Below are 60,948 nucleotides of genomic sequence, written 5' to 3'. Positions count from 1 at the left end.
TTGAGGTGGTGATCATGGGCAGTTCCCATCATTGGATGACATGCAGGAATTAATTGCTGTCCTTGGGGCTTGGTAGTACCATAGCTAGAATCTATCTGATGGACTGGTTCCACACCTTGGAACAGACTTATGAAGAAGATGGATGGGCAGAAGGTGCCTGATAAATAATTGCTCAGGCCAATAGCTACCTTGGCTATTAAGAGAGTTGAGGTTTGATTCCTCAAAGCTGTGTTCGTCTCTGCTTGATTCAAAAGTGGAGTTCTTTATTATTATTTATTGCTGGTAGCAATGGCTGTGAAAAAAACCCAGCAGTGATTGCACTAGGGGAGAAGACTAGAAGGAAAAAATACTTGTAGGAAGAGAGAAAATTATGGAAAATTAATGAACTTGAATGAACCGGAATGAGTGGTGCTGGTTTTTATTACATGGTCTTCCCCGTTGTGTCAGGACTGAGTAAATTATGCCAAGTAGAAGCTTGCATAATCTTGCAATAAATTGCCTGGACTCATCGATACTCACCGCTTTGTGTGGAAGGGAGGCCATTTCACAGGCTGTGGCTACTGCACTCAGAGTACCTTGTAATTTAGGGCACTCTTCCTGAAAACAGAGCTCATCTTTCAGGGATCTCCTGAGTCACTTGTAAAAACTCAGAAACTGGTCAACTATAAAGCTTTTGATGGTGGCAGTAGAAGGCTCACTGATTGCATTTCACCTCTTTCTGTGTGAAACTGCAAAGCACTCAGGAAAGATGCTTTCGTTATCCTGTGGCTTGCTTTCCCTTCACAGTTCATTTCAGGTTTTTCTTTCAAGAAAAGTGTCCTTTCAAATCCCTCTGTGCTCCTTCCCCCAGGCCATAGCCCTTAAAGCAACCGAGATGCAATAGCAGAGCAACAGTGCTGGTTTGTTCATTTACATCTCATTTATGAAAAACACGTGGTTTCTGTTGAACCATACCTTTTGTGCTGACACAGCTGCTCTGACCGTACTCTCCCTGCAAGCCAACACCATCGTTACTCACTGAGCACTTACAGCCCCGTAAGGGAACCTGAAGATATGCTGTGAAACCCAAATCATCACAGCTGTATCGATCAGAGCTGTTTCTAATGACAGACGTGTCTGTTTTGTCTGAAACAAAAAATGTTTTCCTGTGTATATAGTAAGAAATTATCTTTTCTGTGCACAAGTTACTCAACAGATGGGGTTTTGGCTGTTGCTTTCTGAGGCACCTATCATGTTTTTACAGGTAGAAAGTCAACAGAACAGGAAACTAACATGTAGAGGAGGCAAAGAAATCTTAAAGTTTTCAGTTAGGCTTTTTTTTTTATTTCAATCAATAGTTTAACAAGTGCTTAAACTTCCCCAGCAGTTTAATCTGGAACACAGTTGAGAAGAAAAATATCTTCTATAGCTTTACAAAAATAAAAAGATTTTTTTTCTTTTAAAATCCTACACTTAAGGCAAGCACACTCCAACTCAAGCAAGATAGACATTATATCTTAAAATAGAGACTTCTGTTAATAGAAATGACATTTTACCCCAGGGCAGCAGGCACAATATGTAAATGGTATAGAAACAGAGTAAGAACACTTGTTTTGGCTTTTCTGATCCCTTTTGTCCTGTTTCTTAAATAGAACCTGTTAAACCAATTGGCCTAAGAGTTTCTTCAGGTTACCATTTCTTCTGTCAGGTAGCTTCTTGAGTAGGATATTACTGAGGGAAAAGTTTTCACCTGTCTTGGTAACACTGGCAATTACTGAAGATACGAACATTAATGGTTTCATTTTTTTAAAGCTTGTGCATTTCAGCAAGGGACAAATCACTCAGTTTGTACGTCTTCCACTGCTAAACCACTTCCAGCTTAACTTCTTTAGCAGCCATGGCTGCCAGCATATGAGGTCAGGTTGGAGAAATAAAATGAGTGTAATATATTGTGTCACAAATGTATGTGGTACTGTGGAGCAGTTAATTTAGTGTGTGATGAAACCAAAAGATTGGATAAGCTTTAGCTCCTCATTCTGTGCCTGTAAACAAGGAGAAGCCTCACAGAGAGTATGGATTGGTACATAAACTATGCACTCTGTAGACTTACAGCTTTGTCCAACTTGACTCGTATTGGCTAACAGAAAAATAAAAAATATATAAACACATGGAGGGAAGCTGGTGCTGCATAGGCTAAGAACCCAGATGATAAAATTATGTTTCTGGACAACACTACAAATGAACTACAGGAGTCCCCAGTTAGATTTCTTGTACTGCATTATGAAGACCTTTTTAAATACTTCCTTTTTAAGTGTCTTTAAATGGCAGGGGAAAAAGATCATTTATTATACAATTTGTACATTGAGCCACATTTGCATGTAGTCTAACCATAAACCTTGGAAAACCCAGGCAAGTCTGTGATTCAAAACAGCTGAGACATGAATGTGCTTTTGGAGGTAAGAACTAGACAGAGCTTTCTCTTGAAACTTATGTAATATTTCTGACATTAGGCAATTTACAGAAGAGCCACATAGCGCTAACCTGTAGATGATTTCCCTGATGAATATAGAAGATCATGCTGTGGAGCAGTTCCTTTGCTCTCTGCTTCAGTCCTGCATCACAAGCACATGCTGATTTCAGCTGGGATTGAGTTGTGTGTGGCACTTGCATGGGGAATGGACGTGGTCTGACAACTCCTAGCCATTGATATTTTTTCAGAGATAGCACTGCCTGACCTGGGAATGGTCAGCCTTGGTAGAAGAAGCTTTCCTTTGTGATCTAAGGAACATCACGCCATACCCATCCTCTTTAATAAAAACTAACATGAATTCACTCATGCTGCTAGGTCTCAAACAGAAGTCAGAAATTACACTAATGGTCAAGGGACTTGTTTGACTGTAATAGCTCAGTAACCCATTTGGATGCTGACTACAAAACTCAAGTCTCTAGCTAGAGAAAACCAAACTCCATCCTGGTTCCTAGTTTCCCTTTCAGAGACATTGTTTCTCCTTCTTGACCCCTGAGTTAAAACTGTCCTCCTGATGCCCCCTTTACCAGCAACTGATCCAGAGCTGGCTCTTCAAGTAGGTTTGACTATGTGGAGCAGAAAACCATCAAGAAAAGCTGTTCATAGGGCTCAATTCACCATGGTGAGTTGGCTTTCAGCTCCTTCCAGCAGGCTGAAGGAGGATCTGAAGGTGGAGCTGAAGGTGGATGGATGAACACTTTCTCTGGAGACCACTGAACCAACCTGAGCTCCATTCCTGACTCTTAAAGAGTTTTCTGTGACTTTTCATTTGCCTGAGGAAAAAATATGGAAGACGTGATCTGACCTGGCAGCAAGTCTATGATACTGTTCCTTCTCCCCATCCTCCTGCTGTCTCAAAAGCAGGTGAACTGATTTTGTTCCAGATCGGAGGAAACTCACATCCATGTTTTCAAGGAATTCTTTTGCTATAGCAGACAGTGTGAAGACTCACTATATAAAGTTCAAGGACCTTAATTCAAAACATACTTTTCCTGTGATACTGAAAATAACTCATTAAAGGCTCTTTTTTTGACTCAGTACTGAATGGGGCAGCTAGAAGCTGCTGATACTGTAAAGAAACGCTATGACCTTACTCCTTATGTTTCTTACACAGGTTCCTGCTCCTCCTGCAAACCAAAATGTGTACATTAGTAAAAGCCACAGCCGAAATGCTGCAAGGTTCACTCCCCATTAAAGCAGGGAAGCACGGTTCATCTATGAACTTGTAACTCCTTGCTGGCCTTAAATGTCTCCCCTACAGCCTCCAGAGTCTGCTCCGATTCACGTCAGTGCACAAAAGGATATATTTGCCACTGAGGGAAACTTCTGAGTTTCTTTAGCAGGCTCTTGCTGAAGAATGCTCTCTGAGGCCTGTGCCTATCCTATTTCCCAGCAATGTCTCCCCAGACCTCCCCAAACAATACTGATTTAAGCTCTATGAAATTGTGGTATGTATTGGGACAGTTCAGCAAGGAGAAAAGGGAGGACCTGACTGCATTTGGGCATCTCTTGCCCCTCCCTATGGTAAGACTGGGCCAGTGTCCCTCCCTCTGCAGCTCAGTTTCCAGCTGCTTTCTTGCTCTCCTAAGGGCCACGGAGTGCTTGCTGCTGCAACTCTTTTCCTTGTTCCTACATGAGGTCACATCACTGAAAATACACCGCTAAGTAGGTTTGCAGAACATATTAATCCCACCTGCTTCTTTGCTTTGTCCACCTGGCTGACACAAATACTGCACACAGAGTATGCAGAGTAAGGCCTCAGGAATATGAAAACAGAAGTTGTCCCTGCAGCCTTGTACTGGCAGCTTACCTGCACTGTGTGCAACCAATAGAAAAAATGCTGCTGCTGGCTGGCTTTGATGGGCTTGGTTGTAACTGCTTGCTAGTTACAAAGGGAGGCCTCAAAGCAATTACATAGCTAACGAAATTGAATGAGAAAATATTAAACCACTGATTACTTTTACAACTTAATGATTGTAAAAATAGCTTAAATTACTTGGAATATTCTTTTTTCTTTCTTTTAATTAGAGGTGTTAACCATTTAGCACTTTTGGAACAGAGGGCTGTTGATCTGCTGATTCTTTTTGTATTATGAGCTGTGAGATAATGGCAAGATAAATCTTTGTGGGTTTCCTCCTTATATACATATCTACATCAGAGCTGTGAAGTCAGAGGGGGAAGCTGCTATCACAGTACTGGCACAACACCGAACCCTTCCCCAGAGCTACATTCTGATGAGAACCCAGGCGTTGGGGAGAAGAGCACCACAATGGCAGGATGGCAGAGACAACTGAAGCAGGATCATAAATGTTCATCCCAGCAGTTAAAAGAAAAATAAAATAAAAGGAGACCCCCTCCCTCCCCCCAGAAGTCTGCAGTCCTAAAGTGCAATTACTTTTGTGCAGTCATGTCAGGCCAGGGATCAGACTGGATGAAGTTCAAAGCACAAACATCAAACGAGTGCCGTTCGGGATTCGAGGAGGAAGGGGGAAGTAAGGAAAAGAACAACAGTTCTCAGGCATTCAAGTGCATCAAGAAAATAAATGTCCCTTTCTTTTGGAAGAAAAACAACCCCCAGTCTGGTGGAATCCTGGCTTTGTAGTCACGAAAAATAAGTTGTTTTCACTTCTAGCTGAGAATGTCCCAATATGACACAGTACAAATAAACAACAAAGCAAGAGCTGGGGCACTGGGATATTTTTCCGGTGCCCTGCTGCTATACAGCCTTATTTTATTCTCCTCTGGTGACTCTTCAGACCTGGGTACTGATGAGGCGCACTGAATTAGAGGTGTCTGGTAGGAAGTGGCTCTCTTCTCCGGTCGGTCGGGGCTGGACCCGTCGCTCGGCCTCTGCCCGTTGTACAGCAAGTACCTGCCTCGGGCATCCTGCTCCATTTTGAAGATTTCGTACTCGGTGTGAGGTAGGCGGATGCCAAGGGCAATGCAGCCGTTCGTGTGGGTGACATCTTGCTGTACCCCAACTTGCCAGGATCCCTGTGCTCCGCACTCGTTCCCGTTGAAGACATTGAGCAGCGAGGCTGTGGATATATCCATCGGAGTGACCTTCATGTGATTCACTGTGGGAGAGGAAGAGGGGAGCTATTAGCAGAGGGACAAAAACAAAAGCAAAGCCAACATGCAGATTGGGGCCTGTTAAATCAAAATTGTCTCCCCTTGTTCATTCTTAAATGAATTTTTCCTATTATAGGTGTGGCCAGCAAATCTATTTGCATCACTTCATGTCTATGACTTTGTGCAAAAATTGCTTTTTGCATAGAACAACCCCTCTCCTCCAACTCAGTTGAAAAAAACCTGACAGTCACATATCTCAGCCAGAGATTAAGCAGAGCTTTTCATAGGTTCCAGACAATCCTTTACAGATAAAACCTGGTTGGTTATATTAGGTGATAGGGAGAAGAGGAAACAATAAAACTTTACTGATGTTTTATTACCATCTGTATTAATCCATAAGTGGGGCTGTTTATCATGTATTTTTCATCATTTTTTAACATCTGTTACCCTGTAAAGCTAATTAAATAATTAGTTTCAATTAGGGAACTTGGAAAATATCACAGCTGCACTATCATCATATATTATATTTTCTTTTTTGCATGAATTATAAAATATTGCTGACCTACAGAGAGATGCTTTTTCTCATATCCAAACATTGGCTGCAGCTTGCAGTATCAAATGTAGGAGTGCTGCAGCTTCTTCAGTTCTAACCTGTCTGTATTTCAAAGGAGCTTAAGGCACATAAAACTTTTATTTTCCAGCCAAGTTAAAAAAGTTGGGAAAAGCCAAACTGAATGAGCCTACAGAAGCTGAATAGAGATTTTTCCTGGTGTGTGTTTGACACAAGAATATATGAAGAAAGGGGATCTGAATGGATCAATGCTGACCAAAACAGAAGCAAGTAACTAGCCCTCATGGCTCCCAACACACCAAAATCCCAAATTCTCTTTCAAGTCATTTTACAGCAATATTTGTTGGGAGTTTTATTCTCAGGTTTTATAAAAAGACGTTTGACTCAATGGCTCTATATGGTGTAAAAGGTAATTTGTAAAAATTGAATGTACAGGTTTTATCAAAACCAAATTAGTGACCTTGATCTGTAAGGTAAGTTGGCATAGCATAAATTCAAGCAAAAACTGGATTTCACCCCATAAGCTCAGCTAGGACATGCTATATATGCAGCTCTAAAGAACAAAAGTTTGACAGGCAAGGGTATCTCCTGCCTCCTATGAAAATCCCAGATTAGTAAATTATTTCTTATAGTTAGATGCTTTCCTAAATTAGACTCATGCAAGAAGCTTTATGCTTCTCACATGGTAACTGAAATAAGTAGGAGAAGAGCCCACAGAGTGCTTGAGGCTTCCAGAGGCTTTGCTGGGGTTGGTGCCATGGTGGCATGTTGTATTTTGGAGATGTTTGTTTGTGTGAGTGGTTCAGGCCTCTGAGCTCTTTCTATCCAGGGAGCCGTGGGACTGTTTGCACTGGAAGGCTTCTCAGCTGCAGGGACCTGGGTGGCATCACCACTGAGTGCTGCTTTCCAAAGTGCTCGAGGGGTTTTAGTTAGATATGTCTAGTCTTTGTTCTGGTGAGATTAATCAGAGCTGTCTTTAGGGACACTCTCACTTGCTTGAGGGCCCCTTGGAAGCATATATAAAGATGTGTGCTGCTACATCTATCTTTGACAGAAAATTATTTATACTTCTTCAGATCTGAAATGCCTTCTGAAGGTCCTTTTTTCTCTCTGCTGAATGAGTCCTAGGACATAGATCTAACCTTAGACACTTTTTTTAGATGCTTGGAAGTCTGGCCACTGGACTCCAAGACTTAGTGATGGGAAATCTTATTTTCTTGTGCTGTACTTAAAGACCTCTGCCTCAAACGAGTATTGCTTCAGTGGTGTGAAATGCCTAGCAGCTGTATAGTTTGTCTGGGCATTCACACAACGCTTGAAAACTTCCCAAGAAATTATGAACTCCTAAAAATCACATAATGAAACCATCAGAAAACAAACTCTGCTCTGGTCCATGACTACCTGACCACCTCTGCCCCCCAGCGTAGCAAGTCACTCTACCTTTAAACACAAACTCTGTGCCACCCATCACTTTGGAGGAGTGGACTCCCCGGCTGTAGCGTCCCTTGGCGTAGATGGTGAAGGTGGGGTGCTTGCAGATGGGGTCAGAGTAGTGGTAGTAGTGACCCTCCCAGGTGTTGTTGTTGTCATGGAAGATGAAGTGCCGAGTAAGGAAGAGAACCTCTGGTCGCACCTCGCAGCGCTGGCTCACCCACTCCCCGTGCAGCCCTATGGTCAGATCCGCCTTGGGGGGCAAGATGGGAGGGTGGTGCTCGTCCGACCGGTAGATGATTCTGCACGCGATGCACGTGCGGTCGTGGTTCTGAAACAAAGCAGAGAGAAACCCTTGTTAGGCATTATCTGTGATACAGGGCAATGAATCAGGCCAGCCACTTCATGCTGAAGTGACACCAGCCCCGCATTTTAATGGATTGTCATTTCTTATCTTGTTAGTGGTACCTTTGGTTTTGTACGTGTAAGACTGCACAGCAGGAGAGCACTTAAGAGATTAAGTCCCTTGTCTGCGTTTATCTGAAATTAACATATTAGTTCAGCTTTTTATAGAACCTAGAAAAGGCTGACTTTACCTTTCAAATCTTACGAGAAGCTGGCAGATAGTAATTTACTGTGGTAGGGACTTTGCAACACTTGTGTTAGAAATCAAGACATTTGCTGAGCTCTTATTTTGCATCTGTCTTCCTTTTAGTTGTTAACTTTGGGTACTGTAGATAAACATGGGTGTCCTACGGACATTTTTCTTTTTGGATGGCAGCCTGGGAGAACAGTAACCAGTGATTTTAAACTTTTTTCAGCTTTTCTGAACCCTAATGCAAGTTTGTGAAGTGTGTGACATGGCCAGTTACCGCTGAACGTGGTGAAAGCTTTATGGCCCTCTCCAGCCAGAACAGGGTCTGTGGTGCCTGCTGAGCTCCATGACGGCTCACTGCTGTGGGGCAAGCAGCAGCCTCAAGTAGTTAAGTACCCCAGCCCTAACCATGAGCACAAGGGGTGCCTTACTAGGGGCGTGCAGGCTCCAAGTCCACGGCAGGAAGGGAGGGAATTTCACACTGAGGCTTCTGCCTCCTGCCATCAGAAACGACAGAGACCTGTAGGTTGTTCCTAAGGCTAACTCTTTCTGTTTCTGTAAGGTTTTTGTCTTGTTGGCAAAAGTTTGGCCTCTAAGTTTTCAAACTGTGTTTTGCACTTTTTCAATGGCAAGAGAGAGATAGCACCATTAGCTTTTGTCTCTGCTCTGCTAAGCCTTGAATTAAATTTTATAGACCAATAGACGATTAGGATATTAATTTTTTAGCTCATTTTATTGATGGCAAATAATTAGCTTAAGAAGAACAACCCCTCAAGATAAAAGCAGTGTTGTCACCAAGGGAGGTCGTGGACTCCTCATCCCTGGAGGTGCTCAAGGCTGGTTTGGATGGGGCTTTGATCACCTTGGTCTAGTGGAAGGTGTCCCTATCCATGGCAGGAGGGTTGGAACTAGATGATCTTTAAGTCCTCTTCCAACTCAAACCATTGTATGATTCTGTGATTCTGTTTTCCTGGTGTCTGTGTTGGGTTGGTGATGTGCCATTTGTTTACATCTCAGGACTTGACAAGTAGAGGCTTTCTACGCAGCTGGTGGGTGACGTGTGGAGGGGCAGCGTCCTCTGAGCTGTAAGCGGGCTTACACTCAGAGTGAAAGACCACCCAGATAGCTTGTGCCTTCATCTCTCAAGGGCACTACATGATCCTTCCTGGAGAGAGGGGGATGCACTGGGGGGGTTACTCGCATCTGCCTTGTTCAAGCTGTGAGGTGTTTTCCTGAGGTGCAGTTCAGAGTGCATTGAGTTAAGAGCTAAAGCTCACCATGCAGCAATTGGGAAGAGAGATTTATAGAAATACTTTATCTTTGAGCCCCTTTCCAGCCCTCTTTTTTGAGGTCTCTCTGAAATCCCTACATAATATAAGTGCTAATATTCATTGCTCTTTAGAGTCCATGTGAGCTGCTGTGGAGTCACCATTTCTCCACTCATTGCCTTCAGCTCATAGCTCACTTTAGGGGTGACATTTACACAATCTTCATTAGTGCCCTGAGTTTCTCCAGTAATATGATATGACCATAGTTAGCTTCAGAGAATCAACATACAACTTCCACAATATATCCCCTTTTACACATATTATATTTGCCCCCACCCCAGACCAGACAGTCTGGTTTTTCACCAGAAAGTTTTTTCACCAAAAGTGAAATCAATGAAAAGTCCAGTGTTCTACATCCCTGGGATGTAGAATAGTGGTCTATGTGCAAAATAACTATAAATGGTGTAGCTGGTTGATCTGAACCAGTGCTGACCAACAGCCCTGCTCTGAAGAGGAAGGATGTTGGACTTGGTAACCTCCAGAGGATTTTTCCACCCCAAAACACACGGTCTTCTGGGAACTATGTGTCAGCATGCAGTTCAAGTGGATGCACTTCCCAATGTGGAGCTTTTTAAATAATGTTAAGATACATTTTTTCAGCTAAATTCCGCAAGCAGGAGCAAGGGCTACTAGTACCTTAGTGAAAAACAAAGAACATTTAATTGAGTAATTTAACACAACTGGTGAAGTTAGAACAGACTTATATTCAAAAAGTATTTTTGAATTGTAATAGAAATAATGCTTTTTCTTCTTGGATCAACATCCAAAAGATACCACCACTGCTTTGCATGGACACCCACAGAGATCCAGGCCAAGGGATTGCTCTGTGGAATATGCCAGTGTCTATAAACCGCTTGTTTCTCCAGCGTGGCTGTCCTGCCATGAGGTACACTGGTGTCACTCCTCTCTAACACATTAAGGGCTAATAAACTGCGCTGTAACTTTACAGCTGTGATTGTCCCACTCAAATAAAGTGAAGCCAGAAAGCGAGACAAAGACAGTGTTATAAAATTAAACATAACTTATATAAGCTGAATCGGTCAACAGTAGGACACAATTTCTGCTACAGCCCCTCCTCTATTGAAGTAAATTTGAAAGCTTTTATTATCTCCCAGAGGAGACCCTGGCAGAGCACTATGGTGGTTTGGTTTATATTCACATCTTCTCAGGAGCCTGTCCTCCAAAAACAATCTTTGAGCCAAGGCAATTTAACCTCAAAACGAGTGATGTCTGTTGCCCTTGTTCAAAATCTGAAGAAAACCAAACAGAAACTCAGTCTGTTGTCTTTCTTGTTCAACCTTTGGCTATGGGATTCCTCTGCTGTTTCTCAGGTCTAGTGGATGGACAAGATGAAGATCTGTAATCAATCCTCTTTGCAACTACATAATTTTTTTACTTTTTTTTTGAACCAGAAAGGACTATCAAGAATAACAGTTCTTTTTGCTGTTCTTCTAGCAGCAATTCTAAAGTTTCATCTCTTCTCCACACCATTAAAAAAATATGGGTATTATGAGTCAAGGCTCTGATGCTGGGAAGGAATATTCTCATAGTTTAATGTCTTCTCCATCATACTGGAAGTGCAGAAGATGCTGACTGGTAACACCTGCAGCTGCTTAGTGCCTTGCCTGTGGCCAGTGGCAGAGTGGGCAGAAGAAGGCCCATGGAGATCCACAGTGGAAAACAATTCATAACCACAAGCAGCCCCTTTCTCCTTATCAGGGGTGGTTTTATGCCTTAGGGCATAAGAAGGGGTTATTTCCCAAAACATAAAACTACACTGTCTGGCATTACACTGTGAGCAGAGGTGACTCCTTTGGCAAACTCTAGGAAGGTTCACGTTAACTTTCTGTTACTTTTCTGTAACTCACCTGGCTCTTTGACCTCTATGGTCCAGAACCAGTGTACCTCTGTGCAGCCCTTCCAACTCTGAAGGCTTTGCACCAGCTCTGATGGTCTGGCCAGTTGGGCTGCTAAGAAATGTCCAGCCTGACGGCCTTCTATTTACTGTTCATGTGCCTGAATGAAGGGACAGAAGTGAACCATCACTTTTTGCATCAAACCAGGTGTGGGACAGGGAGAGGTTGGGGCAGTGTGGAAGGAAGCAGAACTACACCCTTCCCAGCAGTGAGACATCGCCTGGCTCAGGCACCTCATACGCCCGTACCCTGAATGCATCGGTTCGCTGAGACCAGCACTTGAATCTAAGCCCAAAAAAACCTTTTTTTTTTTTGCTGTGATACTATCTTTCACAAAGTTATAAACTTCTTAGGAGAAGAATATGCCATGTGTAAACTCCCTCAGCATTATTTTTGCCTGAGTAATGGACAAGGGAAAGATCTAGTTTTGTTATGAGGCAATTCGACTTAATTTTGGAGTAATTTATGTTTAAAAATTGACTGTATATTTCCCTCTTGCTTCTTCTTTTTGGACAGCTGCTCTTGGATCTTAATTACACTAGCTGTGGCTTTGCAAATCACTCCCTTTCCATGTGTCTCAGGGAAAGATTATTTTCTAAAAACAGACGTTCAAAGAAAATAGGGAACAGAGACAGAGGACACTTGAGTCCAAACACGATTAAGTACTCTCTAATAAAAAGCTCATTTGGGCATGACATAAACTAAAAAGCAATAAAATGAGCAGCGGACAGGATGAACATCTGTTCTATGTTTTGATTATCTTAGGTGTACAATGCAATATTTTTAATAGTGGGGTCTTGCTTGAAGGACTGGCCCCTGAAATGGCTGGAAGATCCCTTCCCATGATGGGTGCCTCCTTGCAGCTCTGCAATGCCAAATTCGTAGTGCCCCAGTTCTTCACCCTCCTGGGTGTTTCTTTAAAGCCAATTTCTGAACCAAGCCATGTGTGCTGAAACAAGCCTGAATCTCCAGCTGGAAACTCAGCGCTTGTAGTTGGGGAGAAATTAGCTTGTCATCTGAAAATTTCCACCAACAATTTTTCTTATCCCTCCCTCCTGCTGTCTGAGCTGAAATGGTAATAGGGCCAAAGAGCTCTGGAAGCCAAGTAGGGAGGTTTCTAATAAAAAAAGGCAAACAAGGATGAGTTTCCCTTGATCTTTTTTCCAATTGCTGTGGATACTCAGAAGCATAAACCCTCCCAGCATAGTTTAATTTTCTCTTAAGTTCTATAGATTTCTATGGCTGCCTAGGATTAATTTGCCTCTAATAAATTCATGGTGTTCTTTATGGCTGAGGCAAAAAGCTATCATACAAATGGGATGTTCTTGGAGCAATGGTGAAATGAGCTTTGAATAACACCTAGAAAGATCTATTTGGAAGGTGTTCCACTTTTCTCTGAATACCTTTGTATTTTGATGTTGTTGTTAAGAGAATAAGACATCTATGGACCAAACCATTTTCCAAACATTCAGAAAATGTGCCCTTTCCTTAGGGTTCAAGCAGAAACTGAAATCAATGCTTAATTTTGAGGCAAGGACCTGCAGTATGTACTGCAAGTTGTACTTAGGGACAAAGCAAACAAGCACTAATAGTAAAGGGGAGGATGAAAAACTAGTTATTTTTCAACCGCACGCCTTGTTCAAACATATTTGCTCTCTCCCCTGTATATCTAGTTACCCTCTATATCTTGAAAATGTGTCTGTAAATACTATTTGTCTGAAACACCTCCAATTGTAACTCAACCTTTCTCCAGCAGAATTATAATTGATAACTATTCTGATATTTGCTCATTTACGTAATGGAAAACTAACATTATCTCAACTATAACTTACTGTTTTTTAAGGGAAGATTCATTGCTCAGACTACTTAGAGTCTGAGAGATGCAGTGCATTCTTAGCAGAACAGACTGAAAAGTTAATGTGATATTTTAAATTAGATTCTTATCCTTAAAAGGACATGGCTAAAGATCTGATTAAGTATACACAGTCTGGAGGAAAAGGGATAGGAAGCAAAATTTTGTTTTCTGGTATTCAATTTTTCTCTGAAAATCAAATGTTTCTCTTCAAAAAAGGAGAAAAGCATTTTTAGGGATTTCTTCGTATTTATTCTCCATATGATGGAGAATTTTGACCATTTTCTGTCAGGCTCTCTCTGTTGTCTTTACTAGCTGAAAATAGTTGGTATTTTAACAGATTAGACACAGTAAGAAGACAAAAATAATAGAAGGTAGCGATGTATAGTAAGGTCCTAAACCATCTAAAAATATGGCAGCTGCTGTTATAGAAGGCCTGATGTTGGGGCAGATGTAGGACTACTGCTGCTCAGAGCTGACCAGGGCTAAAAAAAGCAGAGGATAATTCTGTGAAGTGGTGAACCCAGTTCCTTTTCTCAGTAGCAGTTTGTTTTAAACATGCAACGTCTTTAAACCTGCGTGAAATTGCACAGCAGATTCCCAAAGTAATTTGAGAAATTGTCTCTCCTCTTTTATCTTGAGTTGCTGCACGGTGGACACATCCTTCCCATTCCATAACCAGGTTAAGAGATTCAGGTATCAGCTCTGCCTCAGCAAGATGGAAAGCACATGTTCTTTGCAATTGTCTGGGCCGACACTGGGCTCCTCACTCACCTCTCCCCCCTACCATCAATGGCAGTGTCAAGCCAAAACCCTAAAGCAGGTCTCATTCATGGTTGGAAAAGGAGGACAGGTTGTACCTATACAGTAGGATGAGAAGCAAGGGACAGCAAAATCCCCAGCACTCATCCCAGCTCCCTTCTGCACCCTCCCATCACTGAGGAAGATGCTCCTGACCAAGCTGTGGAGCCCACGTGAGGAAACCCAGGCTCTGGTTGTTCACAGGGTCAGGTTGCTCTTGCACTGGGGGCTTCCCTTTTAGGGTGGATTCTGTGGCCATCTTTTCTGGCATTGGCTATGCCACATAGCATATGACCGGGTGTGGCATGTTGCACCCATCATACCCTCGCTGCAGGGCAGTGTGAGGTGAGGGAGCAGGCATTGGGTTTTCTCAAGCATGGCCTCAGGCTTGAACTGTGTGTGCAGTACAGATCTAACTGCTGGCCTGGGATCCTGTAGAATCCAACAGTCACAAAAGCTGAGGTAGGAAACCCCTGCCATGTGAATGCACGTATTACTGTGAGGGGAAGTACTGAAGAAGAAGGGAAAGAAAAACCACGCTTAGCACTGATCTCGCACACCCACCCAAATACCATGTCTCACAGGCAGGGCTAGATGGGACAGGAATGAAGCATGCCTGGTTAGGATGCTTTAAACCTCACCACCCAAGAAAACCGGGTACCAGGTTTTAGTGTCAGTAAGTGAATGCTCCCAGGATGAGTATAAATGGAAATGTTCTCTTGGGAGAACATCAGTTGAAGGAAATGCTTCCAGCTCAACAAAAAACATCGGATGGCTTTGCTTCACAGTGCCAAGGAGCCAAGTCCACAGGAAGGAGACCTTTATGAATTGCTCAGTATAATATCAAGCTCACGTCTCCACCACTCCAGATAACTGCAGACCAAGACAACGCTTTAACAAAAGGCCACAAACTCTCTTCACTGCAAAAGTGATAATCTGCAGGCTTTCCATGACCTCATATGAAGCTGAGTTGACTAATGTGCATTAGGCTGGCCCTGGGGAGTTGAGAAGCACGGCTGACACAGTTATAATTCAGCCTGCCAAATGGAATGAAAAACAACAAAGATTTAAAACTTTAATTAAAAATCTTGAAGCAAGTAAAATGCCAGAGAGAGTGGTAACTCCTTTACAGGGTTGTCAGATGGGGATTTCTTTTGGTGAGGAGCAGAGGTGCTGCAAGCAGGAAGGAGGGTAGAGATATGCTCAGATTTATCTGCAAATGTGTACCATATATTCTAAGATATTGAGGAATGGTTTTTATTAACTGCTCTTATGAAGGGAAAGATAGTGAAAGAATCTGAAGGCACTACCATTACACAACTGTCTGATCTACGATGTTAATTCTGTTGCACAACCCTGCATAAAACTGAAATAAACACAAACAACATGAAATGCAAAAATCTTCTGATTGTTCTTTTCTGGTGTAAACTACTTTAGCCTGGGAAAAAGACAAGAACAAAGAGAAAACCAGACTTCTCAGATGAATGTGCTTGCATGTCATCTATCCCATTAAAATGATACTAAGTTATGGTGACATGAATGTTTTATGAAGTATTAACAAAAAATATTTCCTGGAAAACCCGAAGGGACAGCTTAAATGTCCATCTTCAAGAACAAAGTATTCCCAAATAAAGCTGCCTTATATGTTTATTATGCCTTTAAAAAGCAACTTATACAGCCCCTGAACCATGAAGTAATATTACCAGTGAGTCCTCTCTCCATCTTGCAAAGAGATGAAGCAACTGTGCTTAGATTCCAACCATAAAGAAGGTGTCAGTAGTTTAGATACATATCTTGAGTCGATCTGAAGGCCTGTGGTTTATTTTGCTAAGCTAAATAGTTAATAGTGTGTCACTGCATTTGTGTTGGAGCAGGCTTTTACTGGAGTTGCAGAACAGAGAGTGGTAAGTGCAGATGCGGCAGCTTCAAAGGAGCAGGGCCACAGCCGACAGCACTGCCGAGCACGGCAAGGGCCAACCTCAGCTAGAAGCTGTTTGCTTCTCTCATCTCTGCAGGGCACAACGCACACTGTTACTGTTCATAAACCTGGAATTAACCCATTTGAACATTCTTCTGAATATTCTTTCTTTGCTTCCCCTCACAATTTCCCCAACCAAGAGCCTTTTTCATGTAATAATGAACAAAAGGAACCCTTCAAGTCTTGGCTTAATCTAAAAGTCTAGTGGCACTACTCAGGCAAACAAAGGAGTTTTGTCTGCCAAAATTTTACTTTTTGGTTGAGATAATGTTTTGCATATTTCTCTGAGGCACTTCACATGTTGAACTTCTATTTATTAACTTATGATTGCATTTCCCCATGAGCTCCTCAAGTACATAACATTCCCCTATAGATGAAGTCACTGCATTTCAAAGAGATGAAGACTCAAATTCTGAAAAGCACAGAAAACTTTGCACACTTTGTTCTTTCACCACCTGGCTAAAGGAAAGCCCTGACACCAGTCTCCATACATTGAATCTGTATTAGCTGCCAATGCGAGGTGCTGCTGGAAGTCAGCTCTCAGAGGTGAATAAACCTCTGTAAAAGACAACTAATCCACTGGAATCACATTTTCAAGGGAAAATGTCCTACTGAAAGAGTGTGGCCAGCAAATGTTTGAGCATGACAAAGAGCGAAGGTTGTCTTAGCACTTTCTAGGCTTCTTATGATGTTCCAGACCACTCTGGCCTTATTCCTAAGCAATGATCTAACTAGAATGACCGGTCGTCATAGTCCTGCTCTGATCTTTCCCGTTACTCTGCTAATGATAAAATAGCTCAAGGAGTTCTTTGTTTACAAAGCAATATTACTGAGGCAATTACATGTGAAATAAGTCTCCCAGAACTGCTCTTGGACACATTTTCTGTAGCTTGGAGCAGACATCTCTGAAAACATCTTCTGTGCTGCACAGCGAACAAATACTGCATTCAAGCCTTCCTTCATGCTCCCTGTATACATTTGTGATTTTACAACTAATCATGCAGCCTCCTTGGTGTCATCCTAATTGGGAACATTTTTTGTAGTATACATAATGATGGCCTAGCAGTTTTCCCAGCCTGCCCTTTCCACCCATATGTTCTCTCATGCTGGCTGAAGAAGCTTCATGGGCAATATCTTGAATCATGTGATACACCTGCAACGCCAAGGGACATCAAAGATGTTCATCTCCATTCATCAGTCAGTCCTAACTGATATCTTGAGCCAGGTTAGGAAACGGCTAAGATAAATCTATATAGTGATCTATTCATCATCTGCACTCAGGAACTTCCATGTATTTTACGGGAGGAATTTGTTTAAGGTATGCTCTTATCTAAGAGAATTTGTAACGCCTCAAGAAATGACATATTATATGTTTTTAAAAGCTCCCTGATTTTATATGAGCACTTGAGATACTATAATCTGTGAATTTATTCAGATTTGTAGCTCAGCATAAAGCTGTCTGGTTTTTGGACAGCCCTTTTGATTTACCATCCTGTGGTGAAATCACTGCAGGAACTTGGATAAGGTCCAACTGTATTTGTTTAAAGTCCTGATCATGGGGCTTTGGCATTCCTAACGTATCCAGCAATCATTTGCTTTTAATTACCGCTCATTTCAACCACACAAGTAATGAATGTGGCTACCACATCCAATTTACAGGCTGTGTAAACTCTTGAGCTGGGTGGAACTTTCTTCTATATAGAGGTTTAACTACAAGTTTAACTCAAAATGTGAATCCTCTTAACTTATTTTAGGCAGGCCTGTATAAGTCTAAAACATAAATAAATAAAAAGGAAATGAAAAAAGCCTTAAATGAAAGATTCCACACAATACACCTGATTCACTTCAGAGGCAATTTCCTGGCCTCCCCAACCTCTTGGTATGACTGTGGAAACCTTAAAAAAACAAGTTGATTTAACGTTTCTATTTATTCATGGTGTCCAGTTTCCAGAGGAGTCTGTGACTTGTAGTTTTAAACTCAATTTAGCATTTAAACTCATTTTCAGCTGGGTCCCAGTGGAGCAACAATTAGAAAAGGAAAAGAGTTCAAAAAAGAAGGGTTATAACCTTTCAACGGTATGTTTGCCTGGATCCTTTTTTTTAAAAAAAAAAGCACTTCTGTTACTATTCTTCTTCCACTTGGCAAACACTAGGTCAGACAGCTGGGTTGAGAACCTGCTGGTATAGAGAACTTCATGCTTAGGTACAAATCAGCACCCAGGGATCTTTAATGGCAGCTAAGGCAAAGGTTCATTTTTCAGGGGTATTGCTGTTTATATCATGCTGAAAGCCAAGTATCAGCAGGCCCAGCTTCTCCTGAGAGAAAAGAAATCTCATGTCAAATCTGCGCATGGGGGACCCACTAGAAAACATAAAGAGAAGCTGCATTGTTGCACACTCAAAACTTGTGTTAAACCTACACATCTTTTGCCATTGAAGGCTCCAGCTGAGACTGGTATCCCAGCAATCCAGATGCTGTATATATATATATGTATATATATGTATATATGTATATATGCTATGCATACATTGTGGGAACCAAGCAGACCATGGAGACAGTGTCTGCAGGAGAAAAAGAAGTAATGTAACCTGTCAGAAGTCATAATTGGCCAAACTTGGAGTTGAGCAGTAGCCTGCAAGTCAGGACCTGGGGGTCCCATTTATTAAACTACTCAGTTTCACCACGGAGAGCTGGAATCTTTATGTATTTTGGTGTACTCCGAGTTAAGCTGTGCTTTCTATAGTGTCAGCACTTTCTGTCACCATTAGTACTGTTACGAATGGGCTTCCAGTGTCATAAATTCAGCCTCAATGATTCAGGCTTGCCAAGAGCTGGTTACCAAAAATCACTTTTCCTTTCCCCCAGTTCTTGTAAATATATGACATGGAAGCCTCCTCTGTGATCCACACTGCAGGCTCTCCCGACTGGAGTGCTTGGGACCATCTGGACATGTGGGGCTGCAGGATAGCAGTGTGTAAGGTGACTCAGGCAGGCAGGCTGAACCTCCTCTTTTCTTCCACATAGAGGTGTCACCCACTCATGTCAGAATGGATTGGATCGTGCCTGAAATATTGGGATTTGTAAACATAAATGAGAGCATCAGTGCTCTCATTGTTTATTTAGCTAACCTGTCCAAAGAAACAGGCCTCTTATGCAAGATTTGATCCCTTAAATTTGAGAATTGTATTTTAAAGGGGCTATATTTCAGAGGGAAAAAAAGATGTTACAGTAGCAGAATAGACAGGCAGGAGAATCATCACCAGTTTGTCCTAAAATTACAGCGGACCTGGACAACAAGCTTAATTTCATAAAGCTGGCTGAGAGTATATTGGACTGTTCTGACTGTAATGAAATTACTACAAGGTGGAAGTGTAGGCATTTACTATGTTATCTGTCAGCCCATAATAAGACAAGTAGATTAGACCAGAAAAAAATACTCAGCTACAGTGAATTAAATCAAGATTTTGTCTCTGTTCATGTGGTCAGAAAAAGATGCACAATATTTTCTAGAACAGATACAATATAGCTGGTGTCTGAAAATTTCTATCAGCAGATACCTTCAAGGAAGAGATTTAGCAAAGAACCCTCACTCCCAAACAAGTAAAGTGAGTCGATGTGCTTGTTTAATTAATTAAAGAAAATCAAAATTTTGATGAGGATTGTGTTGTGGTTCATCTGCTGCTCCTGAAACTCTCTATTTTGGGAAGATAAATAGATTTAAAAAGAAAATTTAAATTTGCCTGTGGTCATTTGAAGAGAGCATAAGAATGATAGAAATGACAACAGTTTTGATACACAAACACAGTTGACTGTAGATTAAAATGATATCTAGGCCAGGCTATAAAACAATTAATAAAGGCAGATCACAAAAGGTCCTGAACTATTAAAATTTGATATTCACAGGAGGCAGACACAACCCATGGTTTTGAATGGAAAGCCAAGGCTTTTTCATCAAAACTCTTCCTTCCCCTGTTGTGTTTCCTGCTATTGCTGACAAGCTGTAGCTGATTTTTGAACCATTCGTGACTAGGTGATTAAAAATGGTGGTAACGCATTAGCTGGAAGTGATGCTGTGGCAGCGCCCAGCTGGTGGCAGTGGTACCTGGCAATGTGGTTCCAATTGCTGCCTGCCTTTGAAATGTCACCAGGAAAGATCTATAGACAGCCTTCCTGTTATAGGCCATCAGTGTCTACTCCTCCTGTTTGAGTTGTATTTAGCTCACTATGGGCCGATCACTTCCCAGTGAAGTGGAGGGCACTTTGAGGCCCCTCTGAAAACTGAATTATCAAATGGAATTAGAGCCCCATTCAAAATTCACCTGTTTTTCATTTTATTAATGTGTATGCCTGTATCTGGATCCCTGACCTGCACAGCCCACTAGTTTTTTACCCTTCATGCTGCCCCTTCCAATTTCCTCTTCTCCTCTTCAGGTTATGGATCACCCAACCTTCATATGCTGATGGAATTCAATTTCCTCTCTCCCTGGCACTCCCACAGCTATACAAGCATCCACTGATGCCTGTTCCTCTTCTCCTTTCTCAGCTCTGTATGAAACCTTCTTCTCAGCTGCTAGCCTACAGCCACGGTTCTGGCCAACCACTCCAATCTCTGCCTACAAGTTTTTGATTCCATCTTCAGAGTGGCCTTATTGGCCTCAGTTCACCAGACTACTTTTTTGCATATTTGATGCAGTCACATAAACCACAGCAAAGTTCCTATTCTCACAAAATAAGTTCTGTGATCTTTTGTTAAGTGTAAGGCTGCAACGGACCACTTATATGTGCTTATATATAAGCACATCTACATTTTAGGTTACACTACTCAGAAGTAATTTGGGCTTTGCCACCAGTATCTCAAAAAGAGGGCATATATACACACACACACACTTACCTTGGCATTTTGAAGGGGAGGTTGATAACTAGAGGGCCGATAGTACCTCCTCTGAGCAGCATCAGTGTGAATGTCTCCAAGGAATAGCTCCTCCACAAGGTGGTCTAAATTGTGGTGCAGGTACTGCTTCTCCACACGGATCAGCTGGAGTTCGTGCATGGCAAAATTCAGAGCTTTGGTGCATTCACAGCCATTCTCTTCTCTCAGCAAATCGTAACTCACATCCTGCTCCCAGGGGCTGTCTTCTGGGATAAATCCAGGACACGTGTGGTTCACCAACTCGCTTAATCTTTTGGCTACTGCTTCGCTGTGGCATATGATCTGTACGTTGCGTAGCTGATAGTCAGCTTCAGTGCCCCCTCGGATGATCCAGGACGCCTGCCGGAGGCGTATTTTGCCACGTATAACTAACGTGTAGATGGGGTTTGTGCAGCGATTGCCACCATAATAGAACTGGTAGGCCTTGAAAGTATTATTGTGGTAGAACCTGTAAGATCTTGTGATGAACTCTGGGCCTGCTCGAACTTCGCAGCTGTGGGAAGAAAGAAAGAAAGTGTGGAAACAAAATTTTAGCAAGGTGGCACATCATGTACACTACAGGCAACAAGACCCGGACCCAGAGACACCTGGGTGCTAATGCCCCCCTGGCATGAATGGGAGTAAATAGGAACTAGTCGTCTGTGGCCTGCTGATTAATCAACAATTCCCTCTGCTGTTATTAATGTGATCATATCTAAAGGCTTTATCTTCTAGGTTTAAATACTTCGAATCATGTTTTGCTTTTTCTTTTTGTTTAGGACCACCATGTGAATCAATTCTTCACTGAAAAAAGTAGCAGCCTTTTAAACATCTATTCCCCTCTTTTGCGTGGTAGATTTAGCAGAATGACTGATAACATCAGAAAGTGAAGTGTTGTATGTCCATGGAATAGAACAAAGAACTGGCTTCTAAGCTGCAGTAGAAGCTTCTCAGTGTGAGTTCCATGAGCTCTGGTCTGCTGAGGACATGTAGGATCATGTCCTCAGCTTTCCCACTCAAACATTCAACAGGGCTGGCAGCTAATGCAAACTTCTGATGTTAATGCAAAACTTCTACCTGGCTTGAATTTGGATCATGCTATATTCACGGCTTTTTTTTTGTTTGTTTGTTTGTTTTTGTTTGCTTTTTTTGTTTGGTTTTTTGTTTGTTTTTGTTTGGTTTTGTTTGTTTTGTTTTTAGTTTTTGTTTGTTTGGTTTTTGTTTGGTTGGTTTTTTGTTTTGTTTTTTGTTTGGTTTGGTTTTTTCTTCTTTTTTTTTTTCTGAAGGTGTAAATAGCAGTTAAATTCCACTTCCTGTAGAAAGCCCTTTTGTGCCTTCAGACTTGTTCCCTTTGTCATCTCTACAGTGCTTAACATAAATAGATTCATAGAATCACTGAGGTTGGAAAATACCTCTAAGACCATTGAGTCCAACCATTAATCCAGCACTGCCATGTTCACCATCAAACCACATTCCAAGGGCCACATTCACATGCCTTTTGAACTCTTCCAGAGACAGTGACTCCCCCACTTCCCTGAGTAGCCTATTCCAGTGCCTGAATACCCTTACAGTGAAGAACTTTTTCCTAATATCTAATCTAAACCTTCCCTGGTGCAACCATTTCCTCTCATCCTGAAATACACTCTGTTAAAAAACCCCCAGTCTTTCCTACTACAAGTCACTTCAAATGAGGATGTGAATATTGTCTGCTGAGACACAGGAAGCAAAATGGTTCTCTCAATTACAAGTCATCATGTGTAAAGAGTTATAGAACTAGCGAAATACAGCTTCTTAATTTTCTTTTGCTAATAAAACCTGTGCTAGACACATGCTCTGGAAACAAATACTCATTCAATGGATCTAATGCATGTAGACAAATACAGTACAATGTTATGTTTGAATAAGCATTCACTTTGACAAGTTAGTAGGCTTCTTCCTATTCAAAGAGCGATTTAAAGATATTTCACAGCATGCTGTTTAAAATCCAGATTATAAATTGATTCATCAAGACAGCTTTATAGCACGCTATTCTAATGTACATAATGCTACTCCTTCTCCTTTTATGCATAACCATATAGAGAGCATCTGGAATTTAGAGCATCACCATATTAAAGAAAGTATTGCCCCTGCTGCTTAAAGTGGGAATATTCACCCTTCCCTCTCTGTTCCTTCACCCTCTTCTCTTCCCCATCTCCAGCATCTTGTTTTATCTTTCCTTACCCAGTAGAGACCCAGTGGCCCTCAATATTGGGAGGCATCTGCACAGTGATCCGAGCTCCATTGTGAAGGTGTTTCAGCATGTGATGACACTGTGACTCCTTGAAAGCCCTCCACGCACTCTTCTCCAAGGACCGAGGGTGGGACCTGCTGTCTGGGTGAAGAAGAGCAGAACCTTCTCCCAGCCCTGTGATAGAAAGTGTAAATGATATCATTAGACCCTGCTGAGAAGGGCTTCAACATGATAAAAAAGACTGTGAACATCTTGAGTTGAACAACATTTGTTCGCGTTTTTAAGTTTCTGGACAAATACTGTTTACATTTATTTTTCTCGTCTGAAAAAAACTCACAGGAAGCTCTCCCTTTCTGTCAGACCACTAATATTCCACTACATAAATCTGCTTTACGAAATACACTAGGGAAAAGAGCTTGAGCAAAGTGTTGTGTTTCCACACCCAGGAGATGTGGCTCTGAAAATGAATTTTATAGACACCTCTGTAATCTCTGGTCAGAACAATCAAAAACCCGGACCTTCAAACTCTTAGAAAGTTGCATCCAGGTCCGGACATAAACTTTGCGGTTTCAGGACATAAACTTTGCGGTTTCAGCCCACCTCTAATTTGAACGCTTCTATAATAAACTTGCAAATAAAGACTACTCTTAAAAGTCAAGGGAAAACAGATATTAAAAGCAAAGCCTCTGCACACAGGAAGCCTCTGTGATGTCTTAGGTGGTCAATTAAAGGCAGATTCTGCTATTTTTATTTTAAAGGGGAAAAAGAATTTCAGAAGCTAACTTTATCTCCAGCACACGGTAATTTTGGTTTCTAGTAATGTATACATGCAAAACCCGCCAGCACGCTCTCTACGCAATATTAATTGAACAAAATGAATACATAGCTTGAAAAGGAATGTGTCTTTACTCTTTTAGGCACAGCCTGATCTTAGATATGTTTGAAAACATGGATCAAAAGAAAAACATACCTCTAGGGGTTAAAAGGTGACAAACCTTACATAAAGTGTTGGAAAATGTGTTACATTGCCAGAAGGAATATGACTACCAAAGAGGGCTAGAAAATGTATATGGGGTGGATGGGGCAGTTCGTTGAGTGCCTGGGAAGTTTGGGCAGCCATCTCAGGAAAGGGATGTCTTGCTGAAACATACTCTCAGGGGCAGAGTCTGGGATTGATGCCCATCTTATCTAGTGCCTTTTTAGATGACCAGGCTCAAAAATTGCACAGTTGGGTATCATCAGTGTGTGGTGCAACCCTACACCGTGCCGAGCCACCTAAGACAGGATCCTACACTTTATGTCCCAGACCCCATGTAACACTTGGGCAAATGCTTGGGCAGTGTGCAGCATCACTACAGAAATTACAAAAAAAAAAAAAATCAGTATTATTTGGTGTTAAGTAGGCACTGTCATAAACCTTTGCCATTTCCTACTCCAAAAAAAACCCCACAAAAAAACAGGTGTCAGTGATTCATTGTTGGCTAGGTCTTAGATCTTCCAGAACAAACTTGGGTAACACCTGGGAAAACGGCATTGCTAAAAATATAAATACATGTCAACCATTTAAAAATGGCAATTCCTAAGCTAAACAGAGTCAAGGACTTATCCAGTAGACAGGGTAAAGAACAATCAGAAAGAATACAATAAATACCTGAATCTAAACAGTGCTCACCCCCAAATGATTCCAAGATTTAATGAGATTAATGAATACAACCTCACAAAGTCTACTGGAAAATCTGGTAGCTTTGTTGCAGGTTACAAACAATTCTTCGATGTGAATGAGGATTTATGGCCTTGCTTTCTAAAGGGTAATAAATACTAGGGTTGCTTTGATATCTGAGCATGCCATCTGAGATGCCCTTCCAAGAAGCTTGATTTTCAGGGGGTCAGTATTTCTCCCTTTCTGGAAGTCAAGGCTTCTCAGGTATTTCCACATTGCTGAGCAGAGTCACTCATGTTAGCACCGAACCACTCCTATTCTGCAGCCAGAAATGGTAAAGCAGCATCAGAAATGGTATGGCCAAGGTAGGGTAATGCTCTGCTTGAGCTGACTACCCAGGCTCAGAGCATCTTTTGGATCAAAATTGACACTGCCTGCAAGGTACCTGGTAGAAGTTGTAGCCACCAGTGCTAACTTTCAACAGGATGTCTCCTGCAGATACATTTTCTCATATTGGAAAAGACTGAAAATTTACATTTCCTCTTGAAGTTGTTAAGTATTTGAAATCTGCCACCAAGAGGAGATTTTGAAATTGTTCAAGTGACTATTTCCAAGGTATATTTATTATACTACTTGCTTTTATGCAGTTTTATTTTGCCTAGCTCATGTCATATGATTCATGAATACGTGAATAGAAATGATTTACTCATGTAAGCATACTTGGGCATTTAATTTCTTCAAGTAAAAATCCTTCTGTAGGAGGATAGCATCTTATATGTGCTCATATCAAAGAAGAAAACACAGTGGCCACATTAGACATTCTCAATTAGTCCCTGACGGAAATAATGAAAAGAAGGAGTTTTTGAAAAGGAGTTAAACTTTATGTGGTATTATACACTGTCTTCTCTTTGATAAAGCTCAAAAAGCAATTGTGTCCCAGCTTTTCATGTTACATGTACATAGTTCTGTCTGCAACTTGCAAATGATAAACTGCAACCAGTGAACGGAAGGGAGATTTGCATCAATAGCCCTAGAGACCTGTACCTGAAAAGGGGGTATTTGTTTGGGACTCTGTCCATCCAACTATGACAAATGAAGGCAAGAACAAGTTTATGTAATCAAGACCGGCATAAGAACATAATGAAGGCTGCAGAGACAGAAGGAGAGATGTAGAAAACACACACGGAGAATCATAGAATGGTTTGAGTTGGAAGAGACAAAGTTTATTCAGTTCCAAACCCCCCGACCATGGGCAGGGACACATGCTACTAGAGCAGGGCCTTCTCTTCTCCAGGCTGAACAACCCCAGCTCTCTTAGCCTGTGTTCATAGGAGAGGTGCTCCAACCCTCTGATTATCTTCTTGGCTCTCCTCTGGACTCGTTCCAACAGGTCCATGTCCTTCTTCTGTTGGGGAACCCAGAGCCGGACACAGTACTTGAGGTGGGGTCTCACCAGAGCAGAGTAGAAGGGCAGAATCACCTCCCTCAACCTGCTGGCCATGCTGCTTTTGATGCAGCCCAGGATACATTTGGCATTCTGGGCTGCAAGCACGCATTCCCAAGACATATTGAGCTTCTCATCAACCAAGACCCTCAAGTCTTTCTCCTCTGGGCTGCTCTAAATAATGTTAAGCAACATCACATCAACAGGACCCAAATATCAGAATATGAAATACAGTGTAAAATTAAGAGACAGCTATGTGACCTTTACCTATGTTTGCCTTGCTAGGGCAAGGAAATAGTTAATTTACTTCCTTACAAAGTAATCATTTCCACACTTTTGTAATTACTGACATATGCCTGTAGATATAACTACCACACAAAGGAGACGCAACTTCCTCTTGTGCCATCTGCAGATCAAACACAAGACCGGCGATATGCTTCCCACACAGAGCAGTAAACCAAACACCATCTTCCTGTGTTTTTCCTCGCAACAGGTGCTCAGAAGCAGAGCAGTGTCCCCCTGCTCCATCCTTGGCAGTGCACACGAGGTTTTGTTCTGCAAAAATTAGGTCCTGCAGGGATGATGTCACTAATTTTAAAAGATCCATTTGGCCATGTTAAATGGGACATCGCTGGAAGACTCAGCGTTAAAACAGCCATTCACGAAACTGGGAAAAGGATTTCATGAGTCTTTAGAAGCCCACTTTGGAGCATAGATGCAGTTGCAACATAGTTGGAGCCATTACTTTCATTCAAGAAGATCCAAGTCCGCTATTCCCTACAGCACTGACAGATGGTAGGTTTCAGTATGTCCATGACTGAGCATCTCAGACTCAACTGAGAATATCTCAGACTCTGACTGACTGTTTAAATTTTTGTGTGTTATGAAGGAATCTTACCCACTTGTTAAAAAAAAAAGCAAACAAAATCCACACACCATAAAATTACTCAGAAGTGTGACAGACTTCAAACAAACAAACAAACAAATCTCTGCACGAGACCAACAGCAATAATTTCATGAAGCCTGTGGTTGGCTCTCATTTTAGTTAGACCACAACCAGAGACCATACGATTGTATCACCCACTCCATAGTGTCTGTTTTCACAAAGGATCAAGTCCAAAAGGAAAAGGAAAATTCCAGAATCCATCAGAAATGCCAGGTAGAAAAACAAAGCAAAATAAAACGATTTTATGATGAGCTGATATCCAGCTTCTCTTTCAAAATCAAGCTCTAGCAGTGTAGGTCACAGCTTTAGCATTAAACTAATTGAATACAGCATGAGAAGTGCTACAGCTCACTGGGGATCCATGCCCAGGCCCTCACAGATCACACTTTACAGGGGAAGAATGCAACATCCATCTGAGTGGGAAAGTGGAGGTCTGTACAGCTGCCTCTCCGGTTAAGACATGGATAGGAGCACGCACCACATCAGACAGAGGGCTTCAGGCTCTCAGGTTCGCTTATAAACCTCTATCTGATGTGGGAACAACCATCGAAGATATAAATAATTGTTAAGGGAAGATAGGTTACTTCCAAGTTCTTCAAAGATTTCTGCACATAGCCGCGAGTAAAATACAAATCTTAAAAGGGCAATCTGTTGGCAGCCCATTACCCAAACGTGTTTCAAAAATGGTTACAGCAAAGCTTTCCGCCAACATTTCTGCAAAAAACTGCAAGCTGCTAGAATAGATGTTTAGGTTTTCTTTAAAATAGTATGCAAAATAGTATGCAAATACAATTGCAACAAAGATAACATTGAGTTCAAGCAGAGTTGTGCTTGAACACAAATAGTTTTAATTTAATTCATGCCTAAATACCTTGGTCAAATTCTGTTCACAGCTATGCCAGACTGCTAAAGTATAAGGCAAATAATCTTAAATATTAACCTGTTTAGATTTTATCAGTTTAATGAACACCTCTACCAGAATCTAAGCCATGGCTTCAAACATGTCCAAGTGTAGCACTTCAAACCAGTTTCAAAACTACCAGGTGTTCAGCAGGTTCATCCTTCGCTAAATGGGAGAACATATGTTACCTGAAAGTAGGATTCAAACCTGGATTTAGGCTGGAATTGCTCTGCAGGAACCACTTCACCTTTCTTTCTTTCTTTCTTTCTTTCTTTCTTTTTTTCTTTTAATTTCTAGTAATGTAAATACAAACACAATTTTATTATGAATTAAAAAACCTTGAGTGATAGCACAAATTCAAAATGTGCGATAGCTTCATCTCTGATAGAAACATTTTAACATTCATGCTTTACTCCTGCAGCAATCTCTTTTCAAGTTAGAACTTGTCTGAAACTTGAAAAACCTTACAACAGATAAAGAATAATTGGCTGGATTAACTTTATAGCTCTCCTTATCTGGGCAGTTGCCCTGCACAATTAAATAAACAGACATTTGGATTATGCTCTTTCTTGATGTGGGGTAGTGTTAGATAATGCCCATGACAGCCCTTTAGCTACAGTAAACTTACATAATTGCCATGGAGAATATAATGTCCTGTTACCAAGCCCTGATCTGTGTTTACCAGTGTTTTCCCTGCACTTGAAACTTCAAAGAGTCCTTGAAGGACTGGGACCTAAATTAGCAACTACAAACAAAAGGGTTGGGAAAGGAAAGCCGGGTTTTATGGCCATGGAAGCAAACAGGACAATGACTTCCTTTCACATGTATCTGTTGCCTCTCTTGTGAATACAGAGTTTCCACATAACGCTTCCAAAGAGACACAAATTGAATGTTTCAGAGCATGTAAGATTCTGAGGAGAGATCTAAAGTATGTTTAGAAGGTACAGCTAAAAGGTAACTCCCCCCAAACCTGAAAGGCCCATCATAGAGTCCCCTGTTACCCTATAGCTCAGTCCTTACTCAATGCCCCATCTTGGAAGAGGTCAGAGAACCAAGCACCAGTTACACAGCCCATAACCTCTGCTTAGCTGAAGCTCTTTAGGATGGCTGCTGCTACCCACACAGGGTGAAACAGCACTGCCTAGAGTGTGGGCTTGTTTATGAAACCCTGAAGGGTTAAAGCTCACCTCCCTTCAGGGCAGTGGGAACTCTGCCACCAACATGAGTGGGTGCAGTGCTGGGATGTCAGTGCAGTTCAATATCAATGGTAGTTTGGCCTTGCCCTCTTTGAAAGAAACATCTGTCAGAAACATCTGCCCTGTCCTCCACCCACACCCTGGCACTGGGATTTATTCCAGAACTGCCCCTAACTTCAATGGGACTTGTGCCTGAGTAAAGACAACGCTAATAATCCTCACTACATATAGTCCTACCCTCTATCAGCCTTGCTTAAAGCATCATCTCAATAATAAAATATTACCCTTGATTTGACTAGCTAAAGGTATTTGCCTTCAGCGTGGTTGAGGCTAGTTTTGGGCCTCATCACATGGCAGCCTACTTCCTACAGACACCCTACAAAACACAAAAAAATTACCCTTGCTGTTGATGACATCTACATCTTGCCACTTTTAGCCCCCGGTCAAGCTACAAAGATGAGTGAAAGAGTTTCCACTGACAAAATTGGGAACAAAATTGAGTCCATCTTATAACTCTCTCTGCAAACACTAGAAGTCTTTCTCTTTATTGTCTTCCAGATTTTGAAATGTGTTATTTAACTGAGGGAGCAGATCACATATGCCTTTTGCACTGAGTACAGTATATGTTCATTTTATAGCTATGGGTATTTATATCTTCTGATGTATTTACTTATTACTTTCCTGAAAAGGTTTTGAAATAAAACACTTCTATGTAACTAACTTAAACAATATTGCCAGAGAACTTTTAAAAGCACAAAGTTTTGCTCTGAAAAGCCCATCAGTCTTGTCTTCATAATCTTTATTAGTACCATTTCCATGATGTTATCACCTAATTGTTTTAAAGTTTCTAATTCATTACTCTAAGAGTAGCATAATTGGAAATAGACTAAAGTTTCTTTTTAGCATCTGCATTTGTAATAAAAAAGTTTACATTTACAAAAGAAATTAGCCAAATTTGTTTTGAATTCACTTGAACATAGCTCTTATTAATCAGGTTTTCTGGAGCTGAATGATCTTAGTGTTTGACATCTGAAACTTCTGCGGCTTTTCGTCTAAGCAAAGAAAACAGTGATAATGGACAACTTCCAGCTGCAAACCTTTTTTTTTTTTTTAATGACACCATACAGGTTTTTGACAAATGAGGACAACTTTTTCCAATTTTGATTCAGTGATGTTAAAGAAGGCATTTCTTAATGTAATGAAAGCAGAAGCTTTAGCCTTACAGGACATTTTAACTTGCTTTGCAAAGCTTTAAGCCCTAAAAATCCTTAAACACCCACCCATACTCACTCAATTTTAACCCTTAAATTGCCACATGCAATAGAAATGCAAAAAAGAAAAACATCACATGCTGTAAAGAGGCTTAACACTGCAATTCCCTGGGATTGGTGGTTATTCTTACATATTACCAATTCGGGCTAGCCGCTGACCCAAGGATGCTTCTATTGACTCCATGGCATGGAAAGAAAAGCTCTTGACCAAGTTAAAACTGACAGGGTAAATACATTTACATGCACTACATTTCAGTGCATTATATGCCACTGATATATTTTTCCAAGTTTGTAAGAGCACGGTAGTTTCCAAACACTTGCAACTCTGATCAAAACTGTGCACTGCTACATTAACAAGGTATTTGTCTTTATATACAAGGTGGAGAGTTATATATTCCTACAAGAACTCAGGTTTATGTTATTTGGTGAAACATAACTGCAGATGGAAGAAATAGATGATTTTCCTTCTTCATCCTCTTTTGGCAGCTGCTGTTTTGATCTGATCACTGGCCCTGATTTGTTTCCTGCTCCAGCCAGGGTTCAGCTCTGCTCTGTAATTCCAAGCAGATGAGCCAGAGAGTCCAACCCTGTAATTACACCTCCTCTCTTTACCCTCTAACTTCAAACCTCCCATTTCAAATTCTACATCTCAGATCACAGAGTTTTAAAGAACACCTCTGGCATCCTGTCAGGTCTGGATCAGCTAAACATGTTTCTGCACTCTCCATATTTCATAGCTGAGCTGTGAGAAGGGTATAAAATCCCCTCCTGGGGAACAGAGTCTCCTCCTCTTTCTTTCTCAAAACAAAATACACCATCAGAAGCCCATGCTCTTTATTATTTATTAAATATCATCTGTGTGCTTAGCACTTGTACAAACATAGAGAGAGAGAATCCTTGCCCCACGAAATCAACCCCAGGAACAGCTTTGAAATCCTTACCCCAGCTCACAGATATCCCACTGATTCCATGTAGGTCACTTGCATTTTAACAGTTAAAAAAAAAATCCTGTTTTTACAAGTTTGAGGTCCTAAGAAATTTAACTGAAGAATGCTGGATGCTACAAAGGACTTCAGAATTAGGAACACTCTTCAAAACAATGCTATAACTGAGTAGCTTGAGTCACACTTTCAGAACGATATCGCACCCAGGTTTTTCAAATCTGGCTGCCAAATGTTAGACATACCTAAGCAGCTTATTAAACAGCCTCCTTTTCAAAAGTTCCTCTTGAAGAACAAGTTTCTGGAAAGATGGGTTATATAAGTGCATAAAAATCGATTTACAAGCTGAACTTTTAAGTTTAAACAGGCTGACTTTTCTCAGTAAAATTTTGCCTTCTGTGCAGTTTCAGAGATGTCAGTCCAGGGCTAAACTGAGAGACTGTCAAAGTGGGACTGTGTGCAATAACACCCGGAGTCTCTGTGCTCTGCAGCAAAACAATTTTAGTTGGGCATAAGACCCGGCGGCTGGCACACTCTGCTGCCGGAGGCTTCCCAGATAATACCTCCATGGCAAAAGATCTCTTCTCAAGAAGCGGTGGAACGCGGACCCCGCAGGGCGTCTCGGCGAAGCTCCCTGGAGCCAGCCCTTGCCCGGAGGCGAGTAAAGAAACTGTGTGTGAGGCGCCCGGACCAGCTGCTCCATCCAAGCAGTCACAGGCGTGCAACACAATTCGCCGACACTCACTTCGGAGCGGGGCTCTTTAGGCGCGGCTTTACCCACCTCGGTCGGCCGCCGCTCCGCTGCGCGGGGGTCCCGCCAGCACAGCGCTGCAGGCAGAGCCACCGAGGTCTCTGCCCGCCTCGCCATCCACACAGACTGCTCCTCTGTCAGGAGACAGGTCCTGTCTGCTCCCCGTGCCGAGCAGATGGGACCAAGTGCTCACGGCCACGACGGGAAAGCGCACCCACCCGCGACCTTCTGCCCCAGCGAGGTTTTGGGGCAACCTCGCAACCCAGCCGGCTTTTCGGGCCACCCCATGGGCCGAGACCCGCAGGCAGCCGCCCCGCACTCACCGTGCAGCAGCAGGGCTGGGAACAGGTACCGCATCAGGCAGCCGTACGGGGCGGACATCTCCCCGCCTCGCAGCGCTCCGGCCGCCGCCACCTCCCGCCGCGCCGCCCGCGCCTCAGCGCCGCCGCGGGCAGCCCCCGGCCCGGCGCTGGGGGGCAGGCGGCTGGCGGGGCCGGGGGCCGCCGACCACCCTCCGGGGCCGGGCGCCGCCGCCGCTCCCCCTCCTCAGGGCTTCCGCCCCGCACGCCGCCGCCTCCGACCCGGCAGGGCTCCGGCTCGGCCGCCGCTCGGTGCCCAGAGATGCTCGCTGCTCCGCCGCCGCGTCCCCACTCTTCTCCGCGTAGCGCTACGACGGCTCCGCTTCATATTTCCCCTTCCAACAGGAGGAGGAGGAGTGGCCGGGAGGTGGGGACTCCTCCCGGGGCGGGGCGGGGGTGTCTCCGCCGCTGGGTTGACGGGCGCCTCAGGCTGTGCTCTCACGGCGGGGGAAGGGACGCTCGGGACCTGCCGGAGGGAACGGGACGGAGCGGGCACCGGGCATCCCGAGGGCTGTGCAATCGGGCGGTGGGTGGGATGCGCCCGCAGGGTGCTGGAGAGCGCCGGTGGGAGAGGGGGCTGGATGTGGCTGGTCCTTCCGCGGCTGTCGGCTGGGAGGTGCCGACGGGGCTGCGGCTCCCGGGGCCGAAATCCCGCTTCCTTAGCCGTGCGAAGCGAGTCTTTGCCGCCGCGACCGTAAGCTGGAGGGAAAGAAAGTTCGTGTGCGTCCTCTTTTCGAAAGGAAACCTTTGTGTGGTTGCTGCTTTCCACGTAAATCAGGCATTTTAAAAGCTAAAAATGGATGTCAAGTGCTGCACTCTCCTGCGCGCTTTTCCCCATGTCTGTTGATTAGTTTTGCTTTTTTGTCTAGTCTTAGGCCCTGGTCATGCAAACACTCATGTACTCAATGTACATGTGAGTGACTCATGTGCCTGAGTTTAAGCACAGGGCTTTCATTAGTGATACCCTCTGGACAGGGACATCATGTTTTCCAGCTTGTGTTTGGTCTCGTGGGCTCAGTTGTAGGGCCTTATGGCAAGGAATGTGTAACAAATTGGAGGAAATTTTGAGAAAATCAACATTACTGAGTTTTGAACAGCTTAACTGAGCTAAAGTGTTTACACGCTGTGTGCTTAAAAAGAAATACAAACAATGTTGATTCCTTCCAACTCTCTTGAGAGGGAAGAATAAACTTCTTCCTCACTTACATTGGGAGAAGACTGAGACAGAAACACATAAGCGATGAGTCAGAGTTAGCGCTCTGGTGCCTTGGATTCTCAGTGTTGCGCTTGTGCCTTCACACAAATGTCTTTCAAGCCAGAAAGGATGGTTTCCGGAGCACTTGGTGGCGGTCTGTACAAGCCTGTAGTGATCAGATATCCTCTCAGTGACCTGGATAGAAGTGGACAGAGAAAAGCAACATCCTTCAAGAAACAGATGTCTATGAATATAGTTAATTAACACTGGATAAGGCTGTAGAAATATCCTTACCCCACATTGCTTGCTCATCATCAGCCCATTCCTGTAGATGCCACAGAGGTGTTTGTGAGGCGGGTGTGTGAAGGGAGGTGATTCATGCCATAGATGCAGTGCATTAGGAAAAAAGCATTGTGTATACACCTGCCTGCTGTCAGGACTAATCCAGGGCAAAATTCTGATTTTGCCACTTGTAACAGTCCTACAGTGGCAGAGACACACAAGTAGTTTTTCTTCATCTGCAGGTTCAGTAAGTGAATGCGGTGAGCAAGAAAAACAACAGTGTTCACTCAAAATGCAGTACAAGCATCTGTGTTTCTGAATTATGAGGACCCATGATGTGCTTCAGATCTGCATGTGCCAGTTGCCTCTCCTAAGAGAAATTCCTGTCAGGGTTATCAGTGACATAAAAAAGAGTGTGCAAATGGACATTATAAGGAACAGGGAAAGGCAGTGTGTATGGGAAAGCAGATTGCCCTGTTGTTGGTCGTGAGCACCAGATTATTGCTAGGGAGTCCTGCCTGGTGGAAGAAGTCAGCCTAAAGAGTCTCACATGTTTGGCAGGCATACAGGTAATATGGCATGTGCGTATCTTAATGTAGTTCACCTGCTATTTACCTAAATATAAAAGGTAGGCCAGTGTCACTGTGAGCACTAATGAAGGGCTAGTAGTTTTGAAGTATAATTGTGTAAAAGTATAATTGTATAAAAGCAGCAACATCTGAAAGGAGAGGCTTTTTCTGTTTTACCATCTGCAGATCAAGCAACATAATTATCTGCAAAAAGATGAGGCTGGGGATCGCCTGAAAAAATCATTTCTCCCAAAAGTCAGTTATCTCAGATGCTCGTGGTTTCTCCCCTGGGAAGTGACAGCCCCCATGGTAGCATAACAAACAGCTTTTCATAAGAGGAAAGGGCAATGACTTCTCCACTGGACAACTTGGTAAATTAGGCTCCACTTGTGATTTACTATCAGTGCAGCTTCAGATGTGATAATAAAATAAAATGAAAACAATACCCAGTGAGCTCAGACATGAAACAACTTGCTAAAAATGACACTTTGTCTTTTACTTGTATTCTTTTTTCTTATTTTTGTTATTTTGAGGATATGGGTTTTTTCAGCCTGATGTATGATATTTTTTTTAAATATCGTCAGTCCTACTTGTTTCATTACCATGCCCGTGTTCAGAATGTGCTGTAATGGGAAGCAGTGACAAATAACAGCTCTTTGCACTTTGATCTAAGCAGCATGTCACATCAGTGCTCATTAAAAAGTGTATTAACCAATCCAACCATGACTTTCTGAACTTGGGCTCCTGGGGTGTATACTTAATGTAGGTATAATGTAATATCATTTACAAAGGCATCTCTCAGCCGTATTTTCAAAAATACCGTAGAGGTCAAAGCATTTCAAAAAGGAAGTTGTCAGCAGAAGTTTGCACAGAAAGGAGCTGTGTTGAAAAAAACCCAAACCTGATGGGAAATGTATTTTGTGGCTGGGGCCCTCTGCAAAAAGTATTAAAATAGGAAGAAAACTAACTTGTTGGACTTGTTGTGTGACACTTCAAAGATCTAGGCATATCAGCATAGCACTTGTCTAACTAAAGTGCTGACTGGTTGGCTGGCTGCCAATGCCAATCTGGTAGTGAAAGATATTTAAAAGAGAGAGGGGATGGGAAAGAATGGAGGCAGAAGGCATTTGGGACACTTTATGCTATGGAGAAGAATGAGATGGGGCAGCACAGCTATGATTTGCTAATGGCTACATTATGTTTTAAAAAAGGCAGTATGTTCTTTTGAATAAGTCAAAGGAGCGGGGCGCAAAGATTTATTGGACAGGAGCAGAGTGGCTAATTCTCAAAGAAGCAAGCATCTGTCAGATTTCTGTTTGTGAATTGTCCATGACAAATTAATCAAAATAAAGGATGATTTGGAGAGAAGTTTTCCTGCATATCCAGCTTGAGTTAGGTTCTGCAAGATGAGCTTGGAGCCTGTCCGATACATAGAAATAGTCACTATGTGGCTACTTGTTTTGTCTTCAGCTGCTAGAGGGAGAAGTTAATCTTTTTTGTGATGTAAAACAAATGGTGATTGGTTTGTTTCTCCTTTTAATTTGGATTAGTTTATGGGGGTATAGCAGGTTTATCCATTACTTCCTCTATTAGTTTTATATATTTAGAGTAAGTTGTTTAAGTTGCTGATATTTTTCTTATTCTTTGTTAAAAGAGTAATTGAAGGAACCTTTGGCAATATTTCCTAGCTGTTTGTGTCCCAGATTGTGCGGACTATTTCACTTGCCCCTACCAGAGATTTGATCTTTGGTACAGATACTGAAGCCAATGGAATTTTATGATTGTTTTAAAGGATGTCGAATCTGGGTTTAGTTTTCTCAGGCATGTACCTGTGGTAATGCTCTCCTGCAAACCATGGCTCTGAGATGGTAGAGTTTGCTGCAGGGGTCTATCCTTTATTGCTTTTCCTTTTTTTAGCTAGATAACTAGTCTGAGAAGTATATTTTGTAAATGAATTCATTGTAGTTATTTAAGACACAATAAAATGAAGTCCTGTTATCTAGTAACAAACATAGAAAATATAGACCAAGCATAGTAAAAATGAAGTTATTGTGGCCATTGTCAAGGTAGGTTCTTTTCCCCCTCTTCTTTTCAGATACATACAGAGACATGCATGCACAGAGGCAAATACGGAGCCCACCTGCTAGAATAGACTTGCTGGTTTCACAAAGATGAGGTCGTTATCTGGAGGTTTTTTTTTTCAGTTTTCCTAGACTCGTTTGAGAAGTAGGTGGAAATAAAGTTATAAAATGACATCAGAGTAGACCCTGAAGAGCTTGGGCCATCCCAGAAAAGAAAATCAAAGAAAGATGTAAATAATTCACACAAAGCAAATGGCTTTCCACAAAATAAGCTCTCTCCTTCTTGTTTCTCCACTTGTTTCCAGCATTTAAAATGTGTTTGTCATTTGATTGTCTCTGTGTAGAATTACTTTACTGCAAGCATGAACAATTTCATGGTGCTGTTGCTGCAACCAGAGATTTAGGGCCAGGTCCAGCTCCCAGTGAGCTTGGGGGTCTTGCCATTGACTGTAGCAAGGGCTGGACCAGGCCACGGATAAGGCTGTTGAAAACACCAGCTGGAGCAGCTAGTACTTGTGTGCTGATGGCATTCATCTGGAAGCACAGCAAACAGGGGCTGAAGGTATTTCTTCATCCAACATATGTATGGGCAGCCATCCTAACCCTCTCCAGCTTTGCCATCCATTCCTGGCACTCCAGTACCATGGAAATGAGTGTGGTAAAAATGCCTCCATAAATGTTGTTTATGCCTTCTATTGTTTGCGCAGTGGCTCTCTGATGTTGTGACTTAAAAAAGAGCAAACCGCTTCACATAGCTAAACCAGCAGATTGAAAATCTCTTGTAGTCTGGGCAAAAATGCCCTTCATATATTTTGCTTTGCAGTGCTGTGTAATCAGTCAGAGAAAGGATGATTTCCATCACTGAAGAAAAAAGAAAACTTCTGGAAAAGTTTAAACATACGTAGAGTGTTGTTCATTACTGCTTGTATTTTCTCAGAGTGAAATTAAACTTTGATTTTGATTAATTTCTTAGAGAAAATGGAAGTTCTGGCAATTATTTATAAACTATCCAAAGAAGCAGATTTCATATCCAAACTGAAAAATGGAGTAACATGACCTGCTAAACTTGTGTAAGAGTCTCAAGTAGCGTCTAATGCACCTGGGAGCTACTTTCTTAGTTTATATTATTCGGGTAGTCCTTTTGGGGCCAATGCTTCTCCAGGTTAATAACATCCTTGGGGAAATGGGATTTTCATCCCTCACAGATCACTGCCAGTGGTCTTTGTTTCACTTGGTAAAGTTCTGCAGCAGGGGAGGGACAAAGAGTAGGAAACTGAACCTGTTCTAGGCAGCCCTGTTAGAGCCATTCCCCAGTGAGGAGAAGAGGAAGCTCTCCTGCCCTTCTCACAGCATCTGACCTGAGTGGCCAGCTGGACCAGATGGAACTTGAGTGTTGCCTTGAGGGAGCAGGTGGGAAATTTTCTCTCATGGTTTTGTTCAGTGTTTGTATTTGGTGGTGGGTCTCTTGTAATGTGCCTTAGATACACAGATGACCAAACAGAAGTTGAAAGTATGACCCTGTCTCACAGTACCCCTGGATTTTTGTAGTGGCCCTTTGGCTGGCTTGTATCCAGTCTCATTCTTGTGCTAAGGTTGGTTTTTTCTCACTCTGATATTACAGAAGCTTCTTTCAGTCTTGATCTTGAATTACAGTCTTGGCATTCTGCAGGTATCTCAAACGTACCCACACTGCAAGCATTTTTTCTTTGTTCATTAGGAAGCTGACTTTTGTTCAAAACATTCACCGAATTTTAGGCTCAGGGTCCTTGCTCTCAAAACCACTCATATGTTCAAGCACAAGTCCATTTTATCAAAGCTCATTCCCAAAGGGGGCTAACCAACATCTTTCAGCAATGACACAATGAAGGTGCCATTGTGGCCACCAGTGGCACAATTGGCTTCAAAAAAATATAAAAACATATGTTTTCCCACGTAGTTTGAAAATAAGGAGAAGGGACAAAAAAAAGAGCAACAAGAGGTCTTGGAGAGTTACCATGTATAGTCTCAACAGCCAGTGTGGAACAGAGGCCAGGGACAAACCTCTGCTCTGTTTTGATATGCCAGGACAGTGCAAGCCACTTGGTTTCTCAGGGCCTCAGTTCATGAAGTTATCCATAGATTTGTTCTTTTTTCCCACTGTTAGGGAAACTAAAAGCAATGCTTATACAGTATGAACTGTAACTTAAGGTAGGAGTTGACTCACAGATAGAATGGCATAAAATTTGTCTATGTTCTATATGCCTAAAATCTGTGAAACATCTGGTTAGTGCATTATCCATGCATATGCTCTTCAAGTCCATACACAGCCAACCAGCTTGCTGACTACCTGAATTAAACTGCAACCTTCCCAGACAATCCTGTCTGCAGTTGTAAGGTGTTCTCTAGGCTATCTAAAAGCTGCCAGGTTTTGTAGGGAAACTGCTATCTGCTTAGAAAATATTACCAGCAGCTTCCTGGAGAGAAGCTCCAAGTTTCTCAGAGCAGTTGCTGAAATACAGTTGTAGGTAATAAAAAGAGTAGAGAAGAAGGAAAGGAAAGATACCGACCAGATGAATTGTCTCATTTCTTTCCTCTCCTGTTTCTGTGCTTGGAACAAGAAGTAGAAATATAACAGCCATGGTGTTGTAAGACATGTCTGTGTTTTGTGTGGCTGATGATATTTAAGGTCTAGAAAACAGCTAGTGAGTAACTGCTCAGAGTAACAGAGGGCTGCTGTGTCCCCTTTTGCATCTTTGGCTGTAATAAACAGTGCCAAGCAGTTGCATGGTTTCTATGTCCAGAGGATCACAGAATCACAGAGTCATTTAAGGTTGGAAAAGACCTCTAAGATCATCGAGTCCAACCTTTGACCAAACACTACCTTGTGAACTAGACCATGGCACCACGTGCCGTGTCGAGTTGTTTCTAACACCTCCAGGGATGGTGACTCCTCTCAGGGCAGTCCATTCCAATGCTTAACAACCTTTTCCATGAAGAAGTTCTTCCTGATGTTCAACCTGAAACTCCGATGGTGCAGGTTGAGGCTATTTATGCCCTCTCATCCTGTCACTGGCTGCCTGAGAGAAGAGACTGATCCCCAACTTGCTATATCCTCCTTTCAGGGAATTGTAGAGAGTGACATGGTCTTCCCTGAGCCTTCTCTTCTCCAGGCTCATGAATCCCAGCTCCCTCAGCTACTCCTCGCAGGATTTATTCTCCACACATTTCACCAGCTATGTTGCCCTTCTCTGGACTTGCTCCTGCACCTCAGTGTTTTTCTTGTAGTGATGGGCCAAGAACTGGACATAGCATTCAAGATGCAGCCTCACCAGTGCTGAGTACAGAGGTACAGTCACTTCCCTGGTCATACCTCATACCTCCTGTCCTGCCTTTTATGTTTGGACAAAGTTGCAATTAACTTGTGTCAAACAGCACATAGAGGTACCTTTTCTTCCTGCAATGGGAGGGATAACAGCAGTGCAGAAGCCCTTTATCCCTATCCCATCCACTAGCTGTGACCCTTGCATCGCTCTTTTTCTGCCAGACACATGTACAAACAAATAAACACCCCGTGCGCGGGTGACCCGTGGAACTGTTTTTCCCATTGGAATAATCGCAGTACTCCTATTATAACCACACGTGTGTGCAACTTACTCCTGGCAGATAATTCAGCAATTGTAAAGCTATCAAGTTACTAAAAATATCCCCTTCAGCCTGCTCTTTAATTACTGAAGTGTTCCCTATCACGTTACAGGAAGAAAAAGTACATTTGGTAGTAATTGTCTGAGCTCTCTGCTCATCATGCAAGTGGGGTAAACTCCCTGAGATATTTTTAAAGGAGACTTCTGCAAAGGTTGCCTCCATTGTGAATAAAGGGGCAGACAGCTGCTGCTGCTGCTTTCACTTTGGTCTCTGCTCTCTCAGATCTGGAAGCCAATGTGGTCAGAGAAAGCAGCGGTCTGTGACTCCACATTGATGCATGTCTGGGGAAAAGAGTTTCCTTCTGACCATTATTGTGTGTGAAATGGGAGCAAGCTGCCTGTGATGAATGGAGCTGTTTGGAAGGAAGAGGAAGGGGTGAAGTTCCTACAAATTCCTCAGGTCATTTCAGATATACCTTGTGGACTTTCATTCTTCCATAGTGGGCACAGAGAAACCCAAGCAGTGGATAGAGTTAACACTTCTCTCACAGAGTGTAAAACATGGTTTGTCTTGATCTAGCTACTGTATATTTTTATAATTGTATTTTATGAAAATTGACAGTAGTGTGGAGATGCCACCACAACAGGGTCCGCATTCCTATGGGCTAACACCTCTGAGGAATACAGGGGAAGGGGAAGAGGAGTACAGATGGTTGGATGCAAAGGGCCCTCTGCAGTGTGCTCCACTGCTCTCAGACTCTCTCCTCACTTGAACATCAAGATTGGGAAATCAAAAACTTGAGAGAAATGCAGTTTGATTGCTCACATGCTTTCAGGGTTGGTCATTGCCAAACTCTTGTTACTCAATCTTGTTACTGTCTGACATGAGTCTGTAGGTGTTTATGAACTCCCCAAACTTTATTTTACGTGCTTATGCTTGGTTTTGGGCATCTTAACAGTACAGAAGTTTGCTCTGAAGAGCTATGCATTCCTTAATCACTGGCAAAATGCCCTAGATATAAGCACTGGGGATGCTTCATAGTGTGATAAGCCGGATAGCTTGTATCCCAGGAATATTGTATCCTCAAATAAAGGATGGCAATTAACCTAATTTTTGCTGACCCAGATGACCCACTGTGTCCTTCCAACCTTGTCTTGTCCCTTCCAACCTTTCCTATTCTGTGATTCTGTGATAATGACAATATTTATCCTTTTACTTTGTTGTTGTTGTTGGTTTTTTCCAATTTTCCAGCAAACCTCTACCAACTATGTTGTTCCAGGTTATGTCTAGGTTTATACAGTTCAGAACTTTTCTCCTGCAGTCAGTGAGAGTTTCACCTCTCATTTCAACAGAAGTGAGGTAGATTGTAGAGCTAGTAACAAGCCCTTTATAGTTCACTCTGAAAGCAAGTGCAAACAACTAAAAGAAATTTCTTAATAATTTGCATGTTGAAACTTACATTGCATAAATGTGCCATTAATACCATTAATATCTTCCTGGAGATAAGATGCAATGAACTTCTTTGAAGATGAATTGCTCAACTCGCCCCTGGCATGACTTCAGTGGAATCTCACCCACTTCTGACAGTGATTGATTTCGTCTGGAGAACTTTCCTCTGGGAGTCCAAGATGTCTATCTTTTCAAATCCACACAATCTAACATCAGAGAACTCAGAAGCAGGACTCTCAAGTTCCAGTACTAGCTCAACCATGAACTAGCATTATGCTGGTTATCTCATTTAATTTCTGTGGGCTTAATCATAAATCTTCCAGGCATACTTATTTCTTGCAAAACTTATCAGAATCTCACTTTGAAAGGTGTGCTGATGAAAAATTTAAATATCCACAAATTAAATGCTTCTAAAATAATTTGCAAGTAGGGAAGGAGATTCATTCCCACAAAAAGGAAAGGAGGGGATGTTCCCTGAGGCTGTTGTATAAATTTTTGATCATGTCTAATATGGTGGAACAGCAGAGAAATATTCTTGGGGTGTTTGTTTGCAAGAGAAAGGAGGTCCTGTTATCAGCTTTCTCTGTTGTTGTGTTGGTGTTTGTCTGTATATACAAAAGTTAAAAGCACTACTTCTGTTGCAGAAGTGGCAATAGGTCAGGCTTGAGCATGAGTTGTGGTGGGCTGCATTTAAAATTTGTCACATTTGACATGGAATGAAAAATTCTCAGTACAAATGTCAGTTTTAGACAGCAATGCCAACATTTTAATCTTTTATGTTAAGTGAACAACTGTGTTTCTTTAACCCACTTTTATGCCTCCTTGATGCTAGTTCAGATCTGTTTGGGGTCTGAAATGGCTTTAAGTGTTCGTTTTCAAAGTCTTAAGTTTTAATGTTTTGGAGGCTTTGCATCTTGCCTCCAAGAATGTATGAGTATTGAGAGTGGGAATGGGGGCTCACTGACAATTCAAGGAAATTTGCCTGTATTGCAGCAGTGTAACATAGACTTTAAGAGTGGAATCTTCTGCTTTCATACCTCCACTCTCTTTTCATACCTCGACTTTATGTTGTAAGTGCTTGGGGTCCTTTTTCTCTCTGTGATGATAACACTAATGGACCCCTGGTCTAACCTGACCTCTTGTTTAACGGAAGGGCTTTAATTAACACTGCAGTCACTTGTTGCAGAAGTTGAAGAAACCATGATTTAGCTAAATAGCCTTAGACATTTGACAGAACAAAGACAATTCAAAACATTCATAGGCAAAACGATATTTTCTTATAAAAATATAGGGAAGTAGCACCTCAGAGATTTGGTGACAGTTAACACTTAGACAGATGTGCTAATAAGAAAAATTTTACAAACTAGTTGTAAAGATATATTTATCTGCATGTGAAGGACACTAAGTAAATTGCTGCATCTGAAGACATGTTAAGTAGAATGGGGTACACTTTATCATACCAACTGTATTGTATTCTCCTGTTACTATTTCTCTTCTGCATATGAATATTAGTGTTAAGATACTTAAAGTATGTCCTAAATATATATCTGTTCTGATATGTGTTGAGATATATATATATATGTGTATATGTATACACGAATCCATACTTACATATATATATATGTATCTATGCCAAATCCTTTTATGTCTGAACTGTAGATTGTGTCACAAGATTAAACAGCTTGGTTTTGTAAAACTAAAATGAAACATCTGTTTGGAAAGGCCCTGGCATTGTAAGAAATTTTTGCAGGCTGTATCTGCATTCAGTGAACATTAACCCACATAAGTTTTTATAAGTATTTCAACTCAAAAAATCTCATTACGTACATTCAGAAACTGAAGCTAAAGGATCTGTTGAACTTAAGCAAAGATTTCTCCTGAATTGCAGTTGTTAAGTTTGCGTAACGTTCTCTATGGTAATCTGTTGTTTCCAGTGGCTCATAATTTTCTGAGCTGTGTTAGCTGTCTCCCTCCTTTAAGGTGAAATACATTTTTAAACACTTCAGCAAGAAATTATTAGTTTGTCACCACTTCTGTTAAATGCAAGAGAAAAATTTCACCTTACTTATCAGAAAATGCTGCCTGTGAACCTAGTGAAGGGTCCTGGGGCTAGAACAGGGGATCTGGGGATCGTAGTCCTTCTTTTACAGGGAAAGCAAGTATCTTTAAGAAATATTTACTGAACAGGCAGAAAAATGTGACATCCATCCAAAGAATAAAAATTAGTGAGCATTTAAAAATAATCTACATTATTTGTCCCAGGTCTTACAGTCAGGTCTTGGTACCCAGGTCTCTGAGATGCTCAGCACTGTTGTGTGTACAAGACATTCTTGCTTCTTAGATTGAAATGATTCCAGATTCTGTTCAGTTCTGTTTCCCGGTGAGTAGAGGATATATTTATGCATCTGGAACAATCCCTTTGTGATCTAGTTCTGTGGGCATCCCAGAGTGGGGCAGGTTGGGTGTCAATGCAGTGTGCCATTTGCCTTTTGCAAATAGGCTCAGCGAGGCAAAGGGAATCTTGCAGCCATTCCCACTTTGTACATCTTCTTTTGCATAGTTTGTTGCATCCTACTTGGGGCCTTGGAAAGATCACAATTTATAAGCTGCTCTGAGCTCTTAGTGAAGCTTCTGAGACTCTAGGAGTAAGGCTATTCAGTCTTCCACACAAGGTTGTGGATGCAATTATGTTGGACCAGGTCCTGGACCTTTTAGATGTACAGATATAGAGGAAACAAACATGAATAGAAGCTTTCAGAAGAGCAGAGACATAAATGTATACCATACTGGTCTACACATGCAGGTGGGGGTCCTTTAACATCGTTATGAATCCAAATGAACTGCACTAGGCTTCCAATGCTTACCCTCCTATCCCTACTCTCATGTTCCCTCAACCACACAGACTAAACAATCAAAGTACAGAATTGCTGTTTTTCAATTTTAGGCCCCCTTCTTTCCCATATGCTTTGTGTTTTGGTTAAACAACTGGCTAAGACTTTAGAGGCTGGTTATTAGTATCCATGTGGATGTAATTTAACTGTCTTTTATTCCAGTCATAGTTTTATTGGAAGTTTAAAAAGATAGTGGTACAATAATAAAAAGAAACAAAGAAAAAAATTTAACATGTGATTCCTTTCAGAAAAGGCACATTATTCTGTGAAATGGTGGACCACTGTGCAAAATAAATCAGGCTATTAAAGAAAAAGAACTAAAAAAGAGAGCCAATCAATAATAACAAGTATTAGTGTCTAACAAATACTAATCTACAGGTTAGACACCACATACAAAATTTAAGTTCCATTCTAGCATGTGCTTGTGTTCTTGAATAATCTTATATTTATGAGAATCATCTATGAGATGAGGCACACCATACATTTTCATGCATGCACTCTGTAGCTCAGGCAGCTAAATTAATTTCGAGTGAGGTCTGTTGACTGTATTTGCTAAGTGTATTGGATCCAACAGCGTGGCACATGTGCTTTTTATGCGGAATGAGGCAAGATCCCATATCCACATAGTTTATTTCTGATGAAATATCATCTTATACATTTGTAAACATTGCTATTTCCCTCCTGGAAGCTCCTAACATTGTGCATAATTTCATCAATTTCTTGCATAACCATTTCTGACATCGCACGTACTTGGGCACGCAGCACATGCACACGTAGCATTTAGTGAGGCCAGCATCAGCTGTGCTCTCATGGAATGATGGGTTTGCTTTTACTTGTAGGGATTTGGGGCTATGGAGTGATGAGTATGCTATGTGGAGGTGGAAGGGGCAGAGCTGTGCCTGTTGGTGGGAGATAGTCCCCCCATGGCACCCTCCTGAGGAGGCCTATGTCCTTCCTGTGTGGCTGCTGGCATCTCTGGGGCCGGAACTAACCTGCCCTCATGGCCGGAGCTGGGAATTTCAGTCCAGCCTTCCTGAAGACGACATCTGTACTTTAACAAACAGGTCCTGGGAGAACTGAGCTGGATTTTCTGTTTTTGGATGCTTGTTCCCATCTGAGAGAGCAGTTGCTGCTTCTGGCTGGCACGAGCTGCTCTCTAGTCACCTGGTGGTCCCAACCAGGGAACTGATCTGCCCAAAGCATAACCACTCCTCAGCCCAGCCACTTTTTAGCGTGAGAACACCATGCCTATGCCAGTGTAGTGTTAGGAAGGACTGGCCTAGGGTTAGGTGTATCCCAAGGGACGTACTCTGTGGAAAGAAATATGAGGCATGCAGAGCACCGTGAGCCCAGGACTGCAGGGAGTTCCAGGTGAAAAAGACTTACAGCTAAGGCCAGGGTTGTTAGTTGGCTTTTTCTGCTCTAGGGTGTTGTATGTATGATGGGTGAAGTGAGACAGATTTAGGTTTAGTACTTTGCCTATTTAAATGGAAAAGGTATGCATCATGTAAGTTGCATTTTAAACAATTTTTGCTTGACATCTTTGTTGTCTCTTCAGTTTTCCAGAGTTGAGTATAGAAAGGTAAAAATATTGATTGTATTTTTTTCCTCTTTTTATGGTCTTTTTCTTTTCAGTGCAAAGAAAGACTTAAACAAAGATAACAGAGAGAGGATCATGAGTTTTCTCGTCCTTTTGAAGTAGCAAATGTCAAAGCTTATAAAAAACAATAAAAAAAGAAATCAGTTGGGAATGTTTAGAGAACACAAACATCAAAACTCTGTGTTTACAAAAATCACATTTTTTGATAGAAGGAAACGCTATTTAATTGAAAAAATGCCTGCCATCCCGCTGACTGAATTATACAATGGTTTGGTGACAGTTACAGAAATGAAATCCATAAAATCTAGTTCTTCATGTCAAGCAGGCCACATTATCCCATGTTTTTCCAAGCAGAGCTAATTTTTAGTGCAGGATGTCTCAGTAGCATGAAAGGCTTATTTTGAGAGCCTTCTGAAAAGCTGACATTTGGAATCTGTCCAGGATAAGTGTTACTGACCCTTTTTAGGCTGAATATTTATTAAGTAAGCCCAGAGGATTTTTAGCTTGACCCTGTCAAATTTAGCAACAAAGATTGTTGTTGGATGTTTTGTTGTTGCTGCATTGGTGTTTTTGCTTTCAGTGTCTATAAATAAATTTAAAAGTGTCTTTTTTGAACATACGGTGGAATGTTTGCACGCAAGTAAATGAGACAAAAAGTTCACAAGCCCTGAATTTTTAATTACAGTTAGACAAACTTGAAAATAACACGGTTTATCTTGACAATCAAATATATTTACCCATTTCCTCCATAACTTCTGAGGTTTTCTCTGCAAGAATTTTTTTTTTAAATGCCTTTTCTTTACCCTGGAGGACAAGATAATCCAATGTAACTTGCCTAAAGCAAGGTGGTGTTCTCAAAAGAAGAGGGTTGGCAGGTAACTTGGGTATGAGATGGTTTAGATGCTAGCAAAAATCTGTCACTGAAAGTACTTTTCAGCATCAGAGATAGAAAATAGGAATATAGCAATGGCGAACCAGACACACATCTAGGCTAGGGTCCTCTCTCTGATGTTGGTGACCATGAATGGCAAGATGAAAGAAGAATAGGGCTTAGCGCTTAGTGAGCAGTACTTGCCTGGTGTGCCAGCCAGTACTTTGGGGTATAACATCCCCTGAGCTGGAAGTTGCATCTGTAAAATGCGACAGTCCCCTGCAAACCTTTGTTTCATGAATTTGTCTGGTTGCTTTTTGAAACTGCTGGTATCCACAGCATCCCGAGACAAAGTGCTCCAGAGCTTAATAACACATCGCGTAAAGAACACCCAGCTTTCCCTTGTTATCCACCTGCTACCTTCCCTGTTCATGCTGTTCCTTGGTTCCTGCACTGAGGGGACAGTGCTCCCATTGTGCCCAGTTTGCTAACCCTGTGACACACATGTGTGATTTATGGACCTCTGTTGTACCCCTACTCAGTCATTTCATCTCCAGTCTATTCTATTTAGTGATTCCTGGTGGGGAAACTGTTCCATACCTTTGATCATCCTTGTGACCTTTTCCTGAACCTTCCCCAGTTCAAATATATCCTTTCTGGGGTTAGAGGAACAAAACTGCATAGGCTATTCAAGGTGCAGAAATAATGCAGTGACATACTAATAAAAACAACAATTTTTTTGTCTTTTCTTTAAAAATCCCACTGTTTTATTTTTCTTACTGATGGCTTCCTGATACAAAACCTATATTTATGTGAACATATCCACATAAAGGATTGCACTCTAGGGGGGTAATTGTCTTAGAAGCCATCATTTTGTACCAGTCTGGAGAGCTAGATTAGACCAGCCTAGCTGAACAGTAGCAATAAAAAAATAATAAAAAGAGTTTCTTTCAAGAAAAATAGGGCAGGATCTTTTTCTTTTTTTTTTGAATCCAGAATGAAAAGAAACACTTCTAGGGCAGTTCACTGAAATTTTCTTTTCATATTTTTGTTTCAAAAAGTTTTGCTTGGAAGTTTTCTTTGTTTGTCTTTCTTTACATTTTAAAGAAATATTATAGTGGTTTAGAGAGGATTCAGGAAGTTTCAGGCCAGGAACCTTACATTCAGACCTTGCAAAAGGCTTTGAACTAATGAAATAAAATTAAAGTGGAAGATCATAATATGCATTTGCAATGGGAAATTGTGCTGGACAAATCCTTGGACTTCTTTGAGTATGTTAATAAAGTGCTCAGTGGATAAAGAAAAATGAGATAAAATTTATTTAGACTTTGAAAGACCTTTGACAGCAGCTATTAAAAAATTAAGGCATCACTGGCTAAAAGTCAAAGAGTTGTTATTACTGAAAAAGCGGGAAGGAGTCAATTTCCATCCATGATCAGTTTTCATTATTACAAAATTCTAAGAGCAGGGTCTGACAAGTTTTTGTACTAGGGCCAATGTTTCATGTATACAGTAATAACTTGGAAAGGATGGTGAGCCCAGAGGCAGTAAGTCAGCAGATGGCCCCCAAATAGTTTAGGCTAGTCAAGATGAAAGAAGTAGATAGGAAGACAAAAACTGGGAAAAATTTGGTGAAGCTTAAGAAATCTACTCATAGCAAATGAAGTATGGCTAAATGTAATTTATAAATGCAGTATTAGTTATAAAATCAAGAGATAAATACAGTGCAAATGTACAGAAGTGTTCTGTGCACTGTAGACAGTCCTATGTTACAGGAACTCAACAGAAACAGTGAAAAACATCTGCTTAGCATGTAGCTACTAAGCTGCTACAAGTAGCATATGCATTAGGGAAAGTCCTACCCACGCAAGAAATAAAAAACTATTCAGGTAGTCAAATCACTTCTTTTAAATTGAAGAAGTCCCTGAACCACATAGGTTTAAAAGACAAAACATTTATAAAGAACATAATTTTGAAGATGTTGCTTCCCTTTGCATAATTATAGTCATGGTAACAGCTAGAAAAGAGTTCTGACTGGTGAAAACCCTGACTTTGACTAAATTAGTTTAATTATCATTGCAAGTTATTTGAAGATTATAAAGATAACTATCTTTTGGAGTACCGATACTACTCATAAGTTTGAGAAAGTTCTCACATCACAGGCTTAATTTACTTACGACTTGTGAAATTGTTTCTGTTTTGTGACTGACCTGTGTAGCAATATAATCCCACTGATTGTCAAGTTAGGGGATAAAACCCATTCAGAATTTGTTTTTCCTCAATATGCAACCTTGTGCATGTCTCCCTTCTACAAACATTTGAACTAGTAAAACCCAATATCGTAAATATCCAGAGAAAGCAAACATAAAACAGCAAAAAACAGCTGTGAAACATTTGTTTACAAAGTTGACCAAATATTTGCAGACTTTTTTTTCACCCCCAGTATTCACTTTCCTGTGTAGGCACAGAGGTAGCTTTACTTCTTTATGTAGGCAATACATTTCACCTAGAGAATTCCAATCCCTTTTACAAACAACAAGCAACGCATAAACTTCAATTACATTGCTGTCAGCTGAACTGCACTTGCCTATGGTGTGAGGTAGGCATGGCATACCAATTAGATGCAACCTCCTTTAGTTTTGATAGCATGCCAATATTGTATCAAAGAGGCAAAATAAATGGTAGAAACGGAATTTGACCATCAGACTTAAATCAACACTCTCACTGCAATGAACAACATTGCAGATCTTTTTGTGGCTGCAAATGGCAAGCTGCAGCACCTCAACAAGACCCTCTGAGTGATTCACTGGGCCAGGGAGTGGTTGCAGCACTCAGATCAGAAGTTTGTCAGAAGTCCTGCAGGATCGTACAGACCCCTTCCAGCTTTCTTTTAATGTCAAAGAAAGTACGTAAGGCATCAGAGAGCAGTCACTGTGGGTCATGCATGGGGCACTCAGTGTGTCTTCTTTCTTTCTTCTGTTCAGGTAGATTTGCTGCAGCTTGAATCAAATGGATTCCATTTGTCAGTTTTCAGGGTTGATGCAGTATCTTGCCTTACATCTTGATTGACTTTTCACTCTGTGCTTTTTCCTCTGCAGCTGCTCGCAATTCTTTGCTGTAAGTTGTCACAGATGCAGACTTTGACTCACATGCTTGCAAAGTGAATCAGTGGCAACATCTGTTCCCCCAGAGGGATGGGTGCACCAGCATTGAACCACACACAGCGCCAGTGCCTATGGAAGCTGGTATTTCCTGGCTTGCATTCTGGCAAGCATATTCACTAACGGGAAGGGGAAAAAAATCAATCCATGCTTCTTGCTTTTGTGCATAGGTGGGAAGATCTCCCCTGCATTCAGAAAGACAGGGTCAGAGAGAGGGAATCATGTGGCATTACTACGAACAAGCATCTGAAATTTTCAATTGAATCCAAGGTTCCCTATATGGTTATTGCAGTCAGAGATGGCATTTTTAATGTGTGGCAGATGTTCCAACAACCTGTAAGAAAATATTTGTTATTAAAACAAAAACATTTTGTAGGATACGTTTCCCCCTCTGTTGCTTTGGTGGACCTGCATGAGTGTACCTGAAGCTGACCTGTGTGGACATTCCATGTAGAACAGAATGTGGATCTTTGTGGGGTTCTCCCAATCTGCAGTGACATCTGCAGTCTGACAAATAGAAACATAGTGGGATTTTGGGCAGTTCAGAAGAGGAGATACCAAGAAGAGGAGATCATGTGTGAGGCTGATTAAGAATCAGTTTCAGTCCTAAATCATGGCCCGGGTCTTTAGTTCTTCTATGATTAGCTGTGTATTCTCCCTTAAAGACCACCTCTGAGAAACTCTCAAAATTCAATGGTAAAATGGGAGAAAGCCAGAGATGAATGTTCACAGAGTCAGGAGCTGAGGAATTGTTTTATGAGGAAGGATTAAAATGAAGGGAGGTTTACCAGAATGGCTTAGTTTCCCCTTCCTTCTATTGGTAATACAAGGAATACTGCAAATTGTGGGTGAAGTGATTGTGAAAAAATCGTGGCAAGGTGTAGTTTCACATCCTCTCTGTGGCTGCCCTCCTACATGGAGGTCTCGGTGGTCAGTGGAAATGTCCCTTTAATCCTGAGAAATCACAGGCTGGGAGGGCAGGCTGGCCAGTGTGAGACATCTTGGCCTACTTGTATTTTGAGGCTTTAAACTTCTTATTTCTATAGTTTTAAGGACAGGGATGCATAATGGCAAGACAATTATTCTCCAATACAAAATCTTGAGTTGAAATATCTTAATTCCTGGTGTGAGGAAATACAGGGCAGGCAGCGTGAGACCCCCCATGGTTTTCTGGTAGGATCTGTGCTGAGGGAATCACAAGGGAATTACCTCTTTACCAGACACTGGTTTACAAACAAGAGGTCATGGTACTTAAGAGGTGGCTTGATAGGAAGTTGATTGCAGGAGTAGGGCTTGCAATCAGAAGTGGGGTCTTGAGCCTGGAAGTGCACTGGGAAGTGAGGTCATGAAAAAGCTGGAAAAAACTGGTGGAAAAAGTTAGGAAACTGTCCAAAGTTCTGTGTTTGGTGCACTGTTGCCCTTGGCCTCTCTTACACATTCCCATCACTGAGTCCCTGACTCTTCTACTGAGGATTAACAAACCCCTTCCTGATGCATGAGAATATTCACTTGAATCTCATTTCTTTGGTACAGTTTAAAATACTTGCCAGCAGGCTAACAACCATCTCTTTTGTCAGTGTGAGGAAAAACCTGGGAACTTTGTGATCAAGGCTATTTCTCATTTTCATGAAAGCAACAGGAAAGGTTTGAGCCACAGGGGAGACATTTAGAGTCAAAGAATAGAACTTGCCTCAGCAAAGTTATAATGCATATACACACAACAACCAGTAGAACTTAGAAATCACAGAGTCTTGTAGCACCAGACCAGATTCTCTCTGAGAATGATCATGCATAAGAAATAAGACTTAATAGCTATTTGTAATTAAAAAAGGCTATTTGTTTATATGTGTGGTTCTCATGAATCCTGTTTTTTCACAGTCTAAATAAAGATAATCTCTCACATTTTCCTCTGTTTTCCTATGTGTTAATAGAGAAAGTAAGGTAAAACACCTAAAACGGTGGTGAGATGCTTAGTTAATATTAAAGCATTGGAAAGGGAGATTGTTCTATGCAAGCAAGAGAATAATTTTATATGCTGTTCAGTCCTTTGTCTCCATAGTAATTGTGACCATGTAGTTTATGTTTTATTAGGAATATTTTCCTGAATGTGTGATAAGATCATTACCTGTACCTATTAACAATGTACTCTTATAAGGGGGCCTTAGAGGGGGTTTCAGGATCTTCAAGAGAAGCAAGTGAGGTGCAGGATTTCCTTAGAACTGCATTTAATTTATAAGCAAAATTTGTCTCCATATCTCTGCAAGTTTAAATGACACCTCTTTAGCAAGAAACAGCAGAAGCATCTCAGAGTTTCCTCATCTTGAGTAATTATTTTACTTGAAATGTCGGACTGTGTTCTAATTCCTACACCAAAATGTCTTCAAGGCACAGAGAAGAGGAATTATTTGTGGAATGCAGCACCAGCCAAGTCTCAACACACACAATGCAAAGAATTGGCATAGGCTCACCTGGTTTGCGTGCAGGGGAGTGTTGAAGTGTAAGTTTGGCTGGTTTTTCTTTTTAATTCTTTTCGTTAATGTTACAGAAGAGCAAATCCGAATTGTTAATTGCCTGCTTGCTTTCCACATTTCTCAAAGTCAGAATAACTTCAGCTGTCAGTGGGACTTACCTTGTTGCAAACTGTATGGGACAATCCTCTCCCTCTCCTCTCTCTCTTCTCTCCTCTCCCCCTCCTCTCCTCTCTCCTCCCCTTCCTCTCCCCTCCCCTCTGCTCCCCTCCTCTTTTTCCCTTTCCCTTTTTCACCTACCTTACAATAATCGTATTGACTTCTACAATTTTTTGTAGTCTGGAGCAGTTCCAACTGATCAAATGTATCACTAAGGCTATGCAAAGAATTGATTTCTTTTTCCTCTGGCGATGTGGTTAAAAAAAAATAATCAAGATTTTGGTTTGGATTAAAATAAATCTAGACTTTTTTCCATTTCTTTCTCCCTAAGGAAGGATGACAACTCAAAATTACATTTTGTTGAATGAAACATTCTGTTCAACCCAAAATGAAACATTTAGTTTCCCAAACGTTTGCAAGAAAAGCAAAGGAAATGAAGGGATTCACAAAACTGGAAAATGAGGAGGAGGGTTTGGACACTTTTAACCTATTCCAGAGAACTCTTCTGTTTTGTCACTTTTCAACTTTGTATAAATATTTATTGGAACACAGAAATGAGCTCAGAGGACTGTTCCAGCTTGCAGGCTACCTACGCCTCCTCTTGTATCTATTTCCCTTGAAGATTTTAAAAAATATTTAACAAAAAGTAGACCAGAAGGCAGCACCTTCCCCCCATCCCTGTTCTGAAGCACAGCAGAGGTAAAGATGAAGGGTGAATTTACACACACCTTCTTTACATGGCATAGCCTTTAACTACTTCTAACCTGTACAGCTCACTTTTCCTGTGCTACCAAGCCCCTGAGCAGAAAGTGCTGAATTTTAAGCCAGATCTCTGTTGCAAACATCCAAACCGTCAGGTTTTAGTGGGGCTCCTTCAGTCACTTCTGTCGAAGCTCTTCTAGCCCGTACAAGATTTTCAAGAGCTGAGACATCCAGCAGGTTAGGATGCTCAACTGAAAGGTGAGGAACCTGCAGTTCAGTTGTTTTCTAAGTTAGTGAATGGCCAGTGAAAATAGATAGCAGGACATATTGAGACAGATGTCCTGTCCTGAATATGAAAAGAGTTGATATCATGGGTGAACTTTTGGGAGGTGAGTATCACTGGTTAAATCTCCTCTGGCAGGAGGAGATGTTTTCTCACATCTAGCTGTTTTCCCACTGCTACAATAGCAGTTAAAAGTATACCACAACTAATGCTCTCCTGAGTCTGGCTTTCTTAACTTTTCTTCAAGCCAAAATTATTTGGAGAATTTGACCAGCCTACCCTTTTCTATATATATTACAGGGCAGATATTATAACGTCGCGACGGAAAGCTCTAGACACCTCAATGTGAGAATCCAGGAACTTCGTTTATTGTAGATTGACAGTAGCTTAATATACACTCTATAATAGGTTCATGAATATTACAGAAATCAGGCTCATTATTGGTACTCGGTTAGGTGGTGATATCATCTTAACTGCTTCCCATTGTTTACACAGGTGGCTCGTTAAGTGCCTTTGTTTTGGTAATGCCTAGCTCTGTTTCCCAGCTCAATTTAGGATACCCAAGGACACTGCCGCTTTCTCATGGCCCTGCTATCTCAGACTTTCTCATGGGCCTAGTCAGACTGCGTCTTATACTTTAGCAGCTCATCCATAGCCTTAGCCATGTTCATATGTCCTCGCATTTCTAACCAATCCACTACAATTTCCCCCGTTTTTATTTCGTGCCAACAATGCTTTCTTTGTCGTAGTATTTAGACGTCTAGTAATACAAGAAAAGGCAACACGAGCTATTACTAAGATTACAATAACTGTCAATATCCATTGTATAACTTAGAGCCCATTCAGAATAAGGAATCACTATGGTTCAACAGAATCACGTTACACATCTCTAAAATCTTGACACCAGCAGAAAGTATTTTTAAGTTTACACATTCACACATTCATGTAGCTTTTTTCTTTCACACAACATTCAGGTGGCCACCTCAGACACACTCCTCAATCACACACACATTTTCAAGTGGTCATTGGCTGTGCACTTCTTGTCAGTTTCATAATTCAAAGGAAATTTATGGCATAGCCGCCATCAGCAATCTGCAAATCCTGCATAACTCTCTATGTAAAAGACAAATACAGTAAGAAAGAACAGAATATTATCTCGGAAATCTTCAATGCTTCTTATAGAGCAATGATATTTTATCATAAAGGCAATAAAGCTACTTTTGCAGGGGGAAGACTATATCCCCTTCTGTCTCATCGTTCCGTCTCCAAATCTTCTACCTGCACCCTGCCCCTGGGGGAAACAGCCAAATTTCATGTAAGAGAAGCAAAATGGCAAACTATAGGAAATTCTTAACAACCTTCTGCAATATGCAAAAGCTAAGCACGGATGTCGCGTTATTTCTAATCTTACTTCAAAGGATTTTTCGTCAGTCTCCCTTTCTGTTTTTGAAGAAAACATTTGAAAATGCCATGAGCACACTGCATGCTTAACACCTATTGCTGTAAAAACAATGCAATCTTATTTGATTTATAAGTTGGGATATTGTTAATTTTAAGTTGTTTTTTCTCTTTTCCCTTTTTTCCGTGTTTTACCGTCTTTGCCTCCCCCCACGCTCCTCATTGCCGAAGGACGAAGGAGGGGAAGGAGGGGCTGGGCTCACCCAGAGAGATCAGCAGAAGGAACTTAATCACAGGGTCTGCTTAAGAAAAGACAAAAACATAGGAGAGGGAGAGAACAGCTGCAAACAGGCACGTTTCAGAGAAGGGGTGATTGGTGTAACGGGGAAAAAGAGAAACAGCTTTCCCCCTCCCCCGACTGCACCCCCCAATGTTTTTGCTACCGTCATTAACTCTAGGAAGAGGAGCAGCACCAGGGAAAAACCACTCGCTGCAAAGAAGGGAAGGGGAACGCACACCCCCCGGGACCATGGCTGTCAGCAGTGCGGGGGACACAGAGCCCCCCCGCCGCCCGCCGCGCCCGGGGCCGCCGGCGTGCACGCGCGCGGGCGCACCGCTCCGAGCCGGGGCCGCGCACCGCTCCGAGCGATTTCACCGGCCCCCGGCTCTGCGGCATCCGGGAGCGCTCCGAGCCGGGGACACGCAGGCGGCGCGACCACCGCCACTGCCCCGCTGCCCGGCGCAAGCACCCAGCGCCATGAACACAGCCACAAATGTGCAGCGCAGTCCCGCTGCACAGTTCAGATGAAAAGCTGGAAGTGTCTTAAGGTGGAACTCAGTCATAGTGTTCGTAAAGTTCGTCCCTGGTCCATCAGCAGTACTTTCACGCCGCAGCTGTCGTCTCCAATCGTCCTGGATATGCATTGCCGAGACGCTGGCACCGCGTTCATGTTGGCGGGGCCGCTCCGTTGTTTCCGGCCCCGTTCCGTGATCTCTGGTCCCGCTCCGGCTCCCTTCAACTCCGCTCGACTCCCTTTTTACACGATTTCTCCGTATGATGGTATCCAGTAGCATCCTAATGTCCTCAGACTGTGCTTTAATGCCTTTGACTGTTCCAGATAACAATCGCCAAATTGTAAGGAGGGAAGCAGCAACTTTTTCTCCCTTACAGGCAGCAGCAAAGAGTTTATCACTAAGTTCTTTCCAAGTAGAGATAGTAAAGGCAGTTACAGTGTTCACTTCATATCCCTGGCCCTTACATGAAAGCAGCATCTGCCACAAAGCCAGTTCGTCTTAACTCCCCGCTTTCCCAGAAAGCATTGGAGCAATGATAGTGCCGCCTGTCCCTCTATTACCTAAAAAACGTGTTACCACGCTTTGTGCAGCCCTTACCACGAGACTTTGCGGCTTTGTCGGCGGGCCTCCTTCTTCAGGAGTCGTCCCGGGCGCCGGGCCCTGGAAGCACGGAACTTAACTCTTTCGCCGTCCGAAATCCCCGAAAGGGAGGCGTCCGGCGGCGGCAAGTTGAGCTCTTTTTCGTCCAGCCCTTTCGCCTTCTTGTGCTGCACGGCAAGACCGACAAAAACTCCTACGTCCGACCACGGCTGCGAGAACCCGACTTGGCTCTCGGGAGTCCGACTTGACTCCAACCCAGGAGATCCGACTTGACCTCCTAGGGACCCCCACTTGGTCCCTGCCCACGGGCGCCAGAATAACGTCGCGACGGAAAGCTCTAGACACCTCAATGTGAGAATCCAGGAACTTCGTTTATTGTAGATTGACAGTAGCTTAATATACACTCTATAATAGGTTCATGAATATTACAGAAATCAGGCTCATTATTGGTACTCGGTTAGGTGGTGATATCATCTTAACTGCTTCCCATTGTTTACACAGGTGGCTCGTTAAGTGCCTTTGTTTTGGTAATGCCTAGCTCTGTTTCCCAGCTCAATTTAGGATACCCAAGGACACTGCCGCTTTCTCATGGCCCTGCTATCTCAGACTTTCTCATGGGCCTAGTCAGACTGCGTCTTATACTTTAGCAGCTCATCCATAGCCTTAGCCATGTTCATATGTCCTCGCATTTCTAACCAATCCACTACAATATTACACCAAATAAAAAACCTTCTTGAATGTATGTGAATTTACAGTACAAGACCGGAGCAAACAGTGGGCTGTTTAAGGTGAAATTCAGCTTTTCTTTCAGAAAGCTCTAGAAATCAAGAAAATAGATGGCATTTCTCTCAACACAAATAGAGTGGTCCATAAGCAGCAGATTTTATAGGGTAGATACCATATCTTCTAGGTATAATTTTGTACTTGGTCTAAGTCCTTGACCAAATAATCTTTGCTGAAGTTGCTTTCAGTGTTTGGGTGTCTATAGAGAGAATATTAAAGAAGAATAAGAGGAAATAGTCACTTCAAACTACTTTACTTATGAGGATGAGCTGAGAGAGGCCTGGCTTAGGCTTGAATAGCTTTTCCAGAACTGTACATTTCTATGGTGGCATAGTTATGAACATGGAAGCTTCCTGTGTTTTCCTGACACAGACAAGGAAAAGGGCTGAGACCAAGCCAACTGCTCTGCATGGAATTGTTACTCATCCTTTAGACTGTGGAAGCTTGCAGTCTATTTCCAATTCAGTTTTAAGAGTTCATTCTTGAGAAGAACTCTTGCTGCATTTTTGTAGAAAATGGTAGCCATATATGTGGCTTTGTATATGCAGATGAAGAACTTTTGCTGGCAATCTCAACTTATGCTCAGAAAGTCTATTTAAGTTGAGCAAGCTGCATTAATAACCATCAAGTACTAGCATTCATAGCTTGAGGGTAAGCAAATGGAGAGAGTGAAAAATGAGATTTTTCATTCCAGTATTTTATTAGAGCTAGAAAATGAAAAATAATTTTGAAAAAGTGAGAAACCTTCATTTGTCTATAAAACACCAGAAAATGTAGACAAAAGTTAAAAGGGAGAAGCAAGCTCTGATCAAGTGTTCCTTACTAGGTCTCCACTGAATTTTCACCTGGGTAGCTGAATTGAGGACACTGAAGTAGACTGTTCCTATATTGGTGACCCTAAATCACAAATACTTGTTTGTGTTTGTATTTTTACTTGTCCTGTTTTGCAAAGACTCACCATCAGGACTTCCCTGTGGCATTAAAATACAAAATTTCCATATATTTCAGAAAAGATAAACAAGAAAATGGTCTTCTCCACATTTTACCACCATGGCTGAGTAAGTAGATACACATAATTTACTTTATGTTTTATATAGTATATATGTTTACAAAATATTAATGTACATGCCATAACTCACATACTCATATGTAATTATATTATAAAACCAAAATAATTTAGAATTGATCAAAACCTTTCATTTGACTTTGTGAGGTTTTAAACTCTTTTTAAAAACTCTTTAATGGGACAACTTTAAAGGAAAAAATTCCATTTTAAAACAAGAAAGAGAAAGAACACTGAAAATGTAAAATGAAACACTTTGGCCTGTCATTCATCTTTCTAAGATCTCGCTGCCAAAACTATTAATTAAATTTCACCTATCCTTTCCCTGCCCCCTTGCAAAAAGTGATTTTCAGCACGTAAAATACTCACTGAGGATAGATAACCTAACCTACCCCAGAGACCTTATGCTGCACTCCTTTCTCTAGTTTGCACGTGTTGTGTTTGCCGTTATTTGCGTGCTCAAGCAACTGCCCTGACATTCATTTACTCGTTGAGCTGCGCACAGAAATCTACAAGTCATACTCTTGTTTAAGCTTCAGAAGTTTAAGCACAAAAATCTATGATAATCATATGCTGTGACTACTGCTGAATTTGAACAGCTGCCCTAACAGATTTCCAAAAGCGGAGTGAGCAATGCTAATTTAGCTGCTGGTAGGGCCAGGCTATCCTGCCTTCAGTGACCTGCCTCCCATAGGTCCTTCTGTTCTGCTTCCTCATGATCAGCCACACTGGTGCTGCTGGATCTGCTGAACTTCCAAGATTAGGTCTGTGTGCTTGCAGAGGAAATTGGATTATTTTTTGCACATTTGTATGCTTGTTTTGTTTTCTGCTGTCAAAAACATTTTTTACCTGAGAAAGAAGGAGTTAATAAAAACAGGCTTTCTGCTCTTGAAATGTCAGCCACAGCTTCTCATCACCCCATGAAAAGCCCTCTTGTTTCCTTGCTCAGCTCCTCCTGAACTTCAAACAGTCCTATAATCCCTTTGACCTTAGAAGGTCAAAGATATATAAAAAGTATCATTCTTTGTGTAAAAGCACATTAATCATTCTTACCTAGCTCTTTATTCTCCTTTGAGGGCCCTGTGATATTTTAATTCAAGAAGCACCTTCTAGCATTAACATATATAATTTCAACTCTTAAGCAGGTAAAAGAGGAGGAATCCTCTCTGTCCCCGCTTTTGCTGACTCCCTGAGTACAGGCATCTAATTTATTTTCATGATTAATTTAATTGCATAATTTTAAACATTAATATTCACTCAAAATGCACATACATATGTCCAACTGTACTATAAATATTGTTTAATTAAAATAATGAGTGGAAGCAGATTTTTAAGTATGGTGCTCTCCACTTCTATGAAGTTGGCATGACTTGAAAGTCGTAGCACTAAATTCTGATGTCAATGCAAATCTGGAGTTTAATTTAGGTCAGTGAAAAAATACTTCTGGACTTCCAGCTGAAGATAAAATTTGTTTTCCTTGAAGACCTGTATCCTGCAGTGGAGGGGGAAAGGGAAAATGAAGCAACTTCAGACAAACTTAATTAACTGTGTGGAGCCTGTCAAAGGTCAGGGTGAGATCACTGCGGGAAATGCAAGTGCAAGACTGAAACAACATTGGCAGTGGGAGTGGGAGGGCAAAGACAACAGAAATGAGCCTTTCATCCAGGCATGGCTCCATGCTGGAGAGCCACCCCTGGGTGTCAGGGAAGAGCTCCTGCCTCCTTAGGCCCTGCCTCTGACAAGCAGCTCAATATGTGCTGATGCCAACAGGCAGTAACTGTCACATAACAAAATCATTATGCACGTGCTTGGTGCACTGCTGCATCAGGCCCAAAATTCAGAGCAGGCAATGGTGGAGTGGGCTGCACTGAGGAACTTTGGAGTTGTTTTGAGCCTGACTTGTGCTTTCTCAGTTACCCATGCTTGATGCTCTTGCTAGAGTAGCTTTTTTGAACTAAAATATCTGAACTCTAGTTCCATGAGCACTGTTGCAACTGGTGTTTGCATATTTGGAGCAACCCTACATGAAATGCTTGGAAAGGGAGTGCACAGAAGCCTTTCTGAATGGTGTGGTTCAAAGGAAAACCACACGCTGCAGAACTACATCAAAGTGTCATAGCTGGGGAAAACCCCTCGAGGTGATATATACTACCTTTTGTATTGATTTTATTTTTCTTCTGGATAAACAGAATTTTGTTTATCCAGCGTTTAGTGCCTTGCACTTGAAGAATATAAGTAGCAACCGACTGGCATGTCAATGTACCAAGGGCTTATGTTGATGTCCAGACCTGTCCCCCTTTTTCTTGACCCTGCTGTTT

At 41.8% G+C, this 60,948-nt stretch overlaps 1 protein-coding gene across 1 annotated transcript; it reads right to left on the bottom strand.

Moving 5' to 3' along the window:
* Positions 1-4,493: 4,493 nt before the first annotated feature.
* APCDD1 (APC down-regulated 1) lies at positions 4,494-33,008 on the bottom strand. Its single transcript, XM_051773586.1, has 5 exons — positions 32,624-33,008; positions 23,181-23,364; positions 20,943-21,474; positions 7,590-7,911; positions 4,494-5,583 (listed from the first exon to the last, which is right to left on the bottom strand). The coding sequence occupies exons 1-5, from the start codon at positions 32,679-32,681 to the stop codon at positions 5,135-5,137; spliced, it is 1,545 nt and encodes a 514-aa protein (XP_051629546.1). The 5' UTR covers positions 32,682-33,008; the 3' UTR covers positions 4,494-5,134.
* Between the last annotated feature and the right edge of the window lie 27,940 nt (positions 33,009-60,948).

This window comes from Manacus candei, unplaced genomic scaffold, assembly GCF_025592945.1.
Source record: "Manacus candei isolate 608988 ecotype Guabito, Panama unplaced genomic scaffold, ASM2559294v1 h1tg000008l, whole genome shotgun sequence".
Classification (NCBI taxonomy): domain Eukaryota; kingdom Metazoa; phylum Chordata; class Aves; order Passeriformes; family Pipridae; genus Manacus; species Manacus candei.
Note: the sequence above shows the minus strand (reverse complement) of the source record. Positions and strands in the feature narration are given on the sequence as shown.

Bases quoted from the DNA above. Each gene is read 5' to 3' on its own strand.
- APCDD1 (XM_051773586.1), bottom strand. From the start codon at position 32,681: ATGTCCGCCCCGTACGGCTGCCTGATGCGGTACCTGTTCCCAGCCCTG. The intron at 23,365-32,623 runs GTGAGTGCGGGG...TTTCTATCACAG, and splicing joins CCCAGCCCTGCTGCTGCACG to GGCTGGGAGAAGGTTCTGCT. The intron at 5,584-7,589 runs GTAGAGTGACTT...CCTCTCCCACAG, and splicing joins CACAGAGTTTGTGTTTAAAG to TGAATCACATGAAGGTCACT.